We start from the raw sequence: 72,089 nt of genomic DNA, 5'->3' as shown, positions 1-72,089 counted from the left end.
CCATATGTGCAATATATGGGTCATCCAGTCATCTAGTTCCACATTTCTGAGGAATCTGCATAATGTCTTCCATAATGGTTATACTAAGAATAACCATAGTGGTTATTTCTACCAACATTGTGTTAGGGTATCCTTTTCCCCACATCCTCACCAGCACTTGTTATTTTTTGATTTTTGGATTACAGCCATTCTAACTGGGGTGACATGAACCTCATTGTGATTTTATTTGCATTTCCCTTATGGCTAGTGATCCCGAGTAACTTTTCATGTCTGTTGGCCATTTGTATTTCATCCTTTGAAAAATGGCTATTTGTATTCTTAGCCCACTTCTTTATTTTTTTTTAAAATTTATTTATTTTGGGGTGATTGTTGTGGCATAGTGGGTAAAGCCACTGCCTACAGTGCTATTATCCCACATGGGCTCCAGTTCAAGTCCTAGCTGCTCCACTTCCAGTTCCAGCTCCCTGCTAATGTGTCTGGGAATGCAGTAGAAGGCCCAAGTCCTTGGGTCCCTACACCTGTGTGGGAGACCTGGAAGAAGCTCCAGGCTCCTGGTTTTTAATTGGCCCAGCTCTGGTTGTTGCGGCCATGTGGAGAGTGAACCAGTGGGTGAAAGACCTCTCTCTCTCTCTCTCTCTCTCTCTCTTTCTCTGCCTCTCTCTGTCTCTCGGTAGCTCTCCCTTCCAAATAATATTTATTTATTTAATTGGAATAGCAGAGTTACAGAGAGGCTGACACACAAACATATATATACACATACACACATGCACACACAGAAAAGGGAGATCATACATATATTGGTCACTCCTCAAATGGCCAAAATAACCAGAGGTAGGTCAGACAGATTTGAGGATCTAGGAGCTTCCTTCAGGTCTCACAGTTGTTGGCAGGCATCAAGCCCCCAGCCCATCTTCCACTACTTTCCCAGTCGCATTAAAATGGAGCTGGATCAGAAGTGAGCATCCTGGAATCGAACCAGCACCCATATGGGATCCCAGCCCTATAGATGGTGGCTTAACCTGCTATGTCACAGTGCCATTCTCCTTAGCCCATTTCTTAACTGTACTGTTTTGTTGTTATTTTTGAGTTTCATGAGCTCCTTGTATATCTTGGATAATAATCCTTTATCAGATGTAGAATTTGAAACTATTTTCCCCAAATCTGTCTGTTGCCTCTCTACTTTGTTGACTGCTTCCTTTTCTGTGCAGAAGCTTCTTAGCTTTATGCAATCTCATTTCTCCATTTTTACTTCTACTACCTGTGCTTCTGGAGTCTTATCCAAGAAGTCTGCCTGTCCCAATGTTATTCATGGTTCCCCAATATTCTTCTCTAGTAATTTGATGGTTTCAGGTGTTAGACTGAGATCTCTGTTCAACTGGAAGTTGATTTTTGTACATGGTTTTAGGTAAGGGTCTTGTTTCATGCTTCTGCATGCAGAGATCCAATGTTACATACACCATTTGTTAATCAGACTGCCCTTTTTCCAAGGAGTGATTTTATTTTTCAAAGATTGGTTGGTTATATAAGTGTAGATTAATTTCTGGGGTCTCTGGTCTATTCCATTAGTCCACATGTCTATTCTTATGACAGTACCAGGCTGTTTTTGGATATAAATACCCTGTAACATATCTGGAAACATGATATTCTGTATTCTGGTATTTCCAGCTTTATTTTTACTATTTAGGTTTGATTTACCTATTTTGGGTCTCTTGTGGTTTGGTTTCATATGAATTTTAGAGTCATTTTTTCCATATCTTAGAAGAACATCTTTGGTATTTTGATTAGGATTACATTCAATTGGAAAATTACTTTCAGTGTATGGCCATTTTGATGATATAATTCTTACAATCTATGAATGCAAAAGATTTTTTTCATTTTTATGTGTCTTTTTCTACTCCTTTCCTTAGTATTTTGTAATTTTCACTGTTGATAAATTTCATGTCCTTGGTTAAATTTATCCCAAGATATTTAAATTTTTTTAAGATTGTTTTTATTTATCTGAGAGGTAGAGTTGCAGATAGCGGTAGTTACAGAGAGAAAAGTCTTCCATTTGCTGATTTCCTTGCCAAAGGACTGTAAGGGTTGGAGGTGAGCTGATCCAAAGCCAAGAGACAGGGACTTATTCTGGTTCTCCCCCATGGGTCCACTGGCCCAAGTACTTGGGACATTTCCACCACTTTCCCAGGCCATAAACAGAGAGCTGGATCAGAAGAAGAGCAGCTATGACATGAACCAGTGCCAATATGGGATGCTGGCACTGCCCACACTAGTCTACTATGCCACAGAGCTGGCCCTGGTATTCAATTTCTACTTTCGTAGCTATTCTGATTGGGACTGGTCTTATAAGTCCTTTCTTAGACATAGCATTGTTTGTGTATACAAATTCTATTGATTTTTGAATATTGATTTTATAGCCTGCAACTTTTCCAAATTCTTTTATGAATTCCAATAATCTCTTAGTGGCTACTTTGGTTCCCCTATATATAGAATCATTGCTATCTGGAAACAGAGATAATTTGAGTTCCTCCTCTCCCATTTGTATTCCTTTGATTTCTTTTACTTGCCTACTGGTTCTAGCTAAAACTTCCAGAAGTATATGCAATAGTAATTGTGAGAATGGGCACCCTGGTCTGATTCTGAATCTTTCTGGAAATGCTTCCAGCATTTCCTCACTCAATATAATCCTGGTGGTGGATTTGTCAGAAATTACCTGAATTGTTTTGAATTGTGTTCCTTTAAGATCCAATTTGCTGAATATTATTATCAGGAAAGATTGCTGTATTATATCAAATGTTTTCTTTGCATCTATTGAGGTAATCATATGGTTTGTATTCTTCAATTTGCTAATGTGTAGTGTCATATGTATTGATTTTCATATGTTGAACCATCTCTGCATGCCAGGAATAAATCCTATTTGGTCCAGGTGAATGATTTTATTGATGTATTGTTGGATTTTAATTGCTAGTATTTTTTGAGGAAATTTGCATCTATATTCTTATTTTTTTAACTTTTATTTAATAAATATAAATTTCAGAGTACAACTTTTGAATTATAGCAGCTTTCCCCCCTCATAACCTCCCTCCCACCCACAACCATCCCGTTTCCCTCTCCCTCTCCAAAACCACTCTTCATCATGATTCATTTTCAATTGCTTTATGTACAGAAGATCAACTTAGTATATACTAAATAAATATTTCAACAGATCGCACCCACAAAGACACACAAAGTATAGAGTACTGTTTGAGTAGTAGTTTTACTATTAATTCTCATAGTACAACAAATCAAGGGCAGAGGTCCTACGTGGGGAGCAGGTGTACAGTGACTCCTATTGTTGCTTTAACAATTGGAACTCTTATTTATGACGTCAGTAATCACCCAAGGATCTTGTCTTGAACTGCCAAGGCTATGGAAGCCTCTTGAGTTCACCAAATCTGATATTATTTAGACAAGGCCATATTCAAAGCAGAAGTTCTCTCCTCCCTTCAAAGGAAGGTACTGCCTTCTTTGATGGCTCATTCTACCCGCCGGGATCTCACTTACAGAGATCTTTCCTTTACGTCATTTTTTGCCACAATGTCTTGGCTTTCCATGCCTGTGAAACTCTCATGGGCTTATTAGCCAGATCCAAATGCCTTAAAGGCTGATTCTGAGGCCAAAGTGCTGTTTAGGGCTTTTGCCATTATGAGTCTGCTATGTATCCTGCTTCACATGTAGGATCATTGTCTCCTTTTAAATTCCATCAATTGTTTGCAGACACTACTCTTATTTATGCAATCCCTTTGACTCTTAATCCTATCTTTATGATCAATTATAAACATAAAATGATCACTTTAACAAGTAAGATGGCATTGGTACATGCCACTTTGATGGGATTGAATTGGAATCCCCTAGTACATTCTAGCTCTACCATTAGGAGTAAGACTGAGTGAGCATGTGCCGAACTGTACATCTCCTCCCTTTCTTATTCCCAATATTATATTTAACAGGGATCACATTTCAGTTAAATGTAAACACCTAAGAATAATTGTGTGTTAAATTAAAGAGTTGAACCAATGATATTAAGTAGAAAAAAAAAAACACTAAAGAATAAAATAGTAAGTTTGTTCCTCGACAGTCAGGACAAGGGCTGATCAAGTCATTGTTTCTCATAGTGTCCATTTCACTTCAACAGGTTTCCTTTTTGGTGCTCAGTTAGTTGTCACAGATGAGTGAGAACATATGATATTTGTCCCTTTGGGACTGACTTATTTCACTCAGCATGATATTTTTCAGATTCCTCCATTTTGTTGCAAATAGCCGGATTTCATTGTTTTTTTATTGCTGTATAGTATTCCATAGAGTACATATCCCATAATTTCTTTATCCAGTCTACTGTTGATGGGCTTTAGGTTGATTCCAGGTCTTAGCTATTGTGAATTGAGCTGCAATAAACATTGAGGTGCAGACAGCTCTTTTATTTGCCAATTTAATTTCCTTTGGGTAAATTCCAAGGAGTAGGATGGCTGGGTTGTATGGTAGGGCTATATTCAGGTTTCTGAGAAATCTCCAAACTGACTCACATAGTGGTTTTACCAGTTTGCATTCCCACCAACTGTGGATTAGCGTCCCTTTTTCCCCACATCCTTGCCAGCATCTGTTGTTAGTTGTTTTCTGTATGTAAGCCATTCTAACCTGGGTGAGGTGAAACCTCATTGTGGTTTTGGTTTGCATTTCCCTGATTGCTAGTGATCCTGAACATTTTTTCATGTGTCTGTTGGCCATTTGGATTTCCTCTTTTGAAAAATGTCTATTGAGGTCCTTGGCCCATCTCTTAAGTGGGTTGTTGGTTTTGATGTTGTGGAGTTTCTTGATCTCTTTGTAGATTCTGTTTATTAAAATATAATTTGCAAATATTTGTTCCCATTCTGTTGGTTGCCTCTTCACTTTCCTGTTTCTTTTGCCGCACAGAAATTTCTCAATTTGATGTAATCCAATTGTTAATTTTGGTTTGACTGCTTGTGCCTCTGGGGTCTTTTCTAAGAAGTCTTTGCCGGTGCCTATATCTTGAAGTGTTTCTCCAATGTTCTCTAATAACTTGATGGTGTCAGTCATAGATTTAAGTCTTTAATCCATGTTGAGTGTATTTTTGTGTAAGGTGTAAGGTAGGGGTCTTGCTTCATGCTTCTGCACGTGGGGATTCAATTTCCCAGCATCATTTGTTCCGTGGATTGGAAGAATCAATATCATCAAAATGTTCATTCTCCCAAAAGCAATTTACAGATTCAATGTGGTACCGATCAAAATACCAAAGACATTCTTCTCAGATCTGGAAAAAATTATGCTGAAATACATATGGAGGCATAGGATAGCTCAAATACCTAAAGCAATCTGTACAACAAAAACAAAGCCAGAGCCATCACAATACCAGATTTCAGGACATACTACATGGCAGTTATAATGAAAACAGCATGGTACTGGTTCAGAAACAGATCGATAGACCAATGGAACAGAACAGAAACACCATAAATCAATCCAAACATCTACAGCCAATTTATATTTGATCTAGGATCTAAAACCCATTACTGCAGCAAGGACAGTCTATCCAACAAAATGGTGCATCTATATTCTTCAGGGGTATTGGTCTATTGGACTTTTGCTTTGTTGTATATTGTTATTTCTGGTTTTGCAAGTAAGGTGATCCTGGATTCTTAAAAGGAGTTTGTGAGTATTCCATTCATTTCAACTGTTTTAAATAACTTCACCAGAATTGAGATTAGTTATTCTTTGAAACATTGGTATAATTCAGCAGTGATACCATTTGCTCCTGAGATTTCTTGGTTATGGGGGTCTTTATTACTAATTCAATATCTGTCTCGGTTAATTTTCAATGTCTTCATGATTGAATTTTGGTAAATTTCATGTATCCAGAAATCTATCCATTTCCTCTGTATTTTCCAGTTTTTTTGCATGTAGCTGTTTGTAGGAATTCCTGATGATTATTTATATTTCTGTCGTACTTATTGTAACAACTCATTTTTAATCTGATTGTATTAATTTGATTCTGCTCATTTTTTGTTTGTTAGACCAATGGTGTATCAATTTTTATTTTTTCAAAAGAACAACTCTTAGCATATCTTCTGAATTTTTTATTTCAACTTTGCTATTTCTTCTCTAATTCCTACTCATTTGGGGTTTTGTTAGTTCTTGTTTTGCTAAGTCCTTGAGATGTGTTGTTAAATCATTTATAAGATGCCTTTCCAATTTCTTCAAGTAGGCACTAATTGATATTAACTTTCTTCTTAACACTGTTTTTGCTGTTTTCCATAAATTTTGATATGATGTGTTGTCATCTTCATTCATTTCTAGAATTTTTGTATTTCCCTTTTGATTTCTTCTTCATTCAGGATCATGTTGTTTAGTCTCCATGTTTTTTATATTTTCTAGAGTTTCTTAAGTTGCCAATTTCCAGCTCAGTCCATTGTGGTCAGAAAAGATATATGGTAAGATTTCAATTTTCTTTTTGAATGTATTGAGACTTATTTTATGAGTTAGTGTATGGTCTATTCCACAGAAATATCCACACACTGACAAAAATTTTGTGTATTTTTGTAGCTGTAGGATGAAATATTGTGTAGATATAAATTAGATCCACTTTGTTCATATTATAGATTAGTTCTGCTGTTTCTTTGGCGATTTTCCTCTAGTTACTCTCTCCATTGATAACATGATGTGTTATTTTTTAGATCCATTAACATTTGTTTTAAATAGCCAGATGCGATAGGGTGTATATACATTTACTATAGTCACATCATCCTGTTAAATTGATCCCTTAATCATTGCATATGTTCTTTTTATGTCTTTAAACAATTTGTTTGATAATAGGATGGCTACTGCTGCTTGTTTTTTATTTCTGTTATCATGGAATATCTTTTTCCATTCTTTCACTCAAAGTCTATGTGTATCTTTGATTGGTGAGGTTTGTGGCATGTAGACAGAAAATAGATGGTTCTTGTTTTTAATTCTTTCAGCCAGGTTGTATCTTTCATTTGGAGAATTTAAGCCATTTAAATTCAAGGTTATTACTGATAAGTAATTACTTGTTCCTACCATTTTGCCACAAATATTCTTGTTGTTTGATTTTGATTTCTTTTGAAATTTTACTGGGGTATTTTCTGCCTTCACATTCTTTTATGATGCTGAAGATATTTCTCTGTTTCTGTATGTAGCACATCCTTAGTATTATTTTAAGGCTGGATAAGTGGTGACAAATTTTTTCAATCTCTGTTTCTTTTGGAAGGTTTCTTTATCACCTTCATTTATAAATAAGAGATTCACTGGGTATGGTATTCTGGTTTGACAGTTGTTTTCTTTAGGACTTGGACTATGTGTCCCCATTGTATCTTGGTTTCTAGGGTTCTTGATGAGATATCAGCTATAAATCTACTTGGAGATCTTTTGAAGGTAATCTGGCATTTCTCATGTGCACATTTTAGGAAGTTTTTTTTTTGTTTTACTTTTGAAAGTTTGACTATAATGTGTCAGCATGAAGATATTTTCTGGCCATATCTATTAGGAATGCCATTTGCTTCCTAAACTTGGATATTCATATAATTCTCTAAAATAAGGAAAATTTCCATTATTTTACTGAGTAGGTTTTATTCTGTCTTTTCACACCTTCAGTAACTCCTAAGACACATATGTTGGTCATTTGATGGTACCCCATAAATTGAAAACACTATTCTTTTTTTTTGTTTGTTTGACTGAGATATTTACCAAGGTTTATCTTCTATCTTGAACATTCTTTCTTCTGACTCATCAAGTTTGTTGTTAAGGCTTTCCACTGTATTTTTTATTTGACATATTGAATTCTTCATTTCTAATATTTCATTTGATTTTTCTTCAATATCTCTATCTCATGGCAGAATTTCTCATCCATGTCATGTATGGTTTTCTTTAATTCAGTTATTTGCTTCTCTGTTGAATTTCCTTCCAGCATTTCAATTATCTCTTAGTCTTCACATTCTAACATTGACATGTATTGTGTTCCTTTTGGGGAATTATATTGTCTTCCTTCTACACATTTCTTGCAGTTCTATATTTATTTTTAGGCATCCATTAAACACTTGGTTTTCCCCTCTGAGGGCTTTTATCTTTCACATATGTCTCTACTGTTTAGTGGATATCCAGATTGTGTGCTGAGTGGGGCCAGAGGTGTCTGGCCTGTGCTTGAGGGTGGGACATGTATCCAGAGTGACACCCAAAGTGGCTGTGGTATATTTCCTCTATTATCAGTGGGAAGGGTATTATATCAACTAATGTGTAATCCAACTGTCCAGGATAGTTCACAGTGTCTGTGCACACCACTCACTCAGGCAAGTGAACACAAATGTTCTGTTCACTCCTCAGTATGAATGGGGAACCATCCATGATTACTCACCTCAGCACTCAGAATACTCTGAGCCTCTGAAGCCAGATCCAGTGATAGCCCAAAAACCCAGTCACACTACACTTTATTTCACAGTCATGGGATTCCAACAGCCATAGGGAGTTGTGAATCTACTCTGAGTCCCATGAGTATCCCCATCCATGAAGAGAGCCATAGAATTCCTGGAGTGAGCTGCCTGGCTGACAGATTGGTTGCTACTTTGCCTTGGAAAATTGAGGCTGGTGCCTTTGACAGTAACAGGAAGAAGAGCAATGTTCCCTCACTTCACAGACCTAAATTGGTGCCCTATCCCCCTACCAATCATCCAAGCCATATTCAAGGTCAGTGGAGACTACAGATTTATCTGTCTGATAAAACACCCCAGTTGCGCATGGGCTGCAGCAGCCTCTAACTCACCTTATTAAAAGGTACTTCCTCCCTGCTGGTTGCCAGGGAGCCTTGGTGGGGAGAGGGGAGAAAAGCAATGTGTTCTCCCTTCATGGACCTAGGTGGACACTGTGACTCCACTAGCACTTCAGGCTAGGCTCACAGTCAAAGAGGACCACAACGCTCTCCCTCTGTATCACCAGTGGCATCATCTGCTGCAGGCTGCTGTCACCTCATTCCAAGTAAGATGGCAACCCCTCCAGTTACTGGACACTGACAGTGTCTCACTCACTGCTTACAAAGATGGTTTTTGAGACCATTGTTTTAGATTCTCTTTGATCCCAGTGGAGCTTGACTTAGCTTCTCTTTCCCTGGAACTCTACAGGAGCAGGCCTATAGTTTTGCCGATTACTCTCATGGTACTATTGATCCTCTCTTAATTTCTTACTATCAAAATTCCCATGGTTTCTGAGATTGCCTTCAAGCTTTAATTTCATTTTTATAAGAGCTTTGAAGCTCTCTATTCCAAAGGTATGACTGAAACAGTGGACAATCTCTGAGTCAGGGCTGACACAGTAGCATAGTGGGTAAAGCCACTACCTGCAATGCCAGCATCCCATATGGGTATTTGTTTGAGCCCCAGCTGCTCCACTTCTAATCCATCTCTCTGATAATGTACCCAGGAAAGCAGCAGAAGATGGCTCAAGTACTTGGGCCCCCATACCCCCATGGGAGACCCAGAAGAAGCTCCAGGCTCCTGGCTTTGGCCTGACTCAGCCCTGGCCAGTGAAACTATTTGGGGAGTATACCAGTGGATGGAAAATCTCTCAGTGTCTCTCCCTATTTCTCTTTCTATTGCTCTGCCTTTCAAATAAATAAATACATCTTTTTAAAAAAATCTCTAAATCCTAGATCAGGAGATGAGGGTAGGAACAGTGATCTAGCTTTGTTTTAATGATATTTCTGCTGTAGAAGGAGGGTTGTGGGCAGGAACCAAAGCCTCTGGTCTTCTTAGATTCTCCTGTTGTAGAAATTCTGTGATATGAATCAAACGAGGTGAGAATGATATGGGCCACAGGGATCTTAGAATGCCTCACCTGAAGCCAAAGTTATATTTTGTGGATGTTGACTGCATGGAAGAAAGAAACTCATGACCTTTTGGCCAATCCTCCTGTAATGTTCTTTCCAAGAAGCGTATATGTGGGATTTACAAAATACTGATGTCCTGTCTTTCTTAGAAGACACTTGTTATTGTTTGAATATCATTTGGCCCTCATATTCATGCAGATGTGTAATAACCCAAAGTCATAAATTGATGTTACTTAGAGGGTGGAGACTTAATCCAATGATAGTATTTAGGAAATGGATCTAGCGTAGGTCATTAGGTTCCTGAAGATGTGCCCCAGGACGTAGTTCTCACAAGAGGGTTTTCTATAAAATCCCAAGTTTGGTCCAGCCTTTCTCTGCTTCCTATCTTGCCATATAATCCTTCCTCTTCAAGTGCTCTGCCAATTACCATCTGCTACCCCAACCAATAGGTGCACCTTATCTTGGACTTTAATTCTAGAGTTGTGAGCCAAAATAGTTAGACTCCTTCAGGTGTTTTGTTATAATTTTTGAAAGCTGACTAATACAACACTATGGTCATTTTGTAGGAGTTCCATTGAAAAAGGTCATTCTTAACTGTACCCACCTGGTGTGGAGTTCCCAGGATACTGAGATGAAACCTAAAAATAGAGAGGAGGCCATAGTTCAAATGCCACAGACTTTCATTGTTTTTATAGCATTTCAGTAGATTTTCTTAAACAATTTTGGTTTTCATTTGTGAATGTTCTAAGGACAACATACAGAACCTATAATGTGGTTGTTTTGTTTTTCTAATTTAAAGTTTTCCCCACTTATTTTGTTTCTTAAGAGAGGAGGGCCATGGGTCTCCTCAGGTTGCCATTTCAGAAGCAAAGCCATCATTTACTCTTCTCTGCGCATTTGAAGTACAGGCTTTGTGGTGCTATTTCTTGATCCACAATTACACCAATCATAATCAGTGATGCACCTTTTGACAAAACTTTTAGATCTATATCACTTTTTGTTTGTATTTAAAGGACATTTTTACACTGTTGAAGAATACTTTCCACCTATGCAGGTTCTTCATGTTTGGAAGTATGTTCAACAGGATTAGTGGATTTATTCATCTAATTTTCTCTTTTCCATTTCTTTCTTTCTTTCCAGTAATCCTCAATTTATTAAAGGCAAATGCTGTCATTTATAAAATTAATTTTTTTATATTGGGATAATTATAGATCTATGTGTAGTTGAAAAAGATAGTGCAAAAAATGCATGAACACTTGACTTTCTCTCATTGTAATCTCTTACAAAATATTTATATAACATCATGACCAGAATCTAGAGATTGAAATAGTCAAGACCAAGACTATTTCTATCAATAGAAGAATCCCTGATGTTGCCTTTTTATAATCACATCCTCTCACCTCCAGCCATCAATGCTTCCCATGCTCCTGACAACCATTAATCCATTCTCCATTTCTATATATAATGTTATCATTTGCAAAATGAAATCAGAGTATTTAACCTTTGGAGATTGAAATTTTTACTTAGCAAATTCCTCTGGAGATTCAACCAAGTTTTTGCATCTATCAGTAGTTGTCACCTTTTAATTACATGATATGGGTGCATACTAATTTGTTTAACCACACACCCATTAAAGAATATCTCATTTGTTTCTAGTTTGAGGTCATTGCTTGAAAATGCAGCCATAAAATTTTATGTGCAAGAATTTGTGTGAACCTACATTTTTGTTTCTGTAAAGTACGTGCCCAAGAGTACAATCACTTGTTCCTGGGGTAATATATTTAAAGCCTTTAAGAAACAGTCAAACTATTTTTTCAGAGTGGCTGCATAATTTTACATTCCTACCTGCAATTTGTGGATGACCCAGTGTATTGACTGACTTGTGATACCCCAAAACTTATACTCATAACTTATAATCTGGCTACACTTAGAGACAGGGCTTTTAAGGAGGTAATTAAGTGTAAATGAGATAATAATAATGAGGCTTTAATCACAATAAATAGTGTACTTATTAGAGGAAGAAACACTGAAGATTTCTCTATCACTCACACACACACACACACACACACACACATGCGCGTGCGCGTGTACATGGGAAATGCATGTACAGGTGCAATCAGAAGGCAGCTGTCTTCATGCCAGGAAGACATATGCCACCAGAAACCTAACTATATGGCAACTTAATCTTGGATTTCTAGCTTCCAGAAAAATGAGAAAATAAAGTTTGTTGCTTAAAAATCTAGTTTATAGTATTTTATAGAAGACCCAGCTGACTAATTTATACACCATATTTCCAGATTTTCTCCAAATTTTTATACTGTCATGCTATTTTAGTCACTCTGACAAGGGAGTAGAGATAGTATACTGTGCTTTCAGTTTGCATTTATGTGATCATTAATAATGCTGAACATCTTTTAATATGTTTATTTTCATTCAATAGGTCTTCTTGGGTGAGGCATCTCTTTATGTCCTTTTTTTCTCTGATGGGATTTTGTTGTAAGAATTTAATTTTAAGAATCCTTCACAAATTTCTTATATATCATATTTATACTTACAAATACTTTCTCTTACTCTCTACCTCTGAACCTTTCACATCTAATTTTTTAATTTTTTGATATACTTCAATTTATAAAAATTTTCTTTTATGGATCAGGCTTTTGTTGTGAAATCTAGACTCTACCTACTCCTTGATCCCAAAGAGCTTCTTTTATATTTTTCAGCAGGTTTATGTTTACATTTAAGTCTATGATTCATTTTAAGTTAATGTTTGTTTAAGGTGTAAAATTAGATCAAAGTTCATTTTGTTGCCTACAAATATGCAGGACAATAAAGATTATCTCTGATCTTTGTCCTTGGCACAGGAGAGACAAGAGTGAACATTCTCAATCTCTATGTTTTCTACTGACACCACAGCAGGAGTTGCCCAGCTACTACAGGACAGTTGTGATCATTCTTGCTCTCTGTTAGGTTTCCTTTGACACAGCCCCATGGGGAAGAGGCAGTGTATTTCATTACTACATTATCTCCTTAACATTTATTTTTCAACCCTTTTGAAAGAGAGAACACGCTTTTATGGGGGGGTGGGGAGCTTTCACATAAGCATTGGTGTTTATGTGTTACAGGCCTCTTCAGCTCTAGGTCTTATACATATAATATAAAAATACTACCCAGAGGGCCAGCATGGTGGGAAGAATTACCAAGATCTTAAAGTTATAATTGTGAAATGTATGAAGTTTGTAACTGTAAAGCAATATAATTCTGCATACATTCCTTATAGACTGACTTCTAATGGTACATTTTAAAAACTTGCCATGGAACCCCGAATTCCCTTAAGCTGGCTGGAAAAATAGCAGCTAAAGTGTTATACAGATCACATGGATACAATTAAGTGGTAAAGTGATCATTAGATAGGATCAAGTGTTAAAGTGATTATATAAATAGCACTAAGAACTTGGAAACAATAATAGAACTAAAAAGGAGTGAAGGCTCCAACATGGGAATCAGTCCACACAGCAGACTCATAGAATGACAATTGCTTTAAGCAACACTCTAATCTCAGATTCAGCCTTTAAGGCATTCTTGTTGGCTGAAAGGCCAAGGAGAGCATTTCAGGCATGCAAAGCCAAGATATTGTGGCAAAAAATGTTCTACATAAAGGACCTCTGTGGGTGACACTCCAGTGAAAAGAAGTGGCCAACAAAGAAGGATGTACTTTTCTCTAAAGGGAGGAGAGAATTTCTACTTTGCTTATGGCCTTGTTGAGTTAGTGGATCCAAAAGGCTTTCACAGCCTAGGCTGCTCAGGTCAAGAGCCTCAGTGATCACTGACATAATACATAAGAGTGTTAATTGTTAAATAAATAACAAGAGTCACTGTGCACTAACTTCCCATTCAGGACCTCTGTCAACAAAGAGTTGTATCATGAGACTTAATAGTAAAACTTGTTCTCACAAATCACTTCCTTTTAATGTATTAAGTGGAGGATAATCTTATGTCTCATAAGTTATAGTTATGTCTAAGAGCTCACAAAAGATGTATCATTCTTGAGCTATTCTTTAAAGATAATTAAGTTTCAGTTAAAATTTAAACACCTAAGAATAATTGTGTGTTAATTACAGAGTTCAACCAATAGTACTAGAACAAAAACAAAATACTAAAATGGATAAAGTATTACAATGTACATCTACCATCAGGACAAGAGCTGATCAAGTCACTGTTTCTCATAGTGTCCATTTCACTTCAACAAGTTTCCCCTTTGGTGCTCAGTTAGTTGTCACCAATCAGGGAGAACATATGGTATTTGACCCTCTGGAACTGGCTTACTTCACTCAGCATGATGTTTGCCAAATTCCTCCATCTTGTTGCAAATGACAAGGTTTCGTTGTTTTTGACTGCTGTATAGTATTCTATAAAGTACATGTCCCATAATTTCTTTATCCAGTCCACTGTTGATGGGCATTTGGGTTGGTTCCAGGTCTTAGCTATTGTGGATTGAGCTGCAATAAACATTAATGTGCAGACTGCTTTTTTGTTTGCCAATTTAATTTCCTTTGGGTAAATTCCAAGGAGTGGGATGGCTGGGTTGAATGGTAGGGTTATATTCAGGTTTCTGAGGAATCTCCAGACTGACTTCCATAGTGGCTTGACCAGTTTGCATTCCCACCAACAGTGGGTTAGTGTCCCTTTTTCCCCACATCCTCTCCAGCATCTATTGTTGGTAGATTTCTGCATGTGAGCCATTCTAACCGGGGTGAGGTGAAACCTCATTGTGGTTTTGATTTGCATTTCCCTGATTGCTAGTGATCTTGAACAATTTTTCATGTGTCTGTTGGCCATTTGGATTTCCTCTTTTGTAAAATGTCTATTGAGGTCCTTGGCCCATCTCTTAAGTGGGTTGTTGGTTTTGATGTTGTGGAGTTTCTTGATCTCTTTGTAGATTCTGGTGATCAACCCTTTATCAGTTGCATAGTTTGCAAATATATTTTCCCATTCTGTCGGTTGTCTCTTCACTTTCCTGACTATTTTACAGTACAAAACTTCTCAATTTGATGCAATCCCAAATGTTAATTTTGGCTTTGACTTCCTGTGCTTCTGGGGTGTTTTCCACGAAGTCATTGCCGGTACCTATATCTTGCAGGGTTTTTCCAATGCTCTCTAATAATTTGATGGTGTCAGGTCGTAGATTTAAGTCTTTAATCCATGTTGAGTGAATTTTGATTCTGCACATGGAAATCCAATTTTCCCAGCACCATTTATTGAATAGACATCTTGTCCTTACTCCAGGGATTGGTTTTGGATTCTTGATCAAATATAAGTTGGCTGTAGATGTTTGAATTGATTTCTGGTGTTTCTATTCTGTTCCACTGGTCTATCCATCTGTTTCTGTACCAGTACCATGCTGTTTTGATTACAACTGCCCTGTAGTATGTCCTGAAATCTGGTATTGTGATGCCTTCAGCTTTGTTTTTGTTGTACAAGATTGCTTTAGCTATTCGAGGTCTCCTGTGTCTCATATGAATTTCAGCATCATTTTTTCTAGATCTGAGAAGAATGTCATTGGTATCTTGATTGGGATTGCATTGAATCTATAAATTGCTTTTGGGAGAATGGACATTTTGACGATATTGATTCTTCCAATCCATGAGCATGGAAGATTTTTCCATTTCTTGGTATCCCCTTCTATTTCTTTCTTTAAGGTTTTGTAATTTTCATCATAGAGATCTTTAACATCCTTGGTGAAGTTTATTCCAAGGTATTTGATTGTTTTTGTAGCTATTGTGAATGGGATTGATCTTAGAAGTTCTTTCTCAGTCATGGCATTGCCTGTGTATACAAAGGCTGTTGATTTTTGTGCATTGATTTTATACCCTGCTACTTTGCCAAAAGGGAAAAATACCACTTGTTCTCCTTGATAGGTGACAACTAACTGAGCACCAAAAAGGAAACCTGTTAAAGTGAAATGAACACTATGAGAAACGGTGACTTGATCAGCCCTCACCCTGACTGTTGATGAGCAACTTGATATGTTATCCCTCTTACTATTTTTTTTTTGGTTGTTCTACTTAATACTTTTGGTTGAATACAGTGATCAATACACAATTCTTCTTAAGTGCTGAAACTTAACTGAAAAGTGATCGCTGTTAAATATAAGAATGGGAATAAGAGAGGGAAGAGATGTGCAATTCAGGACATGCTCAAGCTCACTTACCTCAAACGGTAGAGTTAGAAACATACCAGGGGATTCCAATTCAATCCCATCGAGGTGGCATGTACCAATGCCATCTCACTAGTCCCAGTGATCAATTTCTGTTCACAATTGATCATAATGATAGGACTAGGTCCAAAGGGATCAAATAAACAAGACTAGTGTCTGCAAATACTAGCTGATAGAATAAAAAAGGGAGACAGCGATCCAACATGGGAAGTGAGCTACACAGCAGACCCATAGAATGGCAGATGTCCTAAACAGCACTCTGACCTCAGAATCAGCCCTTAAGGCACGCGGATCCAGCTGAAAAGCCCATGAGAGTATTTCAGGCATGGAAAGCCAAGACACTCTGGGGAAAAAAAAAAAAGAAAAACCTAAATGAAAGATCTCCGCAAATGAGATCCCAGTGGAAAGAATGGGTCATCAAAGAAGGAGGTACCTTTCTCTGAAGGGAGGAGAGAACTTCCACTTTGACCATGGCCTTGTCTAAAAATGATCAGAGTCAGTGAACTCAGGGGGCTTCCATAGCCTTGGCAGCTTATGACAAGAGCCTAGGTTGATTACTGATGCCATAAACAAGAGTGTCAATTTGTTAAGTCAACAACAGGAGTCACTGTGCACTTACTCCTCATGTAGGATCTTTGTCCTTAGTGTGCTGTACATAGAGATTTAATGCTATAACTAGTACTCAAACAGCATTTTTCACTTTATGTTTCTGTGTGGGAGCAAACTGTTGAAATCTTTACTTAATGTATGCTAAACTGATCCTCTGTATATATAGAGAAACGAAAATGAATCTTGATGTGAATGGAAGGGGAGAGGGTTTGGGAAAGGGGACAGTTGTGGGTGGGAGGGATGTTATGGGGGGGAAGCCATTGTAATCCATAAACTGTACTTTGGAAATTTATATTCATTAAATAAAAGTTAAAAAAATAAAGTGCAGGTGAATATATGAATATCACATAATATGTTTCATAATAAAGATAAAATGAAGGAAAAATAAAGATAATTAAGTTTCTAAAAGGAAGGAAAGGGGAGGAAGGAAAGGAAAAGAGAAAGGGAAGGAAAAAGTGAAAAAACACCTTTAAGATGGAATAACTTTGAACAGCCCTTATCTGGACTGTTGAGAAACAGTTTTTTGTTTGTTTTTTTTTATTTAATATTTTATTTAATGAATATAAATTTCCAAAGTACGACTTATGGATTACAATGGCTTCCCCCCCATACCGTCCCTCCCACCCACAACCCTCTCCTTTCCGACTCCCTCTCCCCTTCCATTCACATCAAGATTCATTTTCGATTATCTTAATATACAGAAGATCAGCTTAGTATACATTAAGTAAGGATTTCAACAGTTTGCTCCCACACAGAAACATAAAGTGAAAAATAATAGATGATTTTTTTTAAATGATGATGAAATCAGATCAGACCTATTGTCATGTTTAATCTCAGTGAGAGTCAAGTTGGGAATTGATAATTTCTTTTCTTTTTTTTTTTTTACAGAAGATCAGTTTAGTGTACATTAAGTAAAGGTTTCAACCGTTTGCACCCCCATAGAAACACAAAGTGAAATATACTGTTTGAGTACTTGTTATAGCATTAAGCCTCAATGCACAGCACATTAAGGACAGAGATCCTACATGAGGAGTAAGTGCACAGTGACTCCTGTTGTTGACTTTACCAATTGACACTCCTATTTATGGCATCAGTAATCTCCCTATGCACCAGTCATGAGTTTCCAAGGCTATGGAAGCCCTCTGAGTTCTCCGACTCTTATCTTGTTTAGACAAGGTCATAGTCAAAGTGGAAGTTCTCTCCTACCTTCAGAGGAAGGTACCTCCTTCTTTGAAGACCTGTTCTTTCCACTGGGATCTCACTCACAGAGATCTTTTTGCCAGAGTGTCTTGGCTTTCCATGCCTGAAATACTCTCATGGGCTTTTCAGCCAGATCCGAGTGCCTTTAGGGCTGATTCTGAGGCCAGAGTGCTATTTAGGACATCCGCCATTCTATGAGTCTGCTGAGTATCTCACTTCCCATGTTTGATCACTCTCCCCTTTACTTATTCTATCGGTTAGTGTTAGCAGGTACTAGACTTGTTTATGTGCTCCCTTTGACCCTTAGTCCTTTCATTATGATCAATTGTGAACTGAAATTGATCACTTGGAATAGTGAGATGGCATTGGTACATGCCACCTTGATGGGATTGAATTGGAATCCCCTGGTATGTTTCTAACTCTACTGTTTGGGGTAAGTCAGCTTGAGCATGTCCCAAATTATACATCTCTTCCCTCTCTTATTCCCACTCTTATGTTTAACAGGGATAACATGTCAGTTAATTTTCAACACTTAAGAATAACTGTGTGATAATTACAGAATTAAACCTGTCATATTAAGTAGCACAGACAAAAAAACTACTAAGAGGGATAATGTATTAAGTTGTTCATTACCAGGGCTATGCTGATCAAGTCACCATTTCTCATAGTGTCCATTTCACTTCCACAGGTTTCCTTTTTGGTGTTCAGTCAGTTGTCACCGATCAGGGAGAACATATGGTATTTGACCCTCTGGAACTGGCTTACTTCACTCAGCATGATGTGTTCCAGATTCCTCCATTTTGTTGCAAATGACTGGATTTCGTTGTTTCTTACTGCAGTATAGTATTCTAAAGAATACATATCCCATAATTTCTTTATGCAGTCTACCGTTGATGGGCATTTAGGTTGGTTCCAGGTCTTGGCTATTGTGAATTGTGCTGCAATAAACATTAATGTGCAGACTGCTTTTTTGTTTGTCAATTTAAACTCCTTTGGGTAAATTCCAAGGAGTGGGATGGCTGGGTTGAATGGTAGGGTTATATTCAGGTTTCTGAGGAATCTCCAGACTGACTTCCATAGTGGCTTGACCAGTTTGCATTCCCACCAACAGTGGGTTAGTGTCCCTTTTTCCCCACATCCTCGTCAGCATCTGTTGTTGGTAGACTTCTGCATGTGAGCCATTCTAACCGGGGTGAGGTGAAACCTCATTGTGGTTTTGATTTGCATTTCCCTGATTGCTAGTGATCTTGAACAATTTTTCATGTGTCTGTTGGCCATTTGGATTTCCTCTTTTGTAAAATGTCTATTGAGGTCCTTGGCCCATCTCTTAAGTGGGTTGTTGGTTTTGATGTTGTGGAGTTTCTTGATCTCTTTGTAGATTCTGGTTATTAACCCTTTATCTGTTGCATAGTTTGCAAATATTTTTTCCCATTCTGTCGGTTGTCTCTTCACTCTCCTGACTGTTTCTTTTGCAGTACAGAAACTTCTCAATTTGATGCAATCCCAATAGTTGATTTTGGCTTTGACTGCCTGTGCCTCCCGGGTCTTTTCCAGAAATTCTTTGCCTGTGCCAATATCTTGAAGGGTTTCTCCAATGTTCTCTAATAACTTAATGGTGTCAGGACGTAGATTTAGGTCTTTAATCCACGTTGAGTGGATTTTTGTGTAAGGTGTAAGGTAGGGGTCTTGCTTCATGCTTCTGCATGTGGAAATCCAGTTTTCCCAGCACCATTTATTGAATAGACTGTCCTTGCTCCAGCAATTGGTTTTAGATCCTTGATCAAATATAAGTTGGCTGTAGATGTTTGGATTGATTTATGGTGTTTCTGTTCTGTTCCACTGGTCTATCCATCTGTTTCTGTACCAGTACCATGCTGTTTTGATATCAACTGCCCTGTAGTATGTCCTGAAATCTGGTATTGTGATGTCTCCAGCTTTGTTTTTGTTGTACAAGACTGCTTTCGCTATTTTAGGTCTCCTGTGCCTCCATATGAATTTCAGCATCATTTTTTCTAGATCTGAGAAAAATGTCATTGGTATCTTGATTGGGATTGCATTGAATCTATAAATTGCTTTTGGGAGAATGGACATTTTGATGATGTTGATTCTTCCAATCCATGAGCATGGAAGATTTTTCCATTTTTTGGTATCCCCTTCTATTTCTTTCTTTAAGATTTTGTAATTCTCATCGTAGAGATCTTTAACATCCTTGGGTAAGTTTATTCCAAGGTATTTGATTGTTTTTGTAGCTATTGTGAATGGGATTGATCTTAGCAGTTCTTTCTCAGTCATGGCATTGCTTGTGTATACAAAGGCTGTTGATTTTTGTGCATTGATTTTTATATCCTGCCACTTTGCCAAACTCCTCTATGAGTTCCAATAGTCTCTTAGTAGAGTTCTTTGGATCCTCTAAGTACAGAATCATATTTTCTGCAAAGAGGGATAGTTTGACTTCTTCCTTCTCGATTTGTATTCCTTTGATTTCTTTTTCTTGTCTGATGGCTCTGGCTAAAACTTCCAGAACTATGTTAAATAGCAGTGGTGAGAGTGGGCATCCCTGCCTGGTGCCAGATTTCAGTGGAAATGCTTCCAACTTTTCCCCATTCAATAGGATGCTGGCTGTGGGTTTTTTATAAATTGCTTTGATTATATTTAGGAAAGTTCCTTCCATACCCAATTTGCTTAGAGTTTTCATCATGAAAGGGTGTTGAATTTTATCAAATGCTTTCTCTGCATCAATTGAGGTAATCATATGGTTTTTCTTTTGCAGTCTGTTAATGTGGTGAATCACATTGATTGATTTGCGAATGTTGAACCATCCCTGCATACCAGGGATGAATCCCACTTGGTCTGGGTGGATGATTTTCCTGATGTGTTGTTGTACTCTATTGGCCAGAATTTTATTGAGGATTTTTGCGTCTATGTTCATCAGGGATATTGGTCTTTAATTTTCTTTCAGTGCTGCATCTTTCTCTGGCTTAGGGATTAAGGTGATGCTGGCTTCATAGAAAGAATTTGGGAGGATTCCCTCTTTTTCGATTGTTCTGAATAGTTTGAGAAGAAATGGGATTAGTTCTTCTTTAAATGTCTGGTAGAATTCAGCAGTGAATCCATCTGGTCCTGGGCTTTTCTTTGTTGGGAGGGCCTTAATTACTGTTTCAATTTCTGTTTCAGTTATGGGTCTATTTAGGTTTTCGATGTCTTCATGGTTCAATTTTGGTAGATTGCATGTGTCCAGGAATCTATCCATTTCTGATAGGTTTCCCTGTTTGCTGGCATACAGGTCCTTGTAGTAATTTCTGATGATTCTTTTTATTTCTGTGGTGTCTGTTGTTACGTTTCCTTTTTCATCTCTGATGTTATTGATTTGGGTCTTTTCTCTTCTTTTTTTAGTTAGTTGGGCCAATGGTGTGTCAATTTTGTTTATTTTTTCAAAAAACCAGCTTCTCGCTTGGCTGATTTTTTGTAGTGTTTTTTTTTTTTTTGATTCAATCCTGTTAATTTCTTCTCTAATTGTAATTATTTCTCTTCTCCTACTAGATTTGGGTTTGGTTTGCTGCAGTTTTTCTAGGTCCTTGAGATGCGCTGAAAGCTCATTTATTTGGTACCTTTCCAATTTCTTGATATAGGCACCTATTGCTATAAATTTGCCTCTCAATACTGCTTTTGCTGTATCCCATAAGTTTTGATATGTTGTGTTGTTGTCTTCATTTACTTTCAGAAAGTTTTTGATTTCTCTTTTGATTTCTTGAATGACCCAGTGTTCATTCAGGAGCATGTTGTTCAGTCTCCATGTGTTTGTATACTTTCTGGGGTTTCCTGAGTTGCGAATTTCCAGCTTCCTTCCACTGTAGTCTGAGAAGCTGCATGGTATGATTCCAATTCTTTTGAATTTGCTGAGACTTGCTTTATGGCCTAGTATGTGGTCAATCCTAGAGAAGGTTCCATGCACTGCTGAGAAGAATGTGAAGTCTGTAGATGTAGGGTTGAAAGTTCTGTAGATATCTGTTAGATCCATTTGGGCAATAGTGTCAATTAAATCTGCTGTTTCCTTGTTGATCTTCTGTCCGGATGATCTGTCTATTTCTGAGAGTGGAGTATTGAAGTCCCCCAGTACTATTGTATTGGGGTCTAAATCTCCCTTTAAGTCCCTTAACATATCTTTTAAATAGACCGGTGCCCTGTAATTAGGTGCATATACATTTATAATAGTTACATCTTCCTGTTGAATTGAACCCTTAATCATTATATAGTGTCCCTCTTTGTCTCTCTTAACAGTTTTTGTATTAAAGTTTATGTTGTCCGATATTAAGATGGCTACGCCCGCTCTTTTTTCGGTTTCTGTTGGCATGGTATATCTTTTTCCAGCCTTTCACTTTCAGTCTGCATGCCTCTTTGTTAGAGAGATGTGTTTCTTGCAGGCAACAAATAGTTGGGTTGTGTTCTGTGAGCCAGTCATCAAACGGTGTCTTTTAACTGAAGAATTCAGACCATTAATGTTCAATGTGACTATTGATACGTAGTGACTTTGCCCTGCCATTTTCCCGGAAATATTTTTTAGTATATGCTTTGAGCTTCCCATGCTCTTTTACTGGTAGGTGTTCTTCCTTTCCCTTCTTTCATATTGATGGCCGTGTTTCTGTGTTTCTGAGTGTAGCACATCTTTAAGTATCTTTTGCAGGGCCGGACGAGTGGCCACAAAGTCTTTCAATTTCTGTTTGCTATGAAAGGTCTTTATTTCACCTTCATTCACAAATGAGAGCTTGGCAGGATATAATATTCTGGGCTGGCAATTTTTCTCTCTTAGCACCTGTGCTATGTCTCGCCATTCCCTCCTAGCCTGTAGTGTTTCTGATGAGAAGTCAGCTGTGAGTCTGATTGGAGATCCTCTGAGAGTAATCTGACGTTTCTCTCTTGCACATTTTAGGATCTTTTCTTTATGTTTCACTGTGGTAAGTTTAATTACCACGTGTCATGGTGTGGATCTCTTTTGGTCATGTTTATTGGGGGTTCTATGAGCTTCCTGTACTAGGATGTCTCTGTCCTTCTCCAAACCTGGAAAGTTCTCTGCTAGTATCTCACTAAAAAGGCCTTCTAATCCTTTCTCTCTCTCCATGCCTTCAGGAACTCCTAGAACTCGAATGTTGGTTTTTTTTAATAGTATCCTGAAGATTCCCAACAATATTTTTTAGATTTCTAATTTCCTCTTCTTTTCTTTGGTTTGACTGTATGTTTTCCTGTGCTCTATCTTCTAAGTCCGATATTCTCTCTTCTGCTTCACCCATTCTGTTTTTAAGGCTTTCTAATGTGTTTGTCATTTGATCTATTGAGCTCTTCATTTCATTTTGATTTCTCTTCACTATCACACTTTCCTGTTCTACTAGTTTCTGAGTTTCATTTTGATTCTTCCTTAAAATTTCATTTTCACGAGAGAGATTTTCAATCTTGTCCAATAAGGATTTCTGTAGTTCAAGGATTTGCTTTTGAAAACTTCTAAATGTTCTTATCATAAATTTTTTGAAATCCGTATCTTGCATTTCTTCTATCTCATCATCTTCATAATCTTGGTTTGGGGTGTTTTGTTTATTTGGAGGCATCATAGTGTCATTGTTGATCTTGTTCCCTCGATTTCTGTTTGTTACTTGGCATAGTTAATTCTTCTTGCGTCACTGTGCATTTTTTTTTTATTTTATACTATGTCTGTGTTAAGTGGACTGCCTGCTGTTGGAGGAGCCTTGGAGGCCTGAGATGGGTGCGGGCTGAGAGCTCTGCTTGGTTCTTCCTGGTTAAGGGTGTGCAAAGGTGACACCCTCAGGTTATGCGTGGTAAATCTCTCTCTTTTTATTTATTTATTTATTTTATTTATTCAGGGGGTAAGTAACATCACAAGCACGGCACGGCTGTGCAGAATTGATGGTATTTAGCTTCCAGTCTCTGGCTTCTACCCCCAGAGTCCGTTTAGGCTCCTCTGGACTCCCACTGGGTTGCCTAGGCTACTGAATTGTAGTGACTCAGTTCCTTAGCTCTCCCCCGTTGATATGTAAATCCAGAGAGGGGGCCTGCTCTTTGTCTCTTGGGAATTCTTCAAGCCTTGCAGCCTTGCAACCTTTGCAAGGTTAGAGGGAAGAGAAACCCCGAAGCTTTTTTTTTCCTTCTTTCCGGTATGTGGGGAGCAACTCGGACTATACTGTTACTGGAATTAAGACTTATTCTATGCATCTGCTCTCCCACAATATGGCGCTGGGAGAGGAGAAGACAGCTTCTACGCAGCTGCCTCCAGTTCAACCAATAAACTGTAGGACCTACTCCTGATTGGAGGAGAGCAGCGTACTCGGCGTGTGGGCAGCCGAGTTGGGATTGGCGGAGGAGGACTATAAAGGAGGAGAGAGACGGCATTCACCAGGAACATCTAAGAGGAACATCTAGCTGAAGGAACACCCGTGCAGCCCCCGAGAAAGCCGGCCGGCGGTGTGCCGCTCCCCTGCGGAAGTGGGGAATGTGGCCAGGGGGAACTGCCCTTCCACGGAGGTGGAAGGGATAGTAGCCAACCCGGGAAGAACCAGCAGCAAACCCGGGGAGGGCCGAGCAGACGAAAGAACAGCGCAGGGTCCTGTGTCATTCCTCCACGAAGAGGGGGAGCGACACCGGTAGTGAGTTTGCTGCACTTCCCGGCTCCCCTCTAGATTCTGACCCCCGTTTCCCCACCAATGTCTTGGGTTATTGAGCTCACCTCCCCTTCCAGAGCCGATGTGTGGACTCGGAGCCCTGGACGTCCCAAGTCTCCCCCCTGTTGTCTGTGTGGCATGCACTCCCCTTCGAGCACTGGCGCGCAGACCCTGCGGCTTCCGCGGCTTGGTCCCGCGGCTCGGCTTCCGTGCGGTGGGCGACCTTGTTCTCCCAGTAGATCCTCCGATTCACAGCCACTCGATCCAGAAGAGCTTCCTCTGCAATATTTTCCTGGTTCTTTTTTCTGAGGCTACCGTAACTCCCCTTTTATTAAACTAAATTTTCCCGGACTATCTGTGCGCGCCCTCACTATTCCGCCATCTTGGCTCCAGTTTTTTGTTTGTTTTGTGATTTTTTTTTATATTTTTATTTTTCTTTCTCATACACGGCATTGAAATCTTTGTGTAGAACAGAGTTAATCCTCTGTATTTCATGTTAAATAAAAGTAGATCTTAGTGAAAAACAGGATAGGGACGGGAGAGGGAAGAGTTAGAGGGGTGCGAGTGGCAGGAGGGTGGGTATTGGGGGAAGAATTACTATGGTCCTAATGTTGTATCTATAAAATGCATACAAGCAGGTAGAAAAGGAAAAAAGCAACATCAATCAAAATTTTCCAAAAAATAAATGAGAAAAGGTCAAACAGAAGATTATAATAAAAGAAGTCATTAACATCCACACATTAATATTGTGAACAATGTATACTGCACAATATTTGTAATATGTAGAAAAAGTTCTCATAAACTCACTGCCAAAAAATAATGTTAATATTTTCTCTATTTTTGTATTTTTAGAATACTTATATACATGAATTTCAAAATTTTATTCCAATGTAAACTTATATTTTAATTTCAAAATAATAATACCCAGGAAGGCTCACCTCAGAAGTTTCTGTGATCCTGAAGTATCTAATCATTTTCTCTTCACTTTTCAGAGTCTTTTTTATGTTTTATACATAATATATCATGTTTTAGTTGTGCTTAGAAGGAAGAATATAAAAAAGTAGATTTATTCCATCTTAGACATCGAAATTTCTCCAAATGCTGTTTTATGTAAGATATAATACACCTGCCATTGGTTGTTTAACATTCAAGTACAACTTTTTGGTTTATTGAATCTGCCATTTTGGAAGTCTTATTGGGAGAAAACAATCATCTCTCACAGAATATGAAAGATTTCTTCTAATCTTGTCCAGTTAAAAAAAAATTGCTGTTGCTTACCACCAACAACCAAGATATGTATATACAATAGAGAGTAAGAATGTCCCCAGAAGTAAACCAGTTAAGATAATTACAGAGTGAGTTTATTTCCTTTCAAATTTCTGAGTTGGAGGTGAAATAGTATTGAGATAAGAAAGATTTGTAGAATAAGATTGCATTGCAACCAGAACCATACTCTCCATTTGAGAGGTAAGAGATGCCAAGAGATTAAATAGAGACAGTTCTGGCAGGGTACAGAAGCAAAATTTCAGTGCTTCATGACAACTTTAATTTAAATTTTCTATTTTCTAGCAGAAATAATATATAGTCTTCTCTGAGATGTCTCTCTTGGTACCATCAACTACTGTCTAAAAACACAAAGAAAGAACAAGAGAGTCAAGAATATTTTTTCTACTGAAAATGCATATAATTGCAAAAGGCAAATATACAACGAAATATTGTCATGGTGATATTTATAAGTCATTCACCTAGAGCAGAAATTCCTAAATGACCCTAAAATCTTCAAGAGATAGCAAAAATCAAATATTTTAGCTGAACATCAAGACTGCTTGTGTGCTCTGAGTCTAATCCCCAGAGATGAAAAGTAAATAAGTAAATATCTCTGGGAGCCCAGAAGACAGAATGGGTTCAAAACTTAAAACAGAATCTCACAGCACAGCCAGAAACCAAGTGGTTCTGTTACATATACATTCCCTTCAGCAAAAAGACTAGGCCTGATTAAAGTGTTTCCCAAGTTCAAAGACAGGCAAGATAGATGGAGCTGCATGCTGCAGATATGGGCAACTCATCAGAAATGTCACCATATTTGTTTAGAAGCAATAGACCAATACAGAAAATAAAAAAATCATCTCTCAGTGTGATTTGCCTTGTTTATCTGGTAAGCAAATGTTCTTTGAATTAAAGTTGCTTTAAGACTAAATTTTTCTTAAACACCATTTCAGAGAAGGCAATTTTTAACATTCCTGTGTATGCTGATAAATAAAAATGATTCCTAATTCCTATGAAATACATTTCAACTCGGTAGCATGCCTTCACATCTATTACATTATTCCAGATTCAAGATAACCTGGATGGTAGTCAGAGAAGTGAAGCAGTAATATTTTTAATGGTTGCCTGCTACATCCTGGGTAATGTTTTAGGTCATTTTTATCCTCATGTCAACGCTTTAATTTAATATATTTAATTGACAGAGATGCTAAGCAGTACACTAGCTGTGCTAGGTTAATCAGATCTGGATCTAGGTCTGGTCGCCTTGCTCCCAAGCCTATATATATCTGTTCTCAGACTCTGTTGTGTATTTCCCTGTCTACCTGACAGACAAATGAAGGTGTTTGCTAAAGAATGACCCTAAATCCATGTTCCCCTGTGCTCTCATGTGGAGAATAGTTTTACCTCTGCATGGATATCTGCAGGAAACAATTTCAGTAACATCAATAGAACAAGAACCTGGGCTGCAGAGACCAAAAGACAAAGTCTGAGGTAGAGATCAAGGAAGAGTGTATATTACCCAAAGGATACTGGAACTTCTTTAGTATAAACAAGGGTCAGTCAGCCCATGTGGGTTTGTGCTGGCACCTCTAAGATGAGAGAAGACTCCAGAACCCATTTCATAAGTGGTCCTGTTTATTGACCTTTGCCAAGCCGCTCGGTCTTTCTAGTGGCAATTTCCTCATCCATCTAATCTTCATCAGTTTATGTCACTCATTTACAATCTGAGCGATAAAAGAAGTTGTAAGGCTTAGGAAGTCTGGTAATTAAAAAGTGTGCATAGGCACAGAAAATAAGAATGTAAAATCTATCTTCCAAAGGTAACTTGTTCTCTATAACATTATTTCTTGGTTAAACATTAACAGCAATTTTTCCCCACTAGTAATCATATGATATATGTTATTCATTCAGAAAATACATAAATTTGAGATTATCTTTTCTTTTTTTAAAGATTTATTTATTTATTTATTTGAAAGGCAGAGTTACAGAGAGTCAGAAGCAGAGAGAGGTCTTCCAGCTGCTGGTTCACTCCCCAAATAACTGCAACACAGGAGCTAGGCCAATCCAATGCCAGGAGCCTGGAGCTTCTTCTGGGTCTGCCAAGTGAATGCAGAGGCCAAGACTTGGGCCATCTTCAACTGATTTCCCAGGCCATACCAGACACTGGGGTTGGAAGTGGAGGAGCTGGGACTTGAACTGGTGCCCATATGGAATGCCGACATTGCAGGTGGCAGCTTTACCCCCTACTCCACAACACCGGCCCCAAGATTCTATTTTACAAATCAAAATGTTTAAGTTATATTCACTGAAATCTGCTAGTATTAGAAACAATTTCATGTATAGATGACATATATATCAAATACCTTCATCTCAGAAATTCTTTCTCTACAAATTTTTCAGGTCATAAGATTTGAAAATTGAATAAAGTGCACACTCAAGGACAGGTCTTCACATCGAAGTTTCAATTCAAGGCTTCAATTCTTGGGCTTCTCTCTTTATATTTGTTCTAAAAGAGTGGTTCCTAGGGAGTATAATGCTTCAGGCTGTCAGATTTGATTCTGAATAACGTAACACACAGTAATTTTTCACTATGAAGTGTGGCCTTGAAAAATACATATGTTCACTATTGTCTTTATTTAACTCATTTTTAAATAAAATTATATATATATATATATATTATAAAACACTCTACAAGTATTTGGTGGACTTTGTCAGTATTATTATATGAATTGTATTTAAGGCCCAAGTGATGGACTTCACTGATCCTTTCATTAGCACAACAATGTTTGTCTTATAAGGGGACACTGATGATAAGATTGCATATGAACAGGAGAGAATAAAATGCTTTCTCCTTACTCCTTCCCTGGTCCAGCTGCATGTTTTTCATGTGAGAAGAATGGAAAAATCTTTCTTCATCCTAATATAGCTCATTTTCTCATGGTGGGAACTCAGGAACATCAGGAAGTATTCTCTTTTCTACTTAAAATATTTCTAGTACTTGAATCATCTCCATTTTAAACAATCAACTAAGCAAATTTCAAATCTTGGATAATTGCTTACAATTCCAAAGTGACAACCTATCAATCTATGATTCAAATTAATGTATATATTCTCATATGCTTGTTCATTGTTTTTAATCAATTATTAGACAAAATAAAATTGAAGAAAATGGGTTTCAATAGAATGTTTATTTTTCAGATTAAGGACAAAATTCAGAAAAATATGAGAGTTAGAAAATTGGATTTAAGCATTTTCTTTGCAGCTACTGTATTAATTTCCATTCTACAAATCACTTCATCCTTCTAGAATTCTGTGACATATCCTTTAGAGAAAAGGAGTTTGGATTTATAAGTATCCTTTGATTTAGACACACTAGAATTCTTTATCTCATCCATTGGCCTGTTTAGGTAGCAACTTAGGTTTCCTGCCAGTTTCCAAGGGCAAAGAGTAGATTGAAAGATTCCTTCCAACAAAGTAGTAATAATAAAACCATACACAGGATAGTACAAAGTCATATCAAAGGAGGCAGAGGCAATTTACTTACTTGAAGAAAATAGCAAGATAAGATGTGAAATGCAGCAAGGGGTTGTCAGTGGATGTTAAAACTGAGTTACAAGATTCAGAATGGAAAGTAGACAACAACTCTAGACAAATGACATTGTGGAGGGAAACATAAATATACAAGCTTTAAAAATGGTAACGTGAGAATCTTGAACTAAAGGAACAAATATTGACAAGTATATGTTGCAGAAAAGGGTCTTTCTATATTAATCAGAACATTGCACTTCAAAGCCTCATTCTCCTCAATTTCCTACCACACCAGATTTGAGATTTTAACTTCAATCTTAACAAAATGTAATTCTTGAGAACCATTGCATCTTAGATCCCAAGAACACTATTATATAGTTTCTCCACCCTTGACAAAACTCACCTGAGTCCATTTCTAGGTAAGTTGGCCATTGTGTCAAAGTGGAAAACTTCAGAAGATTTATTCCCCTTAGGAATCCATATATTTTTGAAACTCAGGTGGGTGTTTAACCTAGTGGTTAAGATGCCTGCATCACATATTAAAGTACATGGTTTCCATACCCATCTTTAGCTTCTGACTCCAGCTTCCTGCCAATGTGGGCACTAGGAGGCAACTGGGATGGTTCAAGTAATACAGTTCCTTCCACCACAGGGGACACTTGGATTGGGCTCCTGTCTCTCAACTTCTGTCCAGCTCAGTTACTACTATTATGTATATTTTGAGGGAAGGAACTAGCAGATAGGAAGTTCCTCCCTCTGTCTCTCTCTCAACTTAAAAAAAATGTTAAGCAGAAACTTTAAGCTCTGATGGGATTCTCTCTGAGAAGCAGCTTATGCACGGCTTTCCCTGGTTTTCCAGATAGGCTTGGCTTGAAAATTCCAAACAAGGTTTAATAGCTGATTCCCAACTGCGTTTAATGGAGAATGAACCCAATTGCAATGTTGCAGAATGAATCGAGCATAGAAGGGGTTCCAAAATACAGGGCTATGGATGGAATTTTAATTCACATTTGGTAGTAGGGAGCCCCATCCTCACAATTAAGCCTAAATTTAACTATGTTTCCTCCCAGTCACTTTGTCTCAACTATGGGCAACTTTTTTAAGTGAAGGCTGAACTCAAGGAAGCTTTCTGCTAGGACATATTAGAAAAATGACATCATGAGGATTCAAATATGGAAAAGACATTTTAAAGTTTAGTGCTCTCAGACTAAAGAGCTATCATCATCAGTCACAGTGACAATAACTGTATCATGGTCTAGGTGATGAAAAATAGAATAAGGCAAGTAGAAGCCATTGTTCCAATTCACACTATTATAATCTCATGAATCTCTTCCCTATAAGCAGAAATATTTTAGCCCCCATTTCTAATGCTTGACTATTAAAACAATTAGTTGATTGTTGGCTTCGCAGAAGTCAGAATAAGTTATTTTTAAACTCAATTGAAATTATATAATATACTCTTACTTTAAAGAATACTATAGAGTAGTATACTTCAACCTGAAGAACTCAAGAATCTTAAAATGAAAACTTATGGAGGTTTACAATATCCATTCTTATCCAGAAGGTGGAATTGAAGTATACTTTATATTCTTATGTGATGTGGTTAAGAGTACTTGTTCAAAACATAATAATCTATAGAAAAAAATCTCAGAAAGAAAGTCAAAATCAACTTTAAGAGTTGGAATAAACAAGTGGAAACCTCAAATCTTCTGTGAAATCATACCATTTCAAGAGACTATTCTATCTGACAAAATTTCTGGGTAGTAATCCAAGGTGATTTTATTTTCTAGTAATTTCTACTTATATCACATGATTGAAAAGAATAAAGGCTGTAGAGTTAGAACATACAGTAATTGAGTTGACTAACCTCAGACCTACTGGATCAGAGAATATATTTTTTTATTCAGTCACCTCCACATGGGAGTACATGCCTCCAAAAGACTGCCCCTCCCTGTTCCAACTTCCTAACCCAGGAAAATAGACATGTGTTCAGTTAGGACACAACTATATTACAAACTGTTTCTAGAAATAAATCCTATAGACTTTTAAAAATCTTGGATATGGATAAAATATTTCTTAGTTAGACTAATCTATTTCTATTTTAGAACTTGGGGTATTCAGATACCTTCCACCATTGCACATCATTCCAGGCCTAAGTAGCATTATTGTTGATAGATAAAGGATGGCTCCACAAGTATGAAAACAGCAAGACTTATGTGGGACAGATTATTAATAATTTTCAATATTAATAATCCTGTGGGTTCTTGCCACTTGTTCAGAGAAGAATTCTGAATATTGGCTCTTATAGACCAGTCAACATGATAAGATTTTAGGCCTTTTATTCAGTGAGAGAAACGCAAAGGAGAGTGAGGGCTTTATTTAGAGGAGAAAGAGAGGTCTAGAAGCTAAGTTGGGTCCATACCAACCAGAGAGCAGCCAGGTGCCACATGGAGCAAGCATGCAGGCAGGAAATCAGAGAGTGAGTGGCCCAAAAGCTATGCATCTATGGGGCAACAAGAAGGGGCCCATTGTGGTCCAGGCCTTTTATCCACTTCCAAAGAGGGAGTGGTTAAGTAGTCTGATTGGCAAGTGGGTGAACAGGTGGGGTCAGGTTGGGGCATGATGTCACACAGGGGCTGTGGTCTTCCATCCAGCTCACAAACCTAACCAATTTTATCCTCTCTGTCTGCCTACATCAAGACTAGAAATAAAAATCATTCTTCCTTGAAAATTATTGAATTAAGCCTGACTTCTGAAACTCCCACAAAGAAAAACAAATATATTAATTCACATTTTCGCTCCAAAAATATTTGAGGCCCTGTTATGTGTCAGATGTTGTAGTAGGCTTTCATGGTGCAACATTGACTAAAACAGTTCCTGCCCTCAGGGATCTGAAGATCAAGTTTGGCAGAAAGGTAAGTAAATGGGTTAGCTGCAATTCATTCTGGTGTGCGTCCTATGTTGGGTCAAGTACATAATATCAGAAACAGGAAGTGGGTTGATAAAGGCTTTCTGAAAAATTAACCTTAGTTGAGTCCTGAAGGAAAAGCAGTCATTTTCTAGCAATGAAGGTAAGGCAGTTTACTGGTTCCTGAATGTAGCTCGGCATATCTGCAGCATCAGATGAAGAGCAGAGAATTAAAGGACAAGGTGTATAGGATGTAACTTTCAAAGGAGCTCTGAGAACTACTTATGGCATAGCATTATGCGGTAATGAAGAAAAGGAGTGGCCTCAGTTATGAAAGGCAGTGCAGGAAATGTTACATTTGGCTCAGCTACAAAGATGGTGTACACAGTTTACGAAATACCAGTGTCACAACTCAGAATTAATGTAAAACATGTTTGCTGAAGGGAAATACAAACTTCAGTTCCTTTTACACAGTGTAGATATTGACGTAGGAAAATAGCATTTGCATAAGCAATTGAGAAGTAACATTACCATTTCACGAATGAGGAAATGGAAAGATAAAGTTAAGTTAGGCCAATATCTTTATTAGTGTATATGCTAAGGCAAGAATTAAAAATTATAAAGTACCAGATAAGCACGTCTAAACAACAAATGACATGGCGTAATGATTGTTTGGCATTCACTCAAGAAGAGATAGGTTCTTGCTTAACTTTTCTGGTGATGTTTAAATAAATGCCTACTCTGTCTTTAAATGAGAATTAAGGCCTCTTTTATTTTGAATTTTAAGCTACAGATAACTTTGATTATTGCCTATTAGTTTTATGGAAGTGCAAATGGTAGAATAATTTTACTGTGTTTGGTCAAAAGCAAGCCATTCTGAAACATATTTCAGCCTGAGATTTTTCTATGGAAACTTTAATACTTTGAATTGCTCTGTGCTCATTTATAAGAAGTCCTGATGGTACAGGGCTGTTCCCAAATGCTCCAGGGCAGCTTCTCCTTGTTCCCTAGGTAAAGCTGTGGGTGCTGTGGCAAAGGAAGAAAAATGTTAGAAAACCTATATGCAATAGTTTCCTCAACTCTCAGCAGTCAGTCATCCCCTGCTCAGGGTAAATCTTACTTGAATTGTAAATCTTTTCACAATGGAAGGATTCTATATCAACTTTTATAATCTAAGCACACATTTTTTCTTTACAAAAGTGACATTTAGACTTGGATACTAACATGTAATGACTTATTACTCTGGGCCTTTAACTTTTCTAAGCACTTTACATATTTAAACAATTTGATTCTTACAATAATCCTAGAATTACTGTGTATTGTAGTTCCATTATCTAACAATGAACAAAACAATGGAAGGAAGTCATAGGGGCATTTGGTTAAGTTGCTCTAAACTACACCTGATAAATGGTCAAATCGGAATTCGAATCTAAGCTGTCTTATTTAGAAAAGTGAGTTCACTTTCATGATTCAGAAGACACTATACTTTATGAAATTATTTCATGATAACAATCATTTTCATTCTTTACCTGTTCTGGGACAAACACAAACCATCTGAGGTTATTGAGACAGATATTCAGATCTCTATTTTAGAAAAAAATTTCAGTATCAGAAGAGATGACTTGCCTAAGCTCTGGAGAGCCAGGGTCACTCTAAATCAACTCACACATTCACTCTCTAATGGAAACTGCTTCCTCTACTACATATACAGCATATCTTCCACTAACTGTATAAATGGGAATGGAAACATATCCAATGACCATCGTGAGTCCTTCCTCTTAGCTTTTTAGTGCCTATTAGTTGCTTCAGGAGATAACTGGGTGACAGCACTTGGTATTGAGAAATGTGACTCATGGATAAAAAAGAGTTATTAAAAGACAAAGAGAACAAACACTATTAATGGCCAAAAAAAAAATAGGAGCCAAATGTGGGTTAATCTCTCTGTATCTCTTAAGTGAGAAATGGTGCTGATGAAATGAAGAAGCTGACATTATAGCAAATCAAGATTTACAGCTACATGCACAAAAAGTAGACAGTAGACTGGTGTCTTTGGAATGTATTCAATGTATTCTAACCCAGGGTGGGTTACTAAAAATTACAAAATTGCAAATGTTTGCCAGAAATGGAATCAGTTTGTTTGAAACACTCCATGCAGTGTTTCCTGTGTAAATAAATAAGAAACATAACTTGTTAAAGCAAATTTTTCAATGTTTCATAATAGATGAAATTTAGCTATAAAAGTATGAATATTTCAAGAAACAAATTTGATTCAGTATGGTAGAAAATACCTGAGATTAGCAATCAAGATATCTGAACGCCATTCTGCCTTAGGATTCATTCATGATGACCTCTTATGCAGATCATTTCGCTTTTTCAGGATTTCTAGATCTCTTGATAATCATGTCTGTTCTACTTGCTTTGAGGTGTATTGTGCAGTTCACATGAGAAGGTAGGTATGAAAGAAATTAGAAAGCGAAAATTTGAGCTATACCTGGATAGGGTTAAGTAATCTAAACAACAAATGGAATTCCTCAAGATTGGACATCTGTAGAGTATAAATCTGGAAGAAACATCCCTTGACTGTAGTAAAAGTAAATAAAAAGGAGGCCATTAACCTGAAGTTGTTGCTCTAACTGAAGCTCCTACAAGCAAACCAAAATCCATTTCAATGTGAACTGAAAATTTAAGTTTAACCATTCAGAAACTGCTATTTCATAACTAGGGATTTTCCATTAGTATTTCATACACAAATAAAGTTAATGCTCAGCCATGGTCCTTCAAGCAATTTCTCTACTTTGCTTCCATATGCCATGTGTAAAAGCTTGCTGCTGGTGCTGCAAAGCAGAACTCTCTGAACCTCTTCTAGTTTGAGTGCTGCCTGATTTATTAGTCATTATTTATTCAGACAAACTGCATCACATTTAATTTGTCTAAAATTTTTCTCTAAACACAGTATGCAATATGCTAGGAGTTGCTGGCAGTTTCCCTCATAGTGTATCATTATCTTTTTACTGCTATGAATATGCAGGACCCAAGAGGTTAAATATCTTTCCCAAGATTACACAGCAAATTCACACACAGGTATGTGTACTACAAACTGTGATGGAAGAGACAGGTGAGTCATAAAAAAAAAAAAAAAAACACAGAATAAATACAATACTCTAGCATCAATACAGGCAATGAGTGAAAAGCTTTCAATGAGGAAATAATTTGATATTTGGGGCTTTGAAGGTCACTGGAGAGCTTTAAAGGCATAATCTCTATGAGTGTTGTGTTGACACAGAATTTATATTTTAAGGCAATAAGGCCATCTGTTCATTTTCTAAATAAATGAATTCTTCAGTAAGAAGCTATGATTATCTCCAAATAGCCCACCATTTTTATCATAATAGGAACCTTGTGAAAAGCCTTTTTCAATACAGCACCCTCACATGTAAAATAAGATGGTTGCATCAGGCTGTCTCTGAGGTCCTTTCCATCTCTAAATTGTACTTAAATTTTTTAAAAATACATTTATTCATGTATTTTAAAGGCAGATTTACAGAGAGAGATGGAGAGAAAAAGAGTGAGAGAGGGAAAGAGAGAAAGAGATAGAATCTTCCATCTACTAGTTCACTCCCCCAAATGCCCTCAACAGCTGCACATGGGTCAAACAATGCCAGAAGGCAGAACTCCATCCTAGTCTTGCATGTGAGTCACAGAGGCCAAGTACTTGAGCCAGCATCTGCTACTTCCCAGGCACTTAGTAAGATGCTGAACCAAAGCAGGAGGCAGGGTCATTAGCAGGAAGCTGAATCAAAAGAGGAGGCAGGACTTGATCCTAGGCACTCCAACAAAGATTCAGACATCCATGGGCAGCTAACAAGATATCCAATTCCCCATCTCTAAATACTGAAATTTTAAAATGAATCAAAATGAGCTCACTCTGTATGAACAGAGTAAAAAGGACATGGCATAAATCGTAATCTCTGCCATGAAGGCACTTAGAAACCAGTGGATACCTGGAAAAGAAGAATTCACAACAAAACTGGACTATTTGACACTTTTCTTTATCAGATCACTCTTTACTTTGATAATCTGGCTCCATAAATCGTTTTTTTCATCTTTCAATATTATATTTATGATTTAAAGCACAAGCCTCAAATACCTACTCCATCAGAAAGACCTATTCCTTCAACAACAGATTTCACTGTTCTTTAAGTTATAGTTCAACTTCCAGATTTGCCTGTATGACATCATAACCTGGAGGCATCTGAAATGCATTCTATTTGGAGAGTAGGTACTGATTTTGAAATCTAGTCCAACCATTGATTAATTAGTAGTCTTCCCTAAGGCTTTCCTTCATTTTCTCTCCAGTAAAAAGTAGATCTGAAAATAATCTCTTCCACATAAGGCTGTTGTGCAAATTAAAAGAGTGGCATAAATGTGCTCGGGAGAGACTCAGCAAGCACATTGGAGTCCTCCTTTGGTGATTACTTTGCCCATCTCTTTCTTCCAATCTTTTGTGAATTTATTTTATTTTCTCTGGTAAAAAGTAAAATCTGAGGACAAGAAACTTCTTCCTTATTCATTTCTTTGCATATGTATTCCAAACCTCACATATCCCTCCAACAGAGTATTCAGCAATATTGTTTATATGCAAATATTATCAAATTGGTGTCAGTCTGTACAAACCATTTATAGAAGCCTGTTAAAATTGTTCAATATTGCACACTTCAACAGGAGCAGAAACAATGTAGAAAGCCCTCTTTGTTGTCTTTTTCCTGTCTGCCAATCCTTATACCTCCCACCACTGCTTTGGAGAGAATGCTGCAGTCAGAGTCATTTTATCATAAAAAAATCATCAATTTTCGAATGAAAACTCCTGTTGTTATGTAGTCAGCCCTGGCACAATCCCTAAGGGAGAGAATTCATTCCCACTATGCACTTGGCCAATTTGTAAACCTTGCTTCAATGAGTACAGGCTCTTTCCTGACCCTGGAAGATAATCCACAGGAGCCCTGGATTATGAAGCATGAATGCTCATCACTGTGCCATCTCTGACTGACACACCAGCTCCCACCTCACCCCTTTCTGTTTTCATTGGTCCCCTTTGCAACTTCCTGAGGACTTGGCAGTTTTCCATTGTGTCCAATCTACCAAGCTGTAAATACCCAACTGAGAAACACAAGCTGTGCTTATAGGACTTCTGATGACTCCTCATCTAAACCATAAATACAAAATACATTTTAACATTCCTCAGGAAACACTCCATCACCCAGATTCAATTGGCAGCACAAATTTATTTCCCACAAGACAGCATCAAATCTTAACTTTGCAGTTTTCAATCAAACACATGCATGCATCTTCATTGTGTTAACAAAACTGGAACATTATTAGGTCACATACCACTAGTGGTCATGTCTTCCTCTGATTATTTTTTAACTGTGAGAAATTCAGTTTTCTACTATCCAAGCATCGCAAATAGTTCATCTGAGGCTTTGATGTTAAAGACTTTCTGTAGCTACAGCTCCAGTAAAGCAAACAGATTCAATGAGGACAAAGTCGCGGATTCAGAAATCAAATTTCTGTACTACCACCTAAAGGGTGTGTCACTCAAGAGGTTACTTTGTCTTTGGAAGCCTCAAATGCCTCATAAAAATAAGATAGTGAGAAATATGAAAACCACCTAAAGAATATTTGTGACACTAATGTGAGATAACATATTTAATCACTGAACCTAGTACTTGGTATTTATTAGGTACTCAGTTAAAGTTATCATTTTTTAAAAAAAAATAAGTTTATTATCCCCATTATTAAATAGAAGTGTCAAAACAAAAATGGCTATTGAGCTGTTAAGATTTATCTTATTTTGACTAAGCTACCTGGACCTAGACCAAAAATCCAGGACATTTAAAATTTCTCCAAGATTCTTGACCTCATTCTAATTTTTCTGTACTCGAACCACAAGGAGCTATGATCAGAGAAAAACTAACTGGTGTTCACTGGAAATGGGTCTTTAGGAATTTGTGAATGATCATTTGTATGTCTTCCTCTCCTGTTGAAATGTAAACTCTTAAGGTCAGTCTGGATCTTCCATGTTTTTTCTGTCAGATCAGTATGTTGAAATAAGCTGGTTCAATTATTTATATACAGTCATGTTTGTTCTAGAGCAGCATGGTAGGGTTTAAAATTGAGATTGCAGTCTGGCATTGAGTCATAGCAAGTTAAGCCTCTACTGGAGACACCAGCATCTTCAAGGATGTCATTTTGTGAATCATTTTCTGTTGAAGTAGCTTTCCTTGATAAGCATGGTCATTTTCAGAAGTTACCTCAATTTCTTCTCTTTTGAGCAAGAAATTGACATGAGCATTAAATTTAATCATGAAATCTTGTCTCAACAGATATTGGACACTCAGATACATATAGAAAGCTATATTTAAAGTAGGTTTTTTCCAATTAACACTCAAATAGTCAGAGGAATGAATTTTTAAAAAATTGTTTTTATTTATTTGAAAGTAAAAGTCACTGAGAGAGAGAGAAATGGGAGAGAGAAAGAGAGAGAGATACACCAGTTCACTCTCTAGATGATCATAATGGCCAGGACAAGAACAGGTCAAAGTCAGGAGCTTCATCAGGGTCTCCCCGTGTTGCAGGAGCCGAAGCACTTGGGCCACTTCTATTGCTTTCCCAGGTGCATTAGCACACAGTTGAATAAGAAGTAGAGCAGTCAGAAACAAACCAATGCCCATATTTGATGCCAGCATCACAGCAACAGCTAAAATAAGCCACAATCCCTAGAGGGATGATTTTGGAAGGGGTTCTCTTGATATTCCAGTAACAGTCAAATTTTCTGAAGACAGCTTGTCATTCTGGTGTTCAGCACTAGAAGGTAGCAACTCTGTCCACCAGAAAGTCTATGGGTCTACTTCCCACTGCCATGGTTACCTGAGGTCCTAGTTGAGAAATCTTAATAGAACTGGGACATTTAATGTGGAATGCTGGATCTCTTCATTTCTGGTCACTTTCAATTAGCTGCAGCAGTTGAAAAGCTTGTGAATTATCTCCCTAGGTTTCATTTCTTAGGTATTGGCATTGCTTCTTCAAATGGCCCTCCTGCTTGCAGTAGGCACATTTCTGTAGTCTGAATGCTAGTAGTAATCTCTACCAACGGGAATATTGACATCCCAAAGGTCCTTTCTTTCTGTAGACTTTCTCTATATAGCAGGGGCTATATGCCCTATAAAAGTCACATTTATCATCTTTTGATTTTGTGGGATCTTGGGATTTGTGTAATATATTTGCAATAGATTTGAATTTTTTTTTTTTACAGGCAGAGTGGACAGTGAGAGAGAGAGAGAGAGAGACAGAGAGAAAGGTTTTCCTTTTGCCACTGGTTCACCCTCCAATGGCCACCACAGCCAGCGCACCGCACTGATCCGAAGCCAGGAGCCAGATGCTTCTCCTGGTCTCCCATGGGGTGCAGGGCCCAAGCACTTGGGCCATCCTCCACTGCACTCCTGGACCACAGCAGAGAGCTGGCCTGGAAGAGGGGCAACCGGGACAGAATCCGGCGCCCTGACCGGGACTAGAACCCGGTGTGCCGGCACCGCTAGTCAAAGGATTAGCCTATTGAGCCACGGCGCCGGCCTTGAAAAATTCTTTATAGGTACTATAATGAGTCCTTGTTTGGTTTTTGTCTTACTTACTGAAACTTATTGAAGTTTCTCTGCTTCTCTACCACTTTTCTTCATTCTGTTATGGGACAGTCTCTACAGAATGTGTCAATGGCAGTCTCCCTCATTACTGGGATCAAGGTCAAAGACCAGTATAACCAGGTTAGCTGGAACCCATAAGAGATCCATTGGTGCTTCCCAATGCTTCTCATCAATTTACTTTTGAGATGTTTTCTAAGACTATCAAATATTCTTTCAGGATAAGTAAAGTATTATGAAGAGTTTGAACATCCCCTATGTTAGATTATGTGTGGCAAACATGAAGACTACTTTTAGTTTTCCCTCCTTATAGGATCATTTTGATAAATCAGCATATTATCATACTCATTGGATAATTTCAAGAAAGAGGAAAAAAAGAAGTGAACATAAACAATTCCCCCGGGTTGCTTTTCATTATTGATTTTCCAGGTGTGCGACTGCTTTCAAGTCAATTGCTCAACCCGACCTCAAGTGGCCACCTTTCTAAATTGGACATCATAGCAGGAGTGGGAAAAGAAAACATTCCTAGATCTGTAGGGCCCTATATTGTTGACTCAGCATTCAGGGGGTAAGGGTTAAAAGGCTGAAACTTCGCACCCTTCATGGGGAATGTGGAAGCAAAAAAGATAAATTTTTTCTAATAAGGAATTATCTTCCCCAGTCCTAGACTCAGGTAAAATGGGCTTTTTATGAACACTCTTTTGGAAACAATATATTATACTTTCTTTGAATCATCTTATTCTGATGCAGCAGCATAAAGGATTGTACATATTTCATTTCAGTTTTCTTCTCTTTTATTAAGCAAATTTAATTATAAGATAGTATTACACCATTGTTCTCCTGAATCCAGGAGTACAGAGGCCAAGCATAATTATAAAAGAATATCATCTTTTTGTTCTTCATGGACTCATAACTGAATGTTGCCCAATTTTGTAAGGTGCAGTTGAGGGCCAGTGTTGTGACGTTGTGGGTAAAGCCACCTCTTGCGACACCGGCATCCCATATTGGCAATGGTTCAAGTCCTGGCTACTCTGCTTCCAATACAGCTCCCTACTAATGGCCTGGGAAAAGCAGAAGAAAATGGTAGCAGTGTTTGGGTCTCTGTACCCATGTCGGAGACCTAGAAGAACCCCCTGGCTCCTGGCTTTGGTATGGTGCCACCTTGGCCATTGCAGCCAATTGGAGAGTGAATCAGTGGATGAAAGCTCTGTCTCTGTCTGTTTATCTCTATGTAACTCTGGCTTTTAGATATATATATATAGATAGATATACATATTTAAAATATATTTTATATTAATTTTTTAAATTTATTTTATTCATTTGAAAGAGAATTACAGAGAGAGGTAGAGACAGAGAGAGGGAGTTCTTTAATCTGCTGGTTCACTCCCCAAATGTCTGCAATGGTCAGAGCTGGGCTGATAATATTATATATTTAAAATATATATAATATTTTTTAAAAAATGTAGGTGAGAGCACTGCAGGAAGGAACACTACCAATATTTCCCATCTTATAATACTGCTTGTGACTAAAGTAAGAACTAATGAAGGGCAATGTGTCAAGTCCAAGTTGGGCTGGTTATGGGAATAGCTTCCCCAAGGGCTAAAAAGTGGTTGGTATTTCCCTTTTGCTTATCTTGGGTTTGTTCTATGGAGACTTGGAACGGCTCATGGAAGTGGGAGACCAGTCACTTATGTCTAACCTCCTAGATGAGCCACAGATTTTCCTTTTCCTTTAACTCAGAAATGGGACATGTTCTTTTTTTTTTTTTTTTTAGGGAGGGGGCGGGGACGAGGATGACTCTATGAAGCCATTACATATCCTGGGTGCTGGTATTTGGACCCCTCCAGGAGGTTGTCAGTCATCTGGTAACACCCTTACAGGCCAGAGGGAACTGCTGGGTCTTTCCTTCAAGGTCAGAAACCTCCATATAGTTCCTTAGTAAAATGTTGTTAAAGTCATCAGTAAGTCTGGAAAAGCAATTTCATTTATGCCCACAGATAAAAGAATCAAAGCATTAATCAGATATTAACTCATTAAGAATTTCTAGCTGGATGCTCACATTCACATTCACTCACCAGAGACCAAATTGTCACTCATTTATGATGGCACCAAGAGAAACTCAAGGATGGCTCCCCTGCTAATATTCCTTCTATCAAAAGTTATGAACTCCCTTACCAAAAGAGGATAAAATTCCCAACCAAGATCCTCCATCCCCTACTCTTGGGTACATTAAAGTTTCAAAGACTGATTACTTTGAACTGAAGTTACTCAACAAAATATGTCTTCCAAGCCTGAACTTTATCCACTGTAAATATGTAACCAACAGCAACAAAGATCAATGATACCTTCCACGGTAACGAAACTAAAGGAAGATCCTGAATCAAACGCCTGGGCAGCTGTTATGATCCATAACCAGAGCCGTCTCTAATAAAAGGCTAGTGAGCCAAGGGCAAAAATGTCCAAGAAGGACTTGGTGTCCTACTTAGGCCCACTGATTCTATTACCAAGCAAATGTGAACTCAACTTCCCACTTGTATTGGAAGACCAGATGCAGAAGCCATAGTCATTGCAGGGAGAAGGTTTATTACAGGACATCCAGATTGGTTGGCCAAATAGAGGAGTTCTCTGTCTTTCTGCATAGGCACAGACAGCTTCACATTTCTTCATATTTTCATGCTCCAAGAATGTCTTAGAATATTTAGAGGATGGGGAATCTGCCTCAAAATATCTTAAATCTACTAGAGGGGAGCAGTGCATGACACCTGTCATCCTGATATGCTTTAGTTGCCTTGGGGGTTTTCAGCAACATTTCTTGTTTCTTTTTTTCTGCAAGGAAAACTCAAGCAATTTTAGTTAGCACTTTTTCTTAATCCTGTAGGATATACTTCTACAACCATCTGGTCATATGGTATCATCAGAGCTCAAGCCTCCACATTCAAATATATACAGTCAGTGCAAACTACCCTGTATGCAGTTCTCTGAAATATGACAGGGCATTATGTCCACTCCATACAACCATACCAACCAGAGGTGTGTAGAAGAGGAGGCCTCATACGCAATGGTGGTCCACTATTTTTTTTTTATTTTTCTGTGGCTTATCTAAAAGAAAATACTGATGTTTGATACATGGGCATGGCAGCTTAGAGACTGAACAAAAAAACCTCAGGGGATAAGAACATGTGACCTTAACTGGGGATTAGGAGGGGGAGGGTAAATGTCAGTTGTCACCAAGAATTCATTCAGGAGACCTCATTTCCTACTGAAATCCCTTCCACCTTTGAGACTCAGTTCTCCAGAGATAGGTCTCAGACCTCTTACTTGGTCATGTGACAGGCAAAGTTGGCATTAATCTTCAAGTGGAAACACATGAAGTAGTTTTGACCTATTTTAGATAACCCAGAAATCTGAGGTAGTGGGGATCCAAAAAGAGTTTTGAGGATGATAATTTTATTTGCTTTTATTAACAGAAGTTAAACATCTTTTCTTGAATCTTTATTTGAAAATGTTCAATGCTTTCTTAATCAAAATAAATTCTGTCCCTCTGCCCATTTTCTTCACAAATGCTTGGTCAGTGCACAACACCCTCTATCCTCAAATGAGCCTAGTTAATTGATTCCCTTAACATTGGAGGTGACTTTCTCAGATGGCTTCCTCCTAACCTCTGACTGCTTCTAATCCTATTAGCAACCTCGCATCTGAGAACATTAATGTGGTTTATCTGATTTCATTATTTTGCCAATGCCTTAAAAATGTAACAGTTTGTCAGGGACTTTTATGCCATTTAGTTTTAGCAAAATTGAATGTTAATGAGATGTGATTGGTTAGAAAATTTTAGCAATAAGGTGCTTACCTTCTCTAATTAAAGTATAGGCACTGGTTCAGAATGGAGGTACCAGGGTTTCTTGTATATGACAGTGATTTCTGAAAAGAAGAACACTGTGCATTTACAACTTATACAGCAAATGATTAAGTGGCTTTCACTTGTGGACACTAGAAAACCTTTGCAAATCATACAGACAGTCAAGGAATGTAGACAGAAGATAACAGCTGCACTGTCTCATCTGAAGACCTATTTATTTCCCTCCCCCTAAAAGGAGTAGAAAGGGATGCAAGATCATGAGAATGATGGTGGTCTTATCTAAAATAAACTTATTAAATGAGACAGATTCTTTATTAACTAGTCAGGAGCCAAATGATTAAACAGCTTTTCTTGCCATTGAATTTCAAGCAGAAATCAATGTACATTATACTGTTGCAGCAGCTGAGGTTGCAAAAGACCCAAGGACAGCATAAAGACTGTGATTTACTGAAATATTTCATCAGTCCAATGGTTAAGAGATGGAGTATAGTTTTTCTGTGAAGTACAACCTATATCTTGTTCATTCTGGTGTGTAGTAGAAAAGCTGCTTGCATAAACTTTTATTTGTAGTAATCCTGTTGCAAAACTATAACTGTCCAACTGAAAATAATATCTCTACCATCAGGCATCTTTAAGAATGAAAAGCTGCTTTATGGAGACTTAACTATTGTCATTCAACTGCAGACTTGCTACCCAGTGAGCTTGGCATGGTTTATGACAAACATTATGGCTAAGGTTTGTTACATGCAGTGCCAGGTATTCCCTGTGCCACCACAGCACCACAGCAGAACTGAGGAGCCTGCAGCTTATGCTCTTGCATAATTCACACAGTTCACCTGACTTTCCTTTCAGACTTTCTTCAAAATCCATGGCTTTTTGGAATTTGTTCACATAATTATCCTTCTGATCAAAAATTTAGAGAAGATGTAAAATCAAGAGGAGGAAAAATATATACTTAAATCACAAATATTCAGCAGCTGACGGATTTCTCACTCCTTGATTATCAGTAAAACTGATATTATATAATAAAATGTCTATTTATTAAAAGGATTTGGACTGGATTATAATAAAATCTGTGTGTAATCAAAAGTTACCTACTAAGATGTTTCAAATTACCCCAAGTCTGTGAACAGTATCAAGTAACAACCATTTTCTTTTGCTCACAATTCTGTCAGGATTTGGGGAAGGATAACAGAATGACTTCTCTTTGCTCTCCAATGACTGACATCTCAACCTGGGAGATTTGAGCAGCTTGTTAATTGCTGGGGTCATAAGTCCAGAGCCTCAGATTGTTAGGAGATCCCATGATATGCTTCATATCACCCCTGCTATGTATAGACTATCCAAGGTTGTTTCTTTATTCATATATCAGACATTACTAGAATAACCCCAAGAGTTGAGGTTGATCCTGTGTTTCTGTCTTCACAGGCTGTTCTCTGGGTAATTCTTACATAGTAGCTAATTTTCTATTGTGATTCAAGACGTCTGAGCAGAAGCTGGAAAAATGCTTATGAATGACCACTACTGGAAGTCACAGAACATGACACAATAGTGATTAAATAGGTCACTAAGGCCAGCCTTGATTTATGAGGAGAGGAATCAAAAAATGATCCACCGTGAGAAGAGTAGCACTGCATATGGCATCATCTGAATGTACACCATAGGCATAGAATAATTAGAATAGTGGTAATTTCAAACTAAGAGGAGATACATATTTGAGGAAACAAACAACTATACTAAATAACTAGGTTTGTGACATCTCCTACTGAAATCGCACTAGACACCCTAAAATTTATACAAAAATGTGGCCCCTTAAAGTTCCCCAGAAGTGCTATCTGGGGTACCACATGTGCTACCAGAATTTGGGGATTATTACTAAATCCCCAATATTAATAAGCCCAAGAGGGTTCTTGCCTAATATTTAGAGAAGAATTCTAAATACTGGCACAGATAAACAAGGCAGCATGGTACATTTTAAGCTTTTATTTAGTGATAAAGATGCATAGGAGAGTGAGAGCTTTATTAAGAGAGAGAGGTAAATCTGGGTTCATACCAAGCACCAGGAACAGGCCACGTGGAGGAGCATTTAAGCCAGGAAGCCTAGAGCACTTGGCCCGAAGGCCACGTACCCTGGAGGCGCAGGGCTACAGCAAGCCCCCTCCTGGCAAGAGGACCGGGAAGAGAGAAGGCCCGGACACACTGTGTCCCAGGCTTTTAACCCACTTCCAAAGGGGAGTGGTTAATTAACCTGATTGGCTGGTAGGCACCCAGGTGTGGCCAGGTAGGGGGATGAGGTCACACAGGGGCGTGGTGAAGGCATGGTCTCCAGCTCACAAACCTAATCCATTTTAACCTGTATGCCTGCTTACTTCACTACTATAAGCATAGACTTTAACCCCATGATTCCTAGAGACAAAGGCAAAAGGGAAAGAACTAGTAAATTAATTCCTTAAAAAGCAGGATGCAAAATTGGCATACAAAACTCAGTTGTGGGGCTCGCACTTTGGTGTAACGGATAAAGCCACCGCCTGCAGTGTCGGCATCCCATATGGCCTGCACTTCGAGTCTCGGCTACTCCACTTCAGATCCAGCTCTCTTCTATGACCTGGGAAGGCAGTAGAAGATGACTCAAGTGCTTGGGCCCCTGCACCCATGTGGGAGACCCCGAAGAAGTTCCCCACCCCACTCTTGGCTTCAGATCGGCTCAGCTCCTGCTGTTGTGTCCATCAGGAGAGTGAACAAGTTGAAGACCTCTCTCTCTCTTGCTCTCTGCCTCTTTGTAACTCTGCCTTTCAAATGAATAAATAAAACATTTTTTCAAAAGAGAATTTTTAATAAAAATAAAATTCTACTCTCCATAGCTGTAGTTTCCCCCTCTCCTCCTTAAAATTACGTGGCAGAGGCAGATGATGTTCCAATTATCTGAATTCCCCTTAGAGTAGTAAAATCCTTGATTTTTAGAGGAGCATATGGCTAACCAATTTCTGTTTTGCTAGTCTCTTCAAATGTAATGATCTTATCTTCCAATTGTGAAGGAGTCAAACCTGAGTACTCTTTATATCTCTGTTCCCATGGCTCTCCCTTAGTGTTACATGTGACAATGTGCTCTTTTCATTAAACCCTGTCACATCCATTTGGATATTATTCTAGGTCCAATAGTTTTTTCAAACATTGATGAATAGTAATAAACAATTACACAAGAACTGAAACAGTTCAATAGAATTATTTGATATCTAAATTGAATGTTAACTAATGGCAGATATTTTAGATACCACTCAGGCCAAATAGAGTTGAGAAAAATATACTTATTGTGTCATTTTGAGACACTTAACAATGTCACTAAATGGTAGCCTTTGCTGAAATATGAAAAAGTTTAATTGACTGTTCACATGATGCAGATTCTCAGTAGTTTGGTTCTTTAATACTTTCCTGGATGGCCAGTTTGCTCTAACTCATTGGTTGGAGAAAAATTGATAAGATAAAATAAATATGAATTGTGACTCCCTTTAGATAGGGTTGATTATCCGAATAATGAGTTGAACTTTCTAGTGAAATTGTCCTGATGTATTTCATTCGTCTATTTTCCCATTAGTAACCTGTACTCCATGTAAAAAGCAGGTTTCACTTATTTCCTTCCTATTAATACATTTTATCAGTTCATTCATTCTTAACTTCAGATTTCAGACATAGACATTTGTGGTCTCAGGTAGGAATAAAAGATAAAAATATGAGTTTAGGGAAAGGAGAAGAATTCATTTTGACTTGGATAAAGAAAATGTATTGCAGGTGAGGACATTCCAGATCTTCTGGTTTCATGAATATTTCATCTTCATGACAATGGACAGCTATGTTTGTATGAACTTTAAGCAGTTATCTAACTTTGGTCAGAGTTACGAGTTTTTAACTTCTCAGGATGGAGGAAACAGGCTCTCTCCTTCTAAATGGGCATTTGCAATGCATAATTACAGTAAGCTCTCATTGACCCTTAGATTGACATTCGCAGTAATGGAATTTATCATCATTCACTGTGTGCCACAAAGAGGTCAGAATTATAAAGACCTGTCCTTCATTGTAAAATATTGCACAATTTTCCCCTTCAGAATCTTTCCTGAACATCCTGCTGGTTCAATTGATATCATTTTCTTTTAATGGAAAATTTCTTTCCTTTATAGTTTATTTTAGAGGACTGTACCAAACAGCTCATACATACGGGTGAACAGAGAGAATGGGCCAGTTGAAAGACTTTATTTAACAAAAGTCCCAGTTATGGATAAATGAAGGGAACCACAAGCAATTGTGTGTCTTAGGGGAAGCCACAGGTTTATGCTGTCATTTAAAGCTGATGCTTAATGGAAATGTCACATGATTCACAAAGCCATCCATTCTGTGAAAGTAAAAGATTGAAACCAATGTGTGCCTTATGAAAACATGGACAAAGAAACAAAAGGAGCCAGCATTGTGCCATAGTGGGCAAAACTGCCACCCGCAGTGCTGGCATCCCATATGGGCACTAATCCGAGTCCCGGCTACTCCACTTCAGATCCAGCTCCCTGCCAATGCACCTGTGAAAGCCGTAGAAGATGGCCCAGGTCCTTGGGCCTCTGCACCCCAGTGGGAGATCTGGAAGAAGCTCCTAGCTCTTGGCTTCAGATCAGCTCAGCTCTGGCCATAATGGACATCTGGGGAGTGAATCAGTGGATGCAAGATTCTCTGCTCTCTGTCTCCCTGTCTCTGTTTCTCTCTTTCTCTCTCTCTCTCCCTCTCTCTCTCTCTCTTCTGCCTCTCCTTCTCTGTAACTCTCTTTCAAATAAATAAATAAATCTTTAGGGAAAAAAAAGGAACAAAAGGCTCCTGAGGTCTGGGATTAAATTTAACAAAGGAAATGAAAACTGCTGCCTCAGCACTGTAATACTGACACCTTGAAAAAATTTCATAAAACTTCCTAACTTCTCTGTGTAGTTACTGTTATTACTACCTACCTGCATACAGGAATCAAGAAATTTATTAAAGAAGAACTTGGGTACACTGTATCTTCGTACAGCTCAATCTGGGAACACTCAACAATCCTAATCTAATCAAATCCTACACAACTGATCTGATCTAATCAGGTGGAGAATGGTAGTGTCTGCTGAAAGGAGAATATATCAAGCTGAGTCTCTTAGGATCATGAGAAAGAAGATGGTGGATGTGGACTGAGCAAAAGTCTAAGAGGCTTGACACTCATAAAGCTCTTTCCTTCTAATTCTGTATTCATATCTCCCTAATGTAACTGCATGCTTTGTGTCAATTTTAATGAAAAAATTAGAACAATTAAAAGAAAAAAGATAAAAAGAATTAATATTTTACATGATTAATTAAATATTATTATATCCTGAAACCCATGGTTTCACAGCATTGGTCTCACAAGAGTAAATGAGATATCAATTTTGTTTATTATTTTTTAAATTCTATTCTGAAAGTCTTAATAAAGAGATATGATTTTGGAAGGAGAAATGCTTACTGTAATAGCTTAGGTTTCTGACTCAGTTCATAAATAAGAAATATTTTGGAGGTCAAGACATATAGTAACTAAATCATTTAAATGCTTTATTTAGAAAAAGATTGCATAGTATTGTGGGTTCCTGCTTACACATAACCCAAAGAACACAGGGTCCTGAACACTGCTTGAGATGAATCTTACCATAATAGCAAAAATGAGTCAGTAATTATACAAATGTATTTTTCAGCAAGCGAAGCACATTTTGTGGATTTATTCAGACTGACTTACCTCCAGCCATTGTGGTCATTTGGGGAGTGAACCAGCAGATGGAAGACTTCTCTCTCCCTTCTTCTGCCTCTTTGTAGCTGTTCCTTTCCAAATAAATAAATCTTTAAAAACTATTAAAATTTGAAAAACAAATAATTACGAATAATTTTTGATGCGGTATTCTATTAACCTGATGGCATTAAAATGATTATAATTCAGTACAGCTCTTCAGAAGAGCAGTTGAATATATAATAGCAAGTCTTAATATATTTTAATTTGTAGTACATCTGCAGGATTGCATAGTCTTCAGACATTTACTATAGGTTATTGAGGGGTCAGTGCTGTAGCATGGTGGGTTAAGCCACCCTCTGCAGTGCCAGCATCCCTTTTGGGCATCTGTTGGAGTCCTGGCTGCTCCACTTCCAATCCAGCTCCTTGCTAACATGCCTGGGAAAGGAAGAGAAGATAGCTCAAGTACTTGGGTCCCTGCACCCCCATTGGAGACCCAGATGAAGGTCCTGGCTCCTGGCTTTGGTTTGGCCCAGCTCCAACAATTGCAATTTGGAGAATGAACCAGAGGATGGAAGATCTCTCTATCTGTCTCTGCAACTCTGCCTTTCAGATAAATAAACTTTAGAAAAAATTTAAAAATAGGTTATAGGAGATTATTTAATTGCATGAGAAAATATTCAGAATAAGTTAAGTAGATGATGTGAGTATTCAATAGCTCTAAAGTTCCATGAAAAAGCATAAAGAGTCTGGAAGCTGTATATAACACACTGAAGAAAAATAATACTTCTGTGCTGAAGGAAGTTGAGACTATTGATTGTGTGTTGCATTGATTTCTGCCAGGTCACAGGGCAACCACTTGTTGAAAAGGAGACTAGAGGAAAAAAATGTGCTAGATTTTGATTTTTTAATTCATTATTCATTTACTTACTCCTTTATGCATTCAGTCATTATTTTTTAAATGCTTGCCCATGCTGAGCACTGGACTAGATACTGAAATGTGACAAAGAGTAGGGAAAGATACACAGAAAGTGAATGAAAACAAGTCTCTACATGACCAAATTTTAGGTAATCTTCTAGGGAATGAGGAGTCACTGATGGATTTTGGGTAGAAAAATGACAACATATTCTTTTCCTATTATCAGTTTGGCAGCAGGGAGGGGACGAGAGGACTAAAGTAGTGATGTGGTGATGAGGCTTGGGTAGACCAGTAAGAAGTGAAGACCACCTGAAACAATGCAATTGTTCCAGCAAATAGAGATAAGGTGACAAACACAAAAGAAATTCGGAGGGCCGGCACTGTGGCACAGTGGGTTAAAGCCCTGGCCTGAAGTGCCGGCATCCCATATGGGCGCTGGTTCTAGTCCCGGCTGCTCCTCTTCCAATCTAGCTCTCTGCTATGGCCTGGAAAAACAGAAGATGGTCCAAGTCCTTGGGCCCCTGCACCCATGTGGGAGAACAGGAAAAAGCTCCTGGCTCCTGGCTTCGGATCAGCACAGCTCCTGCCGTTGCAGCCATCTGGAGAGTGAATCAACAAATGGAAGACCCCTCTCTCTGTCTCTACCTCTCTCTGTAACTCTGTCTTTCAAATAAATAAAAATAAATCTTTAAAAAAAAAGACATTTGGGAATTAAAGCTGAATATGGAAGAGTGGTCATTTGGCCTAGCAGTTAAAATGACAGTTAGTGCATCCATGTCCCATACTGGACTACCTGAGTTCAAATTCCAGCCAAATCCCTGGCTGCTGACTCCAGCTTCCTACTAGGGTCAACCTTGGGATGTAGCAGGTATTGACTTAAGTGCTTTGATACCAGTGGGTGGCCTGGGTTGAATTCCTCACTGCCAGTTCCAATCTCTCTTTACTGTGGGACTCTAGGGAGCGAACCAGTGGATGGATTCTCTCTTTCTCTCTCTTTCTGCCACTCAAATAAATACTTGCAAAAAACTTTTAAATTTAACATTAAGACTAATTATGGACATAATAGGGTGAAGGAATGTATACAATTTTCTATCTGTTCCAGGCTTTTGGATTGAATAGATAATAGTATATTTTAACAAAATAGGCTTGACAGCACTCTATGACAATATTTTTTCAGTTACACAATAGTATATATGTACACAGACTATTTATACACATATAAAAACCTATGACATATTGAAAGATATAAAACATATGTACCTATGACAAAGCATACATATGAGTATATATATATATCTATATATAAGCTTTGTTATATGATTTTTGCTAACACTTTATAAACTGGTTCACAACACTGTGGTTTCCTTTGGTAAAGTACAACTTTTATAACTGAAGCTTAAACTTCTGAACTTTCTAATGGAACTATAAAAGAAGATAAAATGAAAGTTATGGAGCACTGTTGAGGTGCCTAGGTCTGGGAGGGTATTTTACACATATTATGTCATACATTTATCACAGCATCACTTTAAGGTAATAACTCACTTTTTAAATAATTAAATTAAGCTCTAAGAGATTGTCACTTGACCCCAAATTATACAAATGGTAGCCAGAATTCAAATCAGCTTTTCAAGCTTTTAACCTACATACTCTGATTTATATCAAATCTTTATGATATTTTCAATCTTCTTAGGAGCAGCGTCTTTCTTATAACTTAGTGAATGAGGTTTGGAGATTTGAGAGGCAGCATAATTGACAAAAAGATCACCGGATGAATGTGAGAGTCTCAATTCCAAGTCTGAGCTGGACCACAAGCTTTCAGTGCAACATTGACAGAGTCACTGTAGCAACTCTGGGTTTTATTTTCTTTATTTTAAAAACAAGCACAGTGAATTAGGAATCACTTTAAAAATGTTTTTAATTGTGATATGAGAAAGTTGAAATTTTTTTCTGTGTCCACATGGGACACAATTTCAAAGTATCACGTCATCCAATATACAGATGGAATTTGTTGACTTCAGACATGGAAATGCTACAGTTTTTGGCCATTGGAAGTAAAGAGAATGGCCTCTTTTCTGCCTCTTCATGAGTTGCCAACTTGCATTAAACATTAAAATTTACTCTCAAGCTTCTTGGAATCCCTGTTTGTGTCATTATTTCATCACCATAAAACTAGACTTTAGATTAAAATGAGATGGGGGTTAATTTTAAACTCCTTCAGGGTGAGAACTAAACATGATCTCACATTATCAAGGTGATTTAAAGGGATATGATGAATTAGGATGTGACCTGACTTCACAAGCCATGGCTGGTTAGAAATAAAAGAAAATGGTTATAGAATGTATTGCTGCAGTATCCAAATGGAAGCATGTTTGCCTGTAATTATTTGGACTAGTACTGCTATCAGAAGGGAAGTAGATTGATTTACAATATGGATTAATATTTAAGTATCTTAATGTTAAAATAATTTGAAAAGTCATCTACTCCAATTATCACGCGTGAAAATGTTGTTATTTTTCCACAGCGCATTATAAGGGGGGGGGGACGTTGTTGTCAATTTATAATAAAGCTATATTTATTCAATTTAAAGGAGCATATTTTTCTAAGACTATATATATTCTTTAAATTCATTATAACTCTTTACTTATTGTAGAATAAGTTAATTTGCTTTGCTTCTATGTACACTTACTTGATAAAACAGCATATGGGCATTACATTTTTAAAAGTTTTACTATTTGATGAAATCAAAATTTCTAGGAACCACTGGCCTAATATAGTCTGCAGTCTTTTCCATGTGATATCTGGTTTTTTTTTTTTTGTTGTTTTTTTTTTGTTTGTTTGTTTTTTTGTTATCTAATCCAACTTGAACTTAATTGGGAATAAGGAACTCAATAGTGCATGAACAACTCCACTTCATTTATGAATGGCCTCAGATGTTTGTTAGGTATCATGCTAAACTATGTTTTGAGGCAGTTCTACACAGTAACAATACTTTTATAATACATGCTTTATAAATAATAAAATACTCACTAGAGTACTAGCTAGTTAGTAACAGAAATAGGATTAATTTTAGGATCATAATGCTTCATAATTCACCCTTCAACAAGCACAATATACTGCTTTGAAAAATTTTCCTACTGACACTGTAAACACAAGTCCAGTCTGTCTCCCATAAATGTGTGTTTGATAAATTTAATGGGGGCCTTTATTGTTTTTCTGTTTTCCTTTAGCTGGGGAGAATTGAGCCAGTTTCTTTAGCTGTTGCTAATGTCACATGGTTCCTTCATGCCTGACTTCCAGGGTAGACTCTTAGTAGGTCCTCATTCTTCATTACTTGCAATTTGTGTGGTAGTTAATGTGGAGTTATGAAAAGATGAGTTTTGAAGATAGACTCATCCGAGTCTGAGTTCCAGCCCTGACACTAACTAGATCTGTGACCTACTAACAGGCATCTATTTATCAGTTTGGTTTCTTGTTTGTTTGTTTTTGACAGGCAGAGTGGACAGTGAGAGAGAGAGAGACAGAGAGAAAGGTCTTCCTTTGCTGTTGGTTCACCCTCCAATGACTGCTGCGGCCGGCGCTGTGGCTGGCGCACCACGCTGATCTGAAGCCAGGAGCCAGGTGCTTCTCCTGGTCTCCCATGTGGGTGCAGGGCCCAAGGACCTGGGCCATCCTCCACTGCACTCCTGGGCCACAGCAGAGAGCTGGACTGGAAGAGGGGCAACCGGGACAGAATCTGGCGCCCTGACCGGGATTAGAACCCGGTGTGCCAGCACTGAAGGTGGAGGATTAGCCTATTGAGCAGTGGCACCGGCCTATTTATCAGTTTTGAGCATCAATTTCCCTTTGAATAGAGTGGGAGTAATACTCAGCAGTGTTACTAAGAAGACTAAGTACAAAATTGTGATCCTAAATTGTTTTCACTAACTCAGTCAGCCAAAAACTAACATAAAAATAAAATTAATTCTGTTTGTGTATCCGGATGGATGGATAGATAGATAGATAGATACAGATACATATTATCTATTTACTTGATAAAGTTGCTGATTCCCCTAGGTCTCTAACATATCAAGTAATGAGGTAATATAAGCAAAGATCCGATTTTCCTAATGTTCTGATTTTCATCAGGATTCAAGGATTATTTATAATTAACTTTCTGTGCTTGTCCCTCATTGATCACTTGATGCATATGCTTTCCTGGAATTGGATTGTTATCCAAGCATGGCAAATTAAACTTCCGATTTAACAATTAAAACCATCAGGCTGATGAATGAGACTGTTAGGCTGATGTATTGAGTCCTGGAATTTGGCCCTAGGCATGGATGAGGGTCTCTGTTTTCAAGAGTAGCCTAAAAAATTGGCTCAGGTGGCACAAGCTTATGACACATTTCATTCTATCAAAATTTCTAGGCATCTCCACTTAAGGGATAATCATCTCTAAGGTATTTATGAGTGAGTCATAGTGACTGCAATATCATTCTCTCTGCAGATCCATTGAGAAGTGTTTAATATCCAGAGAAAAAATATTATGTGTTAAGTAAAAATTTAAAAAGTAAAATGATGGGTAGGTTAATAAATGATGAAGTATAGATAGACTGAAAGATAGGATGGATTTTATGAAGTGGTTTTCTCCTTGGGGTAATCACATCAAGTGAAACTGTTGTTAAAATACACATACAATATTGTAATCACATGAAAGCATTGTGAACATATGCTTGAAAACAAATGTGGGATCAAATTTTGACTTCAACATTTGCCAATACTTACAGTTTTTGGTTAAAAAACCTATACTTTGAGTACATTATGACTCTGAACATCAATTTCATCATTCTAAAAGTAAAAAATATAATATCTATCATACAAGATTATTTTAAAGACCAGTAGTAATGAACAAGGTGTCAGCAGATGCTCTAGCACATACTGGATGTACAGTAACAGTAACTTCCTTAGAGACTTAAATGTTATGGTTTGAATGGTTTTGTTCCTTCCAGAATTCATACATTGGAAACTTAATCTCTTATATAACACTTTTGGGTGAAGTGTCCTTTCAGGAACTGTTTAAGTCATGAGGAGAGCAGTCTCATGGATGGGTTAATTTCACCATAAAAAGATACACTTGTACTGCCATGTTTATTGCTGCACTATTCATAACAGACTAGATATGGAATTGCCAGAGGTGTCCATTGGTGGGTGAATGGATAAGGAATATGTGGTCTGTACACACAACGAAATTTTATTTAGCAATAAAAATAACATAATTCTGTCATTTGTGTCAGAGTAGGTGGAACTTGAAGATATCATGTTAACTGAAACATCCAGCACAATGAAGATAAATACCACATATGGACTCCAAAGAAACTTTATCTCATAGAAGAAGGAGTAGAGAAAAGAAAAGAAAAAGTAAAGCCAGAGGGAGGATACAGGGAGATCTAGTGCTCTGTTAGCATGGTAGGGTGACTATAATTGATAAAAACTCATTACATGTTTTATAAATAACTAAAACACTGGAGTTGATAGATTTAAAGCACATACAAAAAATGATAAATGCTTACAGAACTGGAAATGCTAGTTACTATCACTTAATCATTGTACCTTCCACACCTATATCAAAATATCACACTGTACCCCTTAACATGTAGAATAGTTCTGTGTCAACTAAAATTAATTCTAAAAAAGTCTTGTTCCAGTGAGTTCCCTCTTTAACCATATTAGGACACACCATTCCTCCTCGCAGGAGTATATAGCAGTAAGGCACCCATTTGGAACCAGAGACCAACATCACCTGTGCCTTCATCAGGACTTCCCAGCTTCTGGAACTCTGAAGAAATCAACTTTTGTTTTAGTTATCCAGTCTGTGGTATTCTGTTATAGCAGCAAAAGGTAGACTATACTATTAACTAATTTCTGTTCCATTCCATGTCTCTTCCTTTCACAGCTGTAGAAGATATATAGATTTATACAAAGATAGTGATATCATAGTTACTTGGGACACTTTATTAATGTTGTGAAGTCAGATAATTAGGGTAAAGGAGATCGAAATGTGATACATTAAGTTCTTCTATAAATTTACTATTTAGACCTCCAGAAACCCTGCCCTTATCAATAGCTAGGGGTGACTCTGATTCTACCTTTTCTGGAATCATACTTTTTTTAATGTCCATGGTAAATAAAAACAGCACCCATGGATGATTCTCAACAATGTCAGATTTCTAAAAAAAGACTGGAATCACTTTTAAAAGATCACAACATGTTTATCAGAGAAACAATAAAAGTCCAAAAAACAGAAGACAAAAAAAGAGACTATTTAAAAGATGGAGCTTATTAAAATAAAGTCCATATGCCAATGTCAGGATATTCAAGCCATTCTACCTTTAGCTAACTATTAAATTTCCAGAGAAGATGGCTGAATTGCTAAGTGCTCATGCTTGTCTGCATGATATGTTTCACTTTCTTAATAATAAGTTTATGCCCTTAAAGTATGTTATGAAAATATGTCATTCTTCATTATATCTTCAGTAGTCACTAGATAACAAAGTCCAATTATTAATGTGCAAAAATGTTCTGAGAACATAGAAAAATTATAAATATCCATAAAGATTACATAATTCATTTCCAATAACTGAATGCCTTCCATCCTCAGTGTTCTTTGTTGTTTGGGTCCAGAATTGTATATCCTTAGATATATCAGATGGTCTTAAGATCTTGTAACAGGCACTGCTCTGATGGAAACTGACACTGCCACTAAGTCAAGAGAGGAGAGAATGAGAAAAAGAATACTACCCTCAGATTATTAATTCTTTTACCTTTTCTTTTTTAATTGCTAGTGCTTCACTTCAGCCAAAGTACTCCATGTACGTATTTTCAGCCAATAAACAAAAGGCAATTTTCTGAGACCTTTCCTAGAGGGTAGATAAAATTGACAAAGCGATAACCTGGCTCCTGCCATTGGATCAGCACGGTGCGCTGGCCACAGCGCACCACCTGCGGCGGCCATTGGAGGGTGAACCAACAGCAAAGGAAGACCTTTCTCTCTGTCTCTCTCTTTCACTGTCCACTCTGCCTGTCAAAAAAAAAAAAAAAAAAAGATTAACATTATGATAAGTATAGTATAAAAATAAATTAAGGAAGTGCATTTTAGTATTTTTTTTGTTCTAGTAACATTGGTTGAACTCTGTAATTAATACACAATTATTCTTAGGTGTTTAAATTTTAACTGAAAAGTGATCCCTGTTAGGAATTTGGAAAACATTATGCTGAGTGAAATTGACCAATCCCAAAGGGACAAATACCACTTGTTCTCCTTGATAGGTGACAACTAACTGAGCACCAAAAAGGAAACCTGTTAAAGTGAAATGAACACTATGAGAAATGGTGACTTGATCAGCCCTCACCCTGACTGTTGATGAGCAACTGGATATGCTACCCCTCTTAGTATTTTTTTTGTTTGTTCTACTTAATACTTTTGGTTGAATACTGTAATCAATACACAATTCTTCTTAAGTGCTGAAACTTAACTGAAAAGTGATCACTGTTAAATGTAAGAGTGGGAATAAGAGAGGGAAGAGATGTGCAATTCGGGACATGCTCAAGCTGACATACCTCAAACGGTAGAGTTAGAAACATACCAGGGGATTCCAATTCAATCCCATCGAGGTGGCATGTACCAATGCCATCTCACTAGTCCCAGTGATCAATTTCTGTTCACAATTGATCATAATGATAGGACTAAGAGCCAAAGGGAGCACATAAACAAGAATAGTGTCTGCAAATACTAGCTGATAGAATAAAAAAGGTAGAGAATGATCCAAGACGGGAAGTGAGATATACAGCAGACCCATAGAATGGCAGATGTCCTAAACAGCACTCTGGCCTCAGAATCAGCCCTTAAGGCATGCGGATCCGGCTGAAAAGCCCATGAGACTATTTCAGGCATGGAAAGCCAAGACACTCTGGCAAAAAAAGAAAAAAAAAAAAAACCTAAATAAAAGATCTCCGTGAGTGAGATCCCATTGGAAAGAACAGGTCATCAAAGAAGGAGGTACCTTTCTCTGAAGGGAGGAGAGAACGTCCACTCTGACTATGACCTTGTCTAAATATGATCAGAGTCGGTGAACTCAAAAGGCTTCCATAGCCTTGGCAACTCATGACAAGAGCCTAGGGTGATTACTGATGCCATAAACAAGAGTGTCAATTTGTTAAGTCAACAAAATGAGTCACTGTGCACTTACTCCTCATGTAGGATCTCTGTCCTTAATGTGCTCTATATTGTGATTTAATGCTATAACTAGTACTCAAACAGTATTTTTCACTTTGTGTTTCTATGTGGGTGCAAACTGTTGAAATCTTTACTTAATATATGCTAAACTGATCTTCTGTATATAAAGAGAATGGAAAATGAATCTTGATGTGAATGGAAGGGGAGAGGGAGAGGGAAAGGGGAGGGTTGCGGGTGGGAGGGAAGTTATGTGGGGGGAAGCCATTGTAATCCATAAGCTGTACTTTGGAAATTTATATTTATTACATAAAAGTAAAAAAAAATAAAATAAAAAAGAAATATAATTGAAAAAAAATAAATTAAGGAAGTGGCAAAACAGGCTTTTGCTGGCTTTGGATCTCTGCAAAATGCAGCCAGCCTGACATCTACGGCCTATCTGTGAGATAATTCAACTTATTTGCTCCAGCAGCTCTGGAGGTTTGCCTCAGCAGTTCTTTCTAAGATCCTCCTTCCCAGAGGTTACTAACTCTTCACAACATAATTGTGAATATTCATAGAAGTCTGAAATTGGACAAATCAGGTCCAACCAGAGTACTGAACTACGAGTGTGTATGGCTAGTGCTATGAAATCAAGTCTCCCAAAAATGTTTGAATGGAGTTTTGGTAAAAGTAATGAGGAATTTCGCAAGTTGTAACCTACACTCTTGAGGAGTAGAAGAGATCAGCATGCTGGAGAATGTGAATTAAGGCACTGTTTCCCCTATTTATGAATTTGGAGGCTTGCCTCTGGGGAAGTCACATGACCTCTCTAAGCTCCGTTTCTTCTACTTTCAATGGAAATAAGAAGACTGAGACTTTAAATATCGGCTAGTGATTTAACTACTCAAATTTATGTCTTAATGTGGAAAGTGGGGTTTATAATTCCTGACTTACTCAACATTTAACAGATTTGAGGGATCATGGTATCTCTGGTCTTCCACACTAAACAAGTGTTCTAACCCCAAAAATATCTCCATTACACCCGAGCTCAGGTATTTTATCTTAACAACATCTGAGAGATTTCTTCACTTTGTTGTCTTTGACAAACAACAAAATTACTAACTGCATATCAGGAACTAAACTCAAGCCATTTACTAATCATCAAAATACAAAATTACCTAGGGGAATACATTTAGAACAATGGCACGATTAATTAATTACCAGGTTATTAAGTCCATAGATGTTCCAACCTCATCAATAAAGTGTATGTATGTGTATACACATACATACACACACATATATACACATACATACACACACATGCATATATAAAACATACATATGTAATTTATGTCGGGGAATAGTCCACGGTGGCATCGCTAGGCGGAGGTTTTTATTTTGGTTTTGACAGGGGGCTTTCCAACGGGCGGGGCTCTCCGGAGGCGGAGGGATCGAGGTCGTGGTAAACAACAAGATGGCGCCAGGACCCCCGCAGTGAGTCTGCCTGCCTGCCTGCTGCGTGACAGCTCACCTGATTGGCCGAAGGACGCGTACCCTTTATGTGAACAGAGACCGGATTGGTATGCCTGATTCATGGACTCTAGCTTGCTCCTGATTGGTCGCATTTTGTATATAAGCCGTGGGTGTAAGGAGGAAGCTCTCTCTCCTCTCCTTACCTCCTTCCTCTCTACCTCTGTCACGTCTACTTTCTCTAATAAAAAGTCTACTGAAGACCGAAAAGCGCCGTTCGTTCTTTTCTCGCCCGAGAAGCCGTCGTCGCAGGCCCTGGGTTGAGTCTGCTGGCCAGACTCCCCGAGACGCTCATGGCAAATATATAAAAACATACATAAACACACATAAATAACATATATAAACACATATACATAACTTATATAAAACACACATACATAAGACCTTTTGAGAAAAAAGTCTCCCCTCTGTAAAAATCATGCATATTTTATTAAAAATTGTTCTGAGTGGTAGTTTTAACAGTCAATATCACTTTTGTTGAGGGTCTACCCTGGAACTCTGAAGTCATGGTCACTCAATCTAGACCATCTTTTCTACACTTTTGAGTTATTCTCTTCTTTTCCTCATAGTCCCATTTGTGCGTTTAAGTGAGTTTAAGTATCAGGTCTGATTTACTTCTTTTAACACTCAGTCTTAAATTGCAATTGTTCAAAGTGCAACCATTTATGCTGTGGGCTTTTCCTTGGCTACAACAGAACTTACCAGCAAAGTTCCTATTAGCTATTGTAGAAATTCCTAAACCTAAGAAATGCAAAGAAAGGTTACTGCCCTCTGAGATATTTATGGGGACTCGTTTTTGCCTGCTATGGTGAGATTGCTTTTATAAGCACCTCTGGTTTTTTAAAATACTAAAGAACTATATTTCAAGTAAATACTCCCTGGAAGCATCTTCCACATTACTCAAATATCTTGTGCTCAAGGCTGCACAGGCCACGATAAAAGCTCTCTATCTAGGACAAAAGGTTTTCCCTGACCCAGGGTTATAAATGGGCTTTTAAACAACTAAACTGCACAAAATTGTTAGGGAAAGATACCAAAATATGGGAGTTCTGTTTCTTACCTAAGAAGACTAGCAATGCTCTTATAAAGCTCTAGAGTTCACCTCTCCTGCTGTTGGCTCCCATCAGCTCTCAGCACATACTCCCATTTCTATTCTTCCCACATCATATCTTGATTGCTTACTGGCTGTTTCCTCCATCAGACTGAACTGCTTGAGGAAAGGAGAGTGTTTTATTTATCCAATATGTTTGGTGTGTGTGTAGTGAGCAGCACATAGTGGGCATTCACTAGATGTTTATTGCTTCATTGCAAGTATTATTTCTAGTACTGATATGAATAAACATAGCTCTAATGCATGCCTTGCTCATTGTTTTAATATACTTGTGTCTTATTATTTGATTCTGACTCCCCCTCTCTGAAATGCAATGCAGAACTAAATAGTATGCTTGAGATTTTACTGTACATGTTATTCAAATATAGCTCAACAGTAAAGGTACTCTGAAATGCAAATCCAGTAACTAAGCTGGGCATGCTGCAAAACTGACAGCATTTTTGAAAGCACATTTTTTAGAAAGCAAAATTCTTCCTCCTAATTTCCATTCTGTCCAGACAGCTTTCATAAGCAGTAACTTTTTCTCCATTATGGGTGCTTTGTTTATTTTTTTTTATTCTTCCCATAGACAGGTCATTACTAACTATCTAATGAGCTATTCTTTACATAAGACTTATGCACAAGCAACATAAAGTTATATCCTATGAAGAGTAACTGCCTAATACATCCCCCTAAGAAAATGGCCTTATATAGCAATTGGGAAAACAGTCTGGGAAAGACTATTACCTAATATTTAGTGGAAGTTCTCATAAAGAAACCCTGATTTGTAATGTTGAGAGCTGATCTCTTCCTTGAACCAGTTCCACAGAATCCAGGCCTGGCTCCTGCAGTGCAGGTGTTATGTGTGTGCAGAACAAGTGCATGTGGCTTTGGAGTTACCATTCCCCATATGAATGAGAAGATAGAGCGTGATCTTAAATAATTAATTGGTAGATTAGATCTGCAGATGTTACAGTCTAACACATGCAGTGCCTGCTTACATGGCACACAGCAGTGGTGTCTGGAGGAAACTTCCTCTTCCAGGAAAGTATTACATAATTTATTAGAATAATCTTATGGAGCTGGCAATAGCATTCCATGTTTCTTTTTTTGTTAAAGATTTTATTTATTTTTTGAGAGGTAGTTACAGACAGAAAGAGGTAGAGACAGAGAGAGAGGTCTTACATGTGCTGCCTCACTCCTCAAATGGCTGCATTGGCTGGAGCTGCAGCGATCTGAGCCAGGAGCCAGGAACTTCTTCCTGGCCACCCACGCAAGTACAGGGACCTGAGCACTTGGACCATCTTCCACTACTTTCCCAGGCCATAGCAGAGAGCTGGATTGGAGGAGGTATAGCCGGGACATGGATCCGCACCCAAATGGGATGCCAGCGCAGCAGGCTGAGGCTCAAGATACTACGCCACAGCATCAGCCCCTTCCTCATTTCTTTTAACCAATGAGTCAGAATAGAGATGCAGTTTGGAAAACTCAGAAATCTGCTTTTTGTTTGAATTAATTATCAGATATTCAACTGAATATTTTCTCTCTTAGTCATTGTCAAAACTTAGTGTGCACATAAATTAATAAATTAAATTTGTTAACTCAAATTCTGATTCAATTCAGCAGATTTGGTGCAAGCTAGAAATCTGCTAGGCCAGACTCAAAGTCTAGCCCTCCTTCCCTCTGCAATCTTTCCCAGACTGTTGTTCCCAACAATTTTTCCCTACAGACAACATAGAAAGATACAGTTTCCCAGTTAATCAGTTTTCTAAACTGAGTAAGTGTGGGCAGAGGGTTCTTGCTTACTAGAAGATATTCTAGAAGCATGCAACATTGCCTTACTTGTAAGGAACTTACAGCCAGCTTAAGGGGATGAGTGAAACAGTAAGAAATGTATGAAATGGGAAAGGATTAAATATTAAATTGCTGATCCTGATATTTCAGAAGGTTAAGATAGAGGTTCAGGGTCAGGCATTGGTGCAGCAGTTAAGATGCTACTAGGGACTCCCAAGTGCCATATCAGAGTGCCTGAGCTCAAGTCTAAGTCTGTTTCTGATTTCAACTTCCTGCCAATACATATCCAACTAAGACTACAGATGATAGCTTAAGTTCCTGGCTACTGGTACACACTAGGAAATCCAGATAGAGCTCCTCGTTCCTGCTTTCAGCCTAGTCCAGCCCTACCTGCTTTGGGAATTTGAGGAGTGAACCAACGCATAGAAGATCTCTGTCTCTCTGTCTTTCAAATTATATATAAATTAAGATAGAAATTCAATGTTGACTGGACTTATTCTTATTCTTAAGACCCCATGGAAGTGTTGGAATTCATATTGAGTCCCTGAGGATTAATATAATAATTAAGAATAGGTTGGGAGGTAAGAAAAAAATAGATGCATGGAGTCTCAGAGTTGGTATCTGTCTTTTTGGTCACAATCTGCCTTCCCTGAAACATGATTGTCATGTAGACAGCTTTCAAGCTTCTTGCCTGTACCTTTTCAACAATAATAAACTCATGTTCTTCTGCACCTTTTAGCTTTATTGTTAAACACTGCTCATATAGCCATTATCTTGGGAAAATGTTTCTGATTTCCCTGTAACTTCCCCTCATTGCCCCATGTCTTGTCCTACTAATCTGTTATTTCAGGAGAGACAGAGAGCCAGAAATAAGCACTGTGCTTTTCAGGGGCATTTAGGGACCACCTGACTCTATTGGAAGATATACTTGGATAACTTGATTGGAGAAGTTCACTAAATCTGGAAAAAACTGTTTAGAGCAGGAGAGTTTAAGAAGGATGAAAAGTGGAGGAGGAAAGGCATAAGTCAGCAACTGTTTGGTGTTGAATAATTCCCATTTACTCTATAAATGTTTCTTAAGTGCCTTCTGTCATTTCAAATAGGTTATTAGGACTGTGGAATGTTATGATAAAAGATAGGTGTTGAATCTGTTGTAGCAACCAAGATAGACTACATTATGTAGCCCCAAGTCTCTGTAGTTCAACACATACAAAAGTTATTTCTCACACATGTTATAAGTAGGCATATTCTATTCAGTGTGGTTGGTTACTCAGGGGCCTAAACTGATGGAGGCTCCAGCTCAATTACATTATCATGTACACAATCAGAACAAAGAAAATTTGGCACAAACATCAGCTTTTGAAGTTTCTACCTAGAATGACAATATCATATTTCCTGAACTGTCAAGTTAGAATGAAGTTCAATCCCCCAACACATGTGGAAGGACAATGGAATATTTAATTATACTGGTAACTACCCTGTGTGACTATGAAATTTGCAGTGTTAATAATTAGGAGAAGATACCCAAGTAAGCAGGCAGTAGTTACCAGTACAGTTAGTGCTATGAGATGAGAAAAATCTTTGAGATAAGACTTTAACGAACTCAGAATAGCCAAAGAAGATTTTAAGGAGAAAAGCTGATAAAACCAGAAGGATAGTACTGGCATTGGAGTCCTGGATACCCCACTTCCCATCCAGCTCCCTGTTAATGCATCTGGGAAAATAGCAGAAAATGGTCCAAGTGCTTAGGCCCTTGCCACCCTCATGGGAATTATGGAGGACTTCATCAGTCTCATTAAAGAGTTTATACTTAACAATGAAAGCACTGTGCAACCTCTTGTTAGATTTGAAAGAGACCCTTGGTTGACATGTGAAAGAAGGATTGTATTAGAGGGTGGCAGTATTCTATTTTCAAGGGCTCCCAACATATAACCTAGCAATAGTTTGGTCATTTTTGTTGCCACTTCAGAGAAGAAACTGAAATTTTATGGAGTAAGCACTTTCAAAAATACCTTCACAGTATTGAGTCAGCGCATTGGGAAGAAGGAGCAGAAGAGATTGAAAACCTGATATGTGTCTGATATAAAAACCCTTGCTCCAGACACGTTATGATGTTGCCTTCATTGTCATTCCAGAATTTTATCGCAACACAAGAAATGCTTCCTTGGTAATGAACTTACAGCCTAACCTCTTAGCCAAAGAATGATTTTAAATCTCAGGGAAAAGTGTCTATACTTTACAGCTCTCCTCAGTCACCTAGGGTGATTGGATCAGCATCTGAAGAGGTGGGGGTTATCATCCCATTGCCTCCTTGGTTTTCTGCAGGTCACAGGGTAATGATAGCAATGCTCTTAGAGAAGCTCTACAGGAAAAGATGAAACTGTAATGTCACTGCATCAAGTGAACAGGAAGATTTTCCTCCTTGTCAGAAGTGTCTGCACAATCTAGAAACTAAAGTCTGGCCTGTGTTGCTCTTACCTCTCATCTCTCAAAATAGCAAAAAGGCCTGGATGAATAAGTACGGTGAGATCTGACAAAACGGCAAAGAGAACAGCTCATTTTCCATATCTCCTCTGGTTCCAGAATCCAAGAATGAGAGAGCAGTGGGTGATTTCCATATATCAAACTGAAATCTTGTCTAAGAGTGATTTGCAAAATGGTTGCTCAGAGGAGTGTCATTTGCTCAAATACATAACTAAAATTTGTTCTTTGTTCAAGACTATGATTGTTCTCAGATACTACCTTTGAAGCAAAGTGCTAGTTTTTCAATTTTTGCAATTGCCTTTGCACTTACCTTGGTGCTGATCAAGGGCCCAAGTTAATAATGCACTAGATGAGTTATTTATGACATCTTAAAATAGCTACTGAATGTGCATTTCTTTGGTGTAATCTTGATTTGTTTTACCTATAATAGAAACTAAAATGTACCACATAATCCATTAATGGCTTCTGAAATTTCCCATGCACTTTAAAATGTGAATTTAAAACAGGCTATGTGGGTAGATGATGAAGAAACTTGAAGCATGTTTACATATAATGATATGCATATAATTAACTGTGCAGGAACTATCTTATTCACTGTTCACACACAGGAGATACTCAGGGGTATTAGTTGGAGAAAATAAACAACTGAGTGATTTGTAGGAGTAACAAAAATTCTTTAATATTTCTATACCATTTAATAGGAACTATTATGATTCAATTATATATATTATAATCCAACTATTATAATCCAATTTTAATCTACTTTGGATATTTAAAATGTCCTATGAGGTATATGGACTTTGTTTCAGTATCCCAATTAAGGTAGGATGCTTTTTCCATGTGATAATGGATGAATCAGAATGTGAAAATATAGATCTTTTAGCAACTACTCCACTGCACCAGGATGGATCTTCAGCCTCACTTTAATAGAAGAACGTGATTTCAAAAAATTGTACAAGACACGCAGGTCCTCTTTGCTCCTTAAGTCCTCCCATTTACACCCTTTCCTACATCATGGGTCCCTGGTGAAGCCTAGAGAAGCCCGGAAGAACCCCTTGTCTGTCACCTAACCTCTCTTCAAAACCTGTTCTCACAAAGAATCTGAGGAATGCTATCACACCAAATCACAGCTTAACACTGACCCCTTTTGGGAGGTTTTATTCTAACAGAGTATATTACACAATACGAGGCTTCTCACCATTTTTCTGGCTCTTATCACGCAGTTGGTTTGTTACACATCATAATGCAAAGGCTCATAAGAGCCAGCATGCTATGGTCTATATATTTGGACCAGATACCAGCCCAGATTGACCCCCTACTTGTCTCCATTACCTGCTCTTCTAACACATCCTTACTGTGGCATCATAATCTGGATCCTCCTCTGTGACTCAAGACCTTTTATTTTTGTCAGCTGCTTGGACATTCTTTTTAGAATGTATATTTCCCTTAGCCAGGCTAGCCCCAGATAGCTACCAAGTACATACTAAATCCCTAACAGCACAATTATAACATCAGCTATCAGTAAGTGGTTTGAGAGAATAAATACATGTTCTAAGCCTCTGATATCGTATTTGCTCTGCCTCTGCTTCAGACTTATATCTACAAACTATTTACCGTAGCTGACTTCTTTAGTGTAGGTGACGATGTTAAAACTACATTAAAAGTATTTACATGAGCCATTACCCAAGTTCCTGTTAATCTGCCTTCTATCCTTCTATTCTTCTATTCTTCCCTATGTACTGCTCCTACTTCCAGTTCCTTAATTCCAAAAACTACAGTGTTTGCGCAGTACATAGGCAATGACTCCCATCTGATATTGAACCTAAACTCAGGGTTGGGCATGCCAATCTAAACTTGCCACCCTAGACCCCAATTTATTTAGGAAAAGATGTGAAGACACCATATCCATCTAGCATTGTGTAAGTTTCAGATCCCAGAAACTGAGCATCTACTTAAAACTCTCTTTTACTGCCAACATTTCTGGACCCAAGTGCCAGATTTACTTTATTATTTTCATCCTTCTTTTACATGTGCCCTGGCATGACAATGGTGATTCCTATATTGATGATGACAGCAACAGGCAATTAAATAGAGCTTTGAGATGGCAATTTATGGAAGATGTGAAGCTTAAAGAAAAAGCATAAAAAACAACATTTTTCTGTGACAAGGACAATTGAGATGCAAAGAAAGTTTGCAAAAATTATATGTTTAGGAAAAAGTGATTGAACAATGAATGATAACAGAATTTACAATATATGAATAAAATCACTTAATATTAGTGAAAATCATTGTTTTTATTGAAACTCAGAGATACAACTTAAAGCCATATTTGATTAGGACAGAATAAAAGTCCCTCCAGTAGAACTATCTGTTTGTGGTCCCTAAATAGCACGGAGGGTATGAATTGCTTTTAGGGTATGATCTGTATCTTCCCCTTCGGTCCATGTAGAATTGTTTTTTTCTCCTATGAGTTTTCTGTAAATAAATGAAACAGCCTCAATTGCAAGTCAATTTTATTTAAGTTCTATCTTTTATTTCCTCTTTGCAAATAACCCACAGGATAATTTCTCATTTTATTAATATAAAGAGAACAGATTTCATCTATTTCATAGGCACAATTCTAAGAAGATAAACAAGAGGAGTCATTACTGTATGCAAGGACAGAAGACAAAGCTCACTGTGACTTCCATCCACACTGTGTCCTTTGCTGCTCAGTCCTCAATGGTCCATTTTCTATTTCCTGAAATGCAGCCAAGAAAGAAAATAAATGAATGAAAAAGACTAAGTACACACAGCAAACTGCTTCTAAAATCCAAGCACAAGTGGGAGTTTTTTTAAAAATACAGCTGAAGCTAGGATGCTTTTTAAAAATACAGTTGCCCCAGGATAGTGAAATTAGAGTAGGAATATGAAGGCCTGAATCAGATTCCAAGACATTTCCTAACTATCTGATTTGAATAAAAATTACTCAACGCATGAGCCTTATATTCTGTAAACTGGTGTAGCTCATCTCAGAAAATTGTTCACAGGGTCAAACTAGAGAGTCTATATGGAATTGTCTAAGAATGTTCTTATCATTTAAACCCTCTCAATGGTTGAGAGGTAGTATTCTTTCTAAAACCTTGAATAAGAAACTTACAAAGAAGTAGAACATATATATCAGAAACCATGACAAGCATATTCATTGTATATTCTGATGAGCATTTTGTTAGTATGATAAACATTTATCAGAAATGAGTGTTTCATTTTCCATATGATCCTGAGACTTCACTAGTAATAAACATATTTATTCAAGATGTAATTCGAACTGGGCACCAGACATATAGAAGTAGAGGAAAATTATTACCCAGTTCTGAAGAAAAGTCTACTAGTTAGCTAGAGCTGCCATAACAACATATTACAAACAGAGTAGCTTAAATAACAGAAATATATTTTTCACAGTGCTAAAGGCTCAAGGTATGGTTTGTTCTTAGATCTCTCTCCTTCATTTACAGATTTCCATTCGCCCCTATTCTCTGGATCATCACGTGGCCTTTTTCCGTGGGAAGCATCCCTTGGGTCTTTGTAAATCCTAATGTCTTCCTCTTATAAGGACATGAATCTCAAAACCCCATCTTAATTGATTCATCTCTTTAAAAACCCCATCTCTGATGCAATTACATTTTGAGGTACTGGGGTTTAAGAATTCAATGTATGAATTTTGAGGAGATATTTTCAGTACATAACAGAAAGATAATCTCAAAGTACAAACGACAAGAAAGAGTAGAAAATTATGCTGTATAAATTTTCATAGAAGAAAATTATCAAGGACTGAGGTGATCTGTGCAATTTCCTTAGAGGATATGAGACTGGTGGGAGAAGTAAAAGAGAGGGTGCTTCCCATGAAAAGGAACTATGTACACATAATGTGTTTGCAAAACATGGTTTGCTTGTCCCTACCGTGCATCAGGATAATAACAGTATCCACCGCCTTGAGTAATATTTCAGCTTATAAACTATTTTCATTTATGATCATATTAAAAGAGTGTTAACCTCTTCATTATCTATATTACATAGGTGTTGGAATGTAGGTGTACTGATTCCAACACAAGTTCTTGCTACTACATCATCTTACCCTAGCATAATGTCTTTTAAAGAAGCAGTTGACCTCCCATATTTTGCTCTTGGATAATTTAAGGCAGAAATGATCTGATTGTTAGATATCAAGAAAAAAAAAGCCAGAGCAAACCAAAAGGTGTTAGAATTGGGGGTGTGGGTGTGCAGAACAACACTGTGCTATTCAGGTTAATTCTAAACACATGATTTTCCAAATTATTATTATTTTATGTGTTAAGCTGTATATAAGGAACTTCATCTCCATACATTTCCTCTGTACATTTCAATCTAGAGAATCCAGGCCACTAAAAAGGAAATCATTCCTGATAACTATCAACTGTTCTGGATAGTGTTTAATCAACTGATGGAGTTGGGTCCATATTTTAAGATGTAAAGTCATTTTGTTTGATTTGTGGTTCCATCTATGACCTATATGTTGTATTTGTATTCTGTATGAGGAAGGTATTAATAAATACTTTCTGCAGTGAGAGCTATGATTCATCACAAACTCAGCACTTAAAATATTTAACCAGAATCAGAAAGTTGGAGCAGGATGTGGTAACGGGAATAAAATGGTTCTTAATGCATTATTAAATATGTCATGATATCAGGATGTCACATGGGTCTGTAAGCTGGAAAAGCTGCAAAGATGAAATTATATAGAGTAACATAATCAAATATTTGATTTGAAAATTCTTGCCAATTTGGAAATATATGCTAGAAGGCATTCTAAAATATGTACCTTTGAAAATCCAATTATATTTCTAGTAATGTATCTATAAATAAATAAATGGAAGCATGTGTACTTCTGTATAAGAAAGTTTTACTAAGATATTTATAAAAATGAGAGCAAGTACATATCCAACATTACATTATTTATTAACTAAATGGTTAATAAATGGTGGCACATCCATCAGATAAACTATTAGGTCCCAATTAAAAATCAGGTCATGACAAATTCTCTTCAATATGAATATTCCTTTCCCCTTTAACTCTAGATTCTTGTTACTGACCATGTGACCTGTGGACCACTTTTATCAGCATCACCTGTAAGCATTTTGGAAATGCAAAAGCTCAAGGTCCACTCCAGAGTAGCTGAATTTGAATCTGCATTTTAACAGACCCCAGGTGGTATCCATGCAGCTTGAGAAATCCTGCTTAGAAGATGTAGTGTGTTGTATATTCCTGTTTTGTAGACACTGAGACACATGATGTAACTATGTCTCAAAGATATCAAAAGTGAAACAGGTTATGTTGAGCCATCTTTTTTATGATGATCTGATTGAGACAATGTTATTGCAGGATTTGGAGGAATCTTTCCAGGAACCAGATAAGAATTCACCTAACAGGTAATAAGGGATTAGGTTAAAATACGTAAGTTAAAACACTTATAAGCTATTCTGTCCTCAAAATCTCTGAATTTAACTTTCTCTATAACCTTGCTTACAAAATATTTGGGGTAACGAACAGAATAGAAACACCAGAAAACAATCCAAGCATCTATAATCAACTTATATTTGATCAAGTAGCTAAAAGCAATCCCTGGAGTAAGAACAGTCCATTCAACAAATGGTGCTGGAAAAACTGGATTTCCACATGCAGAATGAAGCAGACCTCTACCTTATACCTTACACAGAAATCCATCAACATGGATTAAAGATCTAAATCTACAAACCGACACCATCAAATTATTAGAAAACATCAGAGGACATGCTCAAGCTGACTTGCCCCAAATGGTAGAGTTAGAAACATACCAGGGGATTCCAATTCAATCCCATCAAGGTGGCATGTACCAATACCATCTCACTACTCCAAGTGATCAATTTCAGTTCACAATTGATCATAATGAAAGGACTAAGAGTCAAAGGGAGCACATAAACAAGTCTAGTACCTGCTAACACTAACCGATAGAATAAATAAAGGGGAGAGTGATCCAACATGGGAAGTGAGATACTCAGCAGACTCATAGAATGGCAGATGTCCTAAATAGCACTCTGGCCTCAGAATCAGCCCTAAAGACATTCAGATCTGGCTGAAAAGCCCATGAGAGTATTTCAGGCATGGAAAGCCAAGACACTCTGGCAAAAGATCTCTGTGAGTGAGATCCCAGTGGAAAGAACAGGTCATCAAAGAAGGAGGTACCTTTCTCTGAAGGGAGGAGAGAACCTCCACTTTGACTATGACCTTGTCTAAACAAGATAAGAGTCGGAGAACTCAGAGGGCTTCCATAGCCTTGGAAACTCATGACTGGAGCATAGGGAGATTACTGATGCCATAGACAAGAGTGTCAATTGGTAAAGTCAACAACAGGAGTCACTCTGCGCTTACTCCTCATGTAGGATCTCTGTCCTTAATGTGCTGTACATTGAGATTTAATGCTATAACGAGTACTCAAACAATATATTTC

The sequence above is a fragment of the Oryctolagus cuniculus genome, chromosome 1 (assembly GCF_051225735.1).
Source record: "Oryctolagus cuniculus isolate XC-2025 breed Fujian yellow rabbit chromosome 1, ASM5122573v1, whole genome shotgun sequence".
NCBI lineage: Eukaryota > Metazoa > Chordata > Mammalia > Lagomorpha > Leporidae > Oryctolagus > Oryctolagus cuniculus.
The sequence above is the reverse complement of the archived record's forward strand: the minus strand, read 5'-3'. Positions refer to the sequence as shown.